Consider the following 65968-nt stretch of genomic DNA (forward strand, 5'->3'; position numbering starts at 1 on the left):
CAGCTTCTGCTTCGACCTTTCTTCTAGCCTCTTCGGCAGCTTTGGCCTCAGCTTGGAGTCTTGCTTTCTCTGATCAAAATATGAGTCCATACCACAACCATGGGAGACTTTTTAGACAAATCTAAGAAACATCTTGACAGTATAATAATTTGGAACAATTTCATTCAACTAAAACCTTCTCTTCTTCGTCTTTCAAGCTCCTCCTTCTCCAGCTTCAGTCTCTCGGAATCTGTTCCCTGCATTTTCAGACATCACGAATGATTCCGGGATATGAATTTCAAATTGTGTTTTCCTAATGACAAAATGCAAACTGAAACAGAACTAATCAGTATTGATTTTTCAACTAAAGATTTAAGTCGTGTTTTCCTAATGACAAACACAAATCAAAGATTTTTCATTTAAAGATTTCCTAAGATCCACATCAACAAGCCGAAGGTACAATATACAATAATACAATAGTTCTTCAAATATTATTTTCATTTCTAACACAGATGAAAGTATCAATTTTATACAAAACATATGAGTATGGGACGACGTTTATACAGATAGCTATTATTTAGATATATACTAAAATTATCCTTCATTCCATGCATTAATGGAAATTGATTAATATTGGAGGATGCATTGCAAGGACAAATAACAATCAAGAAAGATAGAATTTGACTAGCCATGTCAAAGGTGCATACTTTCTCGGTTGTATTCTCTTGAGCTTTAATTATAATATCAGCAAACCGGCTCCTCAATATAGCTGCACGGTATAGCTTGTCAGGGGAGACTTGCCTATCTGGTGGAGCACTCTCCCCTAAAATGTTACAGCTTGTTGGTGAGATTACGCTGCACATTTAATAGCTCGCACTCTTCATTAGTTATCACTGCTTACCCTCTTGAGGACAATTAGGCTCAATGGATGACATTGGATATTGCTCAGCATTCCCATCCAAGATATCTGCATATATTTAAGAATATATTCTAACATCAGAATTCAAAGTGCATTTACAGAAAATTCATCTTGCACTTCTAAGAATCTGACCTCCATCATTTTGATCGCGTAAGTTTTTTTCCCTGGGATCGTCTTGATCATTTGTAGCTTTCTGAAAGTTAACGAAGAAGGTAAGATACACACATAGAATCGCATACTACTTAGAATCACATACAGTGGATCAAAATCCAAATAGTGCTGAATCAAAACCAAAGAGAAACTTAATTAAAAATAAAAAAAAATTAATATATATATATATATAGAGAGAGAGAGAGAGTATAGAGAAGAACTACAAAATGGGCATATACTCACTCCTGCAGTAACTGAGATATTGGTACCATCAGCTTCACAGGCTGAAGAATTTTCCGAATCTGCAAAATGGAAAGGATAAAATTTATAACTTATAAACATACACTTTGTGGTAGCGTTAGTTCAACCTACTGATTATGATAAAAAAAATTATAAATACATATACAGATACTAGAAGCTAAAAAACTATAGGCTGTGGATTAAATCAAATAAGACTAGCAAAAGCATGAGTACAGATGATGTGGATGTAGATGTAGATGCAGAGGCAGGAAAGTAATGAGTCATATTGTTCTTATGATACGATCCCACATCGGTTTCACACGAAAGTGTGGAATAGCATATAAGAGGGAGTCAACCCTTTACCTTTGACCATGGTTTTGGGTTAAGTTATAGGCCTTCCTATCTTATATGATTAGAAATTTGGTGCGGTGAACGTGAATCCGGATGTCCTACGGAAGGGGCTACCCGTAGGTGTGACCAAAGGGGTGCCCCCGAAAAATGTTGGCCCGAAGGAAAAGGGTAGCAAAGGGGGTGGTGGGCCCATCGCTTTGGGTTTGCCACTTGGCGTGTGAAGTCCGTGGTCGTCCGGTTTAAAAGAGGGATGGATTGATACGATCCCACATCGGTTCCACAGGAAAGTGTGGAATAGCATATAAGAGGGAGTCAACCCTTAACCTTTAACCATGGTTTTGGGTTAAGTTAGGGCTTCCTATCTTATATGCTTATCATCTTATGACCAGAAATTATCCAGCATATAATAGCATAATGCAAGAATCTAGAGCTAGATAGAAATAATATCAAATAAGAGTACTATCTGCTGGCGTAAAGCAGTAAAGGACATACAAAATAACCTTCTCTATGTTTATATTTCAGCATTAGCTCAGTACTAAAAACACATGACATATTGCAGAAAGATCCAGATTGTTGAAGAGTTTATTTGTACTTATAGTTAATTGTATATATCTCTAATTGTTTAAATGGACTTTGTAAGTAGATAGATCTTATTATTCTTAGGTTTAGGTTGTAACCTCATCGTAGTCCCTCTACACACGTGAGTCATTGTACTTGTATCATACATAGGCATCTTTTCTCCAATATATGTCTTTATTTTATTCTGTTTTGTGATTAATTCAGGTGTTATAGCAAATAGTACAAAGCCCTCTAGTAGTCTAGTTGCATGATTGCTAAGCATGTGCCTTAGATAGCAGTTTAGAGCACCTATAAGTCATGTTTTCCACCCAAAAGACTACAAAAAAAACCAATACAGAAGACAGGTCAGACAGAAGCAAACAGGGAAAGGTAACTGTAAAACAATCTGCTCAAAGTAACATGGTGGTAGCAATTGTTAAACAACAAAAGACATGTAATAGAATGACAATTAAGCTTAATGGACAGCTAAAGGGGCCATTCTGCTGCACATGTATGCTTGAGTAAAATATTATTTCCTTTGGAGAGTTAGGTGTCTGTGGCGGAAAATCCAGCACACCATCTATTCGTCAACAAGACAGATAAGAAAAACCACCACGGCCAACTAAAGAGTCTTGTCGGAACTTCCCCGGAATGAGGGGAAAAGGTTATGGTCAACATAAATACAAAATTTCAATACAGATTGCATGTGCTCCTGTGAAGCAGAAAAAAAAGTACACTTGTTGAACGCAAAAATGAAATGACAAAAATGCAGAAGCATTGTCAAGGATGAATATGATTAACAAGATGCAAAAGAGAATCCAACTGAATAAGTTGACAACTCTCAGTGAAGACTGAAGAATGAAGAAAAAACTTAAAACTTCTGATTAGTACTAGAAAATCCTTGACACGTACCTACATTAAACAGTACCCTCTCCATTAGAATAAACAAATGTAATCCATAATTTAGCATGGTTCTTCCTAGTGTTCACTGTTCACTGACAAAATGTGCTAGCAATCTTGGCTGTTAATGGAATTTACAAACTACAGCACTTTTCCGATTCTATCCTGATGAGAAAGCACCACACTGGACCACATAATCAGTGATCAACCTATCTACAGTTAAAACACTTCATCTCAGAACAGCTCTTACTATCCAGCCATTAAATTCTAAAAAAAGTGAAATTCCTGACATTAAACACTTCCTGACATTAAATCAGGTTTTGCAAACGGAAGTTCATATGATAACAGAATTTGGTGTCTCGCATAAAGACGAGTATCCAACTACACAAGACATACAATGAAACATATCAAAGCACAACAAAGAATTGTACAACAGCCACCAAATTGAAACTAAAACTGCATAACATACAATGCTGATGTTCACAGGTCCAAACTGATACCAAGCATGAAACAATTTTGGAATATAACATATTGTGCCCTTAATGCACAGTACTATTTAACTATGATTGTTATAGAAACTATTAATCATTTTCCTAAGATCCACATCAACAAGCTCAAGGTACAATATACAATAGTTCTTTCAATATTATTTTCATTTCTAAAACAGATAAAAACACAGTTATGCAAATGTATACACCATGAAGCCAATGTAGAATGGGAGCTCAGCCCTATCAATGATTCCAAAGAACAACTATTTCACCTTTTCACACAAACAACAGTGCATTTTATATTGCTGGTACTCGTACAACCTAGCAATAAACCTTTACTGCATTCACTTCCAAAGAACTCCATCTTTCTTTAAAGAATATATACCATTTCACACAAAGTCAAACAACAATACATCTGTGATCTTGCACATTGGGTAATCAACCTTTTACTGCAATCACTTCCAAATAAATCCACCAAATTCCTTTCCTTTCTGCACCTTGAAGATGCAATGTCTTACTATTATGTATCCAGTTTCAAACTTAAGGCATCAGATCATAATAACAAATACTAAGAACTAGTTGTGATAACTTCAAGTTGTTCACATCAAGGAATAATTTTAGTGAACCTTATAGGTAATTAAAATCAATCCACAATTCTGCACAATTCCAATTTCAATCCAATTAAAATCTTGAAATTAGACACAACTTAACAAGGAGGTTCATGTGTCCACATCAATAATAGATCCAAGAGAGAACAAGTTTACCCACATGGGGCCATCAGATAAGTTCTGAAATCTAAGAATATGGTGTAGATCTGAAACCAAAAGCCTAGGTTATGGAAAGATATTAGCATCAAGCGTGGTTTTAGGGTTCACAAAAGAGCCATGCATTGAACTTCTACATGATGATGATCGGGATAAGAAGGCAAGAAACACAAAAACAGTGCATTAAATATAGTAGATGAAGAGCAGGATAAGAAGGCAAGAAACACAAAAACAGTGCATAAAAAAACAGTACATAATAACACAGACCAGTAGATGAGGAGCCTGATTCGCTACTGGAACTTCTTGAGCCACTGCAGTTACTATTCCTTTCAGCAACATCCTTATCAATCCGAATTGGAGGTGAACTGGACACAGGAGGTGGATCATTTCCACCAATATCCACATCCTCATCAGCTCGCTCGTGGTCTGATTGATTTTTCAGGGGTAAGACAAAGTCAAACATGACAATTCTGCGATTAATGTCTAGGTGCAACTTCATCTGGAAAATAAAATACCTTCGCAAGGCAGGTAAGATGAATCTCTAAACCCAGATTCCCTTTGCATCTGTTAAAATTATTCATAAATAAGTACCCATTGAGAATAATTATCACAATCTGAGAATAACGCAGATACACAAGCACTTGCAGTTTACCTCAGTATCATGGTTCTCTGATGTTGATTGACGTTTCTTCTTCTCCAATAGATAATCATCTAAAAGTTTACGTAAAGTAAACAGTGTATCATCACTAAGCGCGTCAATGTCGATTTCAATCTCATCCTCAGTTACTTCACCACCGTGCAAAGTGCTCTCTTTCAAAAAATTGATTATGTTGTCTGGCAGCTCAGCCATTAGTTCCTCCAACTCGGTCCCCAGTTTTTGTTTTTCAACATCACTCATTGCAGGCTTATCTCTTTCATGCCTGGCTCTCGGTTCCTTAGAAGCAATTTTCTGCTTCTTAGCACGAGGCATATAAGCACTTTCAGGTTCTATAATGACACTCGACTTGGAAGCCGTGGAATCATCAGCTGTAGGTGGAAGTTTCTTCTCAATTGATTTCCATCTCACTTCAAAGTATTTATTCATAATCTCAGCCATGATATGAACATCATGTTTGGGTGGGTTAAATGTCATTGCATTTTTGAAGGTGAGTCTCACATCTGCAGCAAACTCCATGGGAGTGGAATACTGATTCGACAGTAATTTACTTTTTACTGTCCCTAAATCCATTGGATGCTTGATGATATCAAAATATTCCGGGACTTTATGAGCTACAACGTCAACTGGCTTGTTGAAAATCCAGGCATGAGGTTGCACCATCAAACGATTTAACAGAGTCTCACATTGTTTCATCAATATAACAAAACTAGTATTTTGTGGAAGACCATGCTTCACCGACTCCGTTTTCCTAGCGGCCAAAGGGCCACCTTTAGTGCGAGGTCCATTTCTTCCAGAATGACCTTTTTTCTTTCCTGGTGTCATGGCCTCATCATTCATGGTGGACATGGGCAAGCTTTCTGCCGTAGCAAGTCTCTTTGCTCCAGTTTGATGGTTATGGACACCAGTAGTTTGTGGATGCACCACTCTATCCAAGCTAAAAGAAGCTATCTTCCTGTTAAACTTACGTACTTGTTCAAGCTCACTCTTCAGCTTAATTTCTAAATCCCTTCTCTCTGAAGAGGACATCTTCAAAAGTGACAGTGTTCGAATTGGCACAACAGACCTACCAAAATCATCAACATTGAAGCCAATGCACTTCCCACTCGGAACACAAGCATCCTGCAGAGAATTTAACCCCGCATCAGGGCGGCCCGCATTCCCAAAACCTTCTGATTCAGCAACTGTCTCAACCGCATGTCGATAGTCGGGCACAAAACCACTGGAGTAACCCGTAGAGACTTTTCGAGTTTTCCCCATCATATCCCCTAACCCGGCCTTCTTCGAAAACTTCTTCGACTCCTTGTGCCCTGTGTAATCTATCAGGATGGCTGGTGCCATAAATTTAAAGCTGAACGAGTACACATATCAAATCCTCCTCATCTGAGATTTCAACTGTATGAAACGCCTGAATCCCTACCACGTATAACAATTTGTTGTTTAAAAAGCATTCTTTACGAATATTTCCACCTCTACACAACTTCAATTTACAATCTCATTACCTCTCAAAACAGCTTAAATTCGATCGAAATAAAAAAGATGCCATAAACAAAAGCTGAAATCTCAGGAAACCCCAATCTAGAACGGTTATGCAACACCAAACCCAAATCCCACTGACAGAAATTTCACATCTTTGAAATAATTGGACAATTTGAGGGCAAAGCAAAAAAAGAAACGAAACCTAATCTACGTAGAAAGAAAACATACGATTGCAATCATTTGGATCCAGAAAAGAAATTAGAAAAGCATAGTGAGAGGGTAAGAACCGGGTTACCCAAGCCCTTCAGCAAGAACCCTAAATGCAAAAAAAAAAAAAAAAGGCTGAGATTTTTTGTTTGAAAATTTTCATAATCCTAGAAAAAGATATAAATGCACATACGTGAAAGAGAGAGAGGACTTACTAGTTTGAGAATCGCAGAGGCGCTCGGGCTGCGACGAATCACGGCATTTTAAAGACGAGAGCTGCAACAAATTTTGACCGCCGATTTCGTGCCGTTTAATCTAATGGCCTAAAATATGAATCGAGTTCAGTAATTAGGGGCACGACTCGGCAGCAATTGAGTCACTATGCGACGTCGTGTCAATTACTTACACGTGTCGATATCAGAGTGCTAAAAACGTTCGTTTACGCGCATCCACGACCGTGCTCTTGCCAGCGGCACGGTTGTGGGCCCAGGCGGTACTATTCATGCCTGCTCTCTGGCAAGATCACAACACCCACAACTGTGCTCTTCCGCAAGGACGAGCACAATTAATTTAAAATTCAATTAAACAATAATATTTCCATAATATTAAAATTCATTTAAAAACCACAATAAATATTACAAATGACAAATAAAATTAAACATTACATAATTAAAATCCTAAAAATGAAAAATTACATAATTAAAATCCTAAAAATTAAAAATTACATAATTAAAATCCTAAAAATTAAAAAACCACTACTCGTTGCCGAATTTCGCCCACATGTGGTTGATTAGGTCTTCTTGTAGTTGATTGTGGATTCGAGTATCGCGCATTGTGTGTCTTGTCTCGATCCTCTGGCCAACCGTCGTATGCTCGCCTCGGCGTGGGCGAGACCTCGCTGTTGAGCTTCCGTCCTCGTCCTCGTCGTAGAAGCTAGCCGCCCTCGGCCCTTCGTCGGCTATAATCATGTTGTGTAATATAATACACGTGAACATGATGTTGGCGATATTATTCACGTACCACAGCCGAGCCGGGGCCTTCACAATGTTGAATCGAGCTTGAAGGACCCTGAAGGCTCTTTCGACGTCCTTCCGCGCTGACTCTTGACGCTGCGCAAAAAGAACCCGTCTCGGGTCGTACGGGTTGTGGAGCGTCTTCACGAAAGTCGACCACCTTGGGTAGATACCATCGGCGAGATAGTAACCCATGCGGTATGTATTTCCGTTGATGGTGAAGTCGATCGCCTGTGCTACACCATTCATCACATCATTGAAGAGTTGTGAAGAATAGAGCACGTTCAAGTCGTTGTTGGATCCGGCAACGCCGAAATATGCATGCCAAATCCATAGGCGATAGTCGGCGACCGCCTCAAGGATAAGTGTTGGGCCGCCGCCTTTGTGATCGCTTAAGTGTTGCCCCCTCCAAGCAGTCGGGCAATTCTTCCACCTCCAATGCATGCAGTCAATGCTGCCAAGCATTCCGGGAAAGCCATGGACTGATTCGTGAAGACGAAGCAACCGTTGGCAATCATCGGTGGTGGGTGCCCGAAGAAATTCATCCCCAAAAGCAGAACGAATGCCCTCGCAAAAATTCTTTAAACAAAGGATTCCAGTGGACTCACCGATATGCAAATACTCGTCGAAGATGTCGGCCGTTTGCCCAGTAGCGAGTTGTCGGATGGCACACGTACACTTCTGCAACGCCGTGATACTTTGTCGGCCGGTTGCATCTACACCTGTTTGAAAGTATTCAACACGTGCGGACAATGAGTTGACAATTCGCATGAACAAGCGCTTTGACATGTGAAAACGGCGCCTGAAGTAATCTGCCGGAAACCGCGGATGGTCGGCAAAGTAGTCGGCAACGAGCCTTTCGTGGGCTCCCTCCCGGTCACGATGGATGTAGCGGCGATTTGATCTAGTGCGTTGAGGAGGATGAGAGGGGGTATTCGCCGCGACATATGCTTCGTAAGCGGCACGATGTTGTTCGTAGTATTCTTGTTCTTCGCGCTCCGCTTCCGCCATGAGATGAGTGAAATCCATTTGATGTTTTGAGTGAAGGTTGAATGTGTTGATAGTTTGTATAAGAATTATGAATGAGAGATGAATTGATGTGATAAATGAGTGATGAATGTGTGTATTTATAAATGATTTTGGGAAAAAAATAAAAAAAAATAAAAAAAATCAGAAAAAACGGCCATATTTTTGGGATTTGGAAAATATTTTTTTTTTATTTTTGAGCATTATTTATAATTAAATACCGATTTTTTTTAAAAAAATAAAAAATGTTTAAACACAACGGCTATGCCGTTGACGGGAGCACGGACGTGTATCGAGCACGTCCGTGCCAGCAGCGCGAGCGCAGCGGCGGCGGATGGCGTCCGTGCCAGCGGCGCGGACGGCGGTGGCGACGGACGCCACCGCTGCGCATGCTCTTATGTTAGATTTATTGCATGTATGCATTGACATGGTGTTTCTAAACCCCAAATTTGATAATTGTTATTATCTATTTAATATTAAAAAAATGAAAAACAAAATTAATTATTGCATGTATGCATTGACATGGCAAATTATAGATCACAAGATTTCTAAAATCATATGATCTTAATTAGTTGTAGTTAGCAATTAAATGATGAGTCAGGAATTGATCACTTCCCTAACATAGTATTCATAAGTATTTTTTTGCAAATATATTATATTAGGAAATTATATTATGTTCACAAAAAATAATTTTATTTTTTTATTATGACTGCCTACTAAAATTAATTATATGTGTTTATAATAAATTTTCTTTTTTCAGTGAGGTGCATTTCAATTTCATTAATAATACTTAAATCTGTTTTCCCTCTAAATCTTTCTTATTTTACCGATTTTATTAAAACTCGTATTATCAACTAACAAAACTATTTTTGTGGACAAAGGTAAGTAGTAGAACTATTATCGTATATACTAGTACTATTCTACTCTGACAATCATAAGCGAAACATGGTAGAGTTCTTAAATGCATAGTAAAAACCTTTTAAGGGTTGTTTGTCTTGCTTGTCATCATATCTTGGGTTATAACAATTTTTTTATTTAGATTTGTGTGTATGTCTAGATCGTATTACTTGTTGGGCTGTGTGTTTATATACACTAGTTGTACATCCGCATGTTGCATAGGCCTTTAATATGCTTCATATTTTTTTTCTTCTAATTTTGAGTTAATTACTCTTTTCGTCTGCGATTACTATCTATCAATTTGCAAATGCATGTCTCATTTCATCAAGTAGATTAATATATAAATATTAAATACATAGTCCACTAACTTTTTCACCTATTTTTTCTATCTAAATCGTTCCAATCTATATAATTTTGTGGATTAAACAAGCAATTTTAGAAAGTTCTTCTATGATGCCCTTTTTTAACCTTCTTTAATTTTGATTATTACTTGTCCAATCACATTTACAGCTAATGTTCATTCACGGTGGATTCCAATTTGAATACACCCTGATATTTATGTGCTACACACGCCTACACTTGGCAATATTAAGCATAAAAATTATAAACCCTGTTATGAGATAATCTCTATTGAGTAAATAACATATAATTAAATTCTTAAAAATACATAATTAACAATCGAAGTAAAATACACGAAACAGAAAGTGAAAAAAAGAAGTTAAACTTAAAAAACGGAGTATTGTAGAACACCAAAACATGAGAGAGAAGAACCCAAAGCGATGGAAAACCATAATCTCGTATACAAAGCAATTTACAATTGGTTTAAACAAGGCAGAGTATCCTTAGGAACACATAAACCACTACATTCTGCTCTACTATAAATCGCATGTAACACAATTAAGGATAGGCTTGCCTATACATCTTTGAATAACGTATATGCATGTCTCTTGATGATGAATAATTATGAAGATACTAGAGAGAACTCAAGTAATCTTTTATCACGGTGAAAATGGTGTTGGCATAAGAACCTCCAAGCTGTTCCATCATGATCCCGTCCATGCGGGCTTGAATTCCACTGGATGACGCCATGACCTCAAGCAACTCTCGGATTGCTTTGTCAGCTTCGGCAATAGAGCCTCCTAATCCACCCAAGAGTTCAGGCAGAGACGTTGAAGGTCTTGACAGCTCCACAAGCGTGACCTAAGGTTTATCATGTGTCAGAATTGCCACAACTCAAGGGGAAAAGGGAATAACTATTGTAATTAAGCATGTCCATTGACATAGGAAAAAGATACATAGTAAATAAAGTAATAAACTCAACACCACCCAAAGTTTAGGAATTTAAAGAATAAGTTTGGAACATGTGAAGGATGTAGATCTGCGATGCACAAATTTGAAGTGAAAAATTAAGCATTTAAGTTATGGGGTCAATTTCAAATGTAGGTTTCTTATCAGAGTCTTCAACCACAAATATCAATTAATGTACGTTACCGACCCACCCCTGAAAGCATCTCTACTCTTAACGAAATCATGATTGGAGAACGAATGGACACCAATCTACTCGCTGAGATTTAAATTATAAAAAAAAAGGACCATGACTGCAGGTTTTCTCGTAGCCATGCACTCTTTTGTCCATGGGGCCAAGTTTTGGTATTTGTGCAGATGTTTCAGTCATGGACTCATGGTGCAATGGCTACACTTGGAAATCCATGTGCAGATATGCTCTAGGACATAAATAGTTAGAAAATCAAATCTTGAAGAAAATTAGTATGGACTAGAGGTCTCGGTAAATACAAACAAACTCAAACCAGGAAGTGCTTCCATAGAGACACAATTAAGATGAATTATCAATTTTACATATGAGAGCAACTAAATTGGGATGATGTAGAAGCAATGTTGAAAACTTTGGGAAGCCTGATAATATTTATTAAAGCACCCGGGAAGGTTCACAAAGCCATTCGTAGAGGTGCCAGGGAAAAACTGAATTAGTTAACTTATTTCTTGGGCTAAAGCAATTAGTTTTCTTCTAAATAGGCCGAAATATATCTATTTGTTAATCTGGATGTAATTGTCCACACTCCACACTTAATGAGGTCATACCATATTTTTATACCAACGTTTACTTTATTCTATCATAGGCATCCTAGAAACCATTGTTCGATTATATTTCTAAACAAAATTCTCACAGTATCTTCTGGAATCATGTAAAGAAGATTACTATACAGTAGATACTTGGGACATGCTTAAATCAAAACTCTACTGGTTTGATATTGAGTTCTAATAGTCTGCATCATGAGAATCAATATGCAAATGACAATCAAAGTAACCTCTTCGTCCATTGGTAAATTAGCCTTTTGTTTTGCTATTGCCACAGCTCGAGATAGTCCACCAACTGCGTCAACAAGACCTCGTGAAGCCGCGTCATTTCCTGTCCAAACTCTTCCTTGAGCAACCTCCTCCATCTTGTCTATCTAAAACAAGATAATTTGAATATCAAGGAACTAGGTACTAGAATATTCTTTATCCTATGATTATGTTTCTGTTCAGAAAATATTGGCATCAGATAGTTATGTGTATGTGGTAATGAATACCATACAGTCATTGATCTTGAAGAGGCTGCCTTGTCCCGGAAACCTCTATATGCATTCTGTGCTGACTTTGCAAAGAGTTCAGCTTCATCATCCCTGAAAATAACAGATGACAATGTTCATGAGTATCCTGTCTAAATAAAAACTCATCACTAGCATGAACTATTTGAAACATAAACAGATCACGTTCATAAACTACAGTAACACAAGGACCATCTTAGGTCATGTTCTCCTTGTTTATGACTACATGTTTTATGTTTGAACTCAGCAGACTTTCAGTCCATGCAGTAGAGGCAGTGATATTAAGTAAAGCCGTGTATGAGGAAGAATTGCAATAAATTAAAGAGATCTGGCAAATAAACTTTGGAAAAAGGTTCTCCGTGTCTAATTTGAACAAATGGTCAGCTACAAGACTACTTTTGAGGTTATATATATTCAAACAAGCACAAAGTACAATAAGAAACAAAAAATAAGTCAGTAAGTAGCAAAAAAATCTCTAAATGTTTCTTTCTATATCACAAATTGCTGTATTTATGTTTCTTTAAGTTACAAAGTGAAGAGTTTATTTGCATAGATGTTTCCTTGTATATATAGTCTACTTATTGCAAATTAAAGTCAGTTAAAGGTTGATATTGGTATTGGGAAGAAAGAGAAAGAGAAATGGAAATGGAAATTTAAGAGATTGAAAAAGAGGATAAGTTGTCTCAGTATAAAATTTCTTCTTGTTAGAGACTTTCAGTTAATAGGAGACACAAAATGGGCATACTCCCTCCATCCCCTAAAAATAGGAACTTTAGAAACGGCACGGGTTTTAATGCAAAACTGGTAAAGTAAGAGAGAGAGAGATAGAAAGAAAAGTGTGTTATTGGAAAATGGGTCCCACCTCATTAGAGAGAGAAAATTCCTTAAATAAAAAGTTTCAATTTTTAGGGGACAGACCAAAAAGGAAAGAGTTTCTATTTTCGGGGGACGGAGGGAGTACAAAATCCAATATACCTGAATGGTCTCTGTTCAGCTGCAGTAAGCTCTGCATATCTTCCCCTAGATATGATCTCCTTATTGAAACCAATTTTTTCATAGAGACTCCCCAAATTAAACTTTCCTAGGAGAAAAGTAATGAAGTTAGAATTTTTTTAAATCACCTACTACGGAAGCAAATGGAACCCCTACACAAAGGATTAAATATACAGATGTGCGCATGTGCAGACATACTAAAAAGGCCAATAAAGAAAAAAAGAGGAAAATAACTGAGAATGATACTGGTGGAATACAAATGCACTGTAAATGAGAACTATGCAGTTGTGTGCGACTGTTGAGCTGGAGGTCTTTCTCCGACAGTCCGACGAATGAAAAAATCATGAGAATATGCAAATATGCAATTGACAGTATGGATATACATGCTGCTGGATAGCATTGTTGAGAAAAGAAAAAGTTTATTTTCCTGGCACAAACAGGGAAATCACGTGAAACTTGTACCAGTTTTTGGATCTGAGATTATCATAATTCCCTATTTTTTTTCTTCTTCCTAATTCTCGAATTTCTCTTCGAATCATACATTTGATCTCTGCTAGTAACATGTCTCTTTAGCTTGAAAGGAATGGAAGGATATATGAGGATAGAGTCAGGCATATTTGTTGTGACAGAATAGAGCAACGGCAAACAATACAGATTCAAGGCATACTAACAATATTTGTGATGCGGTGCGAACAAACCATTTGCAGATGATGATATCAAAAGGTACTAGTTAAACTGCATTGAGGACCTTGTCTATTAGCAACAATTCTTATTTCTGGCAAGAAGTTAATCAAAAGTAATACTCCCTCCGTCCCATGTTACTCACACTTTTCATTTTAAGCCGTAAATTTGGGATTGATTTTTTAGTGTAATTAAATTAGAATTTTAAGTGTAATGAGACATCACTTAATAAATGAGCTCTTAACTTAAACTAACATATTAATTAAATGCATTAATTCTAACTTAAACTATAAATAGTGTAAGGAGTTTGTGACGAGCCGAAAAGCAACAGTGCAAGTAACTATGGGACGGAGGGAGTACAAGGCTAACCTGTCACAACTCCAATTGAGCCAGTTAAAGTAAGATTTTCTGCAACTATAGTCTGCGCAGCCATGGCCATATAATATCCTCCACTAGCAGCAACATCAGCCATTGATGCAATTACAGGCTTTGAGGCAGCCAAAAGTTTGATTTCTCTCCACAGTCTGTTGATACACAAGAAACCTAATCAATGAAATGACTAAATTCATGCTTCTCTCGCCCTTCCTTTGTTTTGTAAAATGCGTTCAGAGATTCTGTTTAGGTACTTCAAACATGGAAAGGTCTTTGTCAGACATAGTACGAGAAACCAATAAAAGATCCAACATATGGGTATTATGTGTGACAGTGTGACTTTGTACATTTGGCCTTGGTAAATAGGAGTAGTACAATAAATGAAGTGAAGTTGAACAAGCCAAAGAGAATAATGGGCAAAGTGCAAGATTAATGTAGTGTTACTTTCATCACAATTCGTCTTCTCATGAACAAGAAGGCCACCTCGAATTTTTAAATGTTACGATCCCACACATTATTGTTCTGTGGCTTCTGCCTAAGGTTCACTAATGTAGTGCTTGTATCAATGTTTTAATACTGAATTCATTTCTTCTTGCTACATTAATAACTTATCTACAAGGAAAGGATGATCAACCTATGGCTATTGCACAAGAAACGTGAGATTTCTAATTAGATGTTACCTCTTTAAGGAAGTCTAGTCAATATAGAAAATGTAAAATTTATAGCGTTTCATCGGCTTTTTATACATAGTTTTTTAAATGTGCATATAGGAAATTAGTCCTGAATATGTCAAGCATGATAAAGAATTGGTTACAGAGAAAGTCTTCGACATTTTCCCATAATAATTTATCAGCTGATATGGCTCACGCCTTGCACCCAAATTATATGGTTCGACATTTCCTCTTTGCACTATACGTTGAAGATGCAAATTATTTCTATTAAATAATAACACGTGTATATATCCTTTATCAGGATAAACATGAAGAAAACCATCAGCCAAAGCTGCACGGTGGACTTGTCATTAAGCACAACGCAAACCAAAGATATGCAACAAATGCTGTAACAGCCTTCTTATTCAGGGAAATAGCAGCCAAGCACAACCTCCCCGTGCAGGTTCGATACTCCCACTATCTTATGATGTTTCTACAGTCTACACCCTAATATCATAAAGACCGTGGTGGTTCAGCATGTCCTCAGGCCTTAATCCTTATATGAACTTTCCTCTTCATCCATCTAATGACTTGTTTTGCCAAATATTCTTGTCCAGGATTTTGTGATACGCAGTGACATGCTGTGCGGCTCAACAATTGGTCCAATTTTGGCGAGTGGAGTGGGCATTCGTACAGTTGATGTTGGAACCCCACAACTTTCCATGCATAGCATCAGAGAAATGTGTGCGGTGGACGACGTCAAGCACTCTTACGAGCACTTTGTGGCCTTCTTTCAGGAGTTCTCACATCTTGATGCTAAACTGGCCGTCGATGTCTAGGTTTTTTTAAGGTTTGCTGCTAGTTTGGTTTCCCAAAACGTTCTACATTTTTTATTTTTCAGTAATAACAGACGGAAGGTGTTTCACACTTTCACTCCATAGATATCAGAACTACTAATTTGTTCTACAAACTTATACTCGTGCATGGTTTTGAAGGAAGTCAACAAGTGAGCAACTCTCCCACTCCACTCTTACCACTACTAGGTTTTTTTCCCTGAATTGAAATCGAAATGACTAAATTCTGAAGTTCAATAAGATTTAGCTTAGCTATCAAGCATATTAAATATCATGAAACTGCTAGCTTCCAACATGTTATAAAAATGTGTGAACTGTGAAAGTGTATACGAAATTTGAGTTCTGAAATAATTTAAATATGATTAGTATTAATTTTAAAATTAGCAAAATGCAACAAATGATGAATTCACACACATTGAACAAAACGAAGTAAAACTCTATATTAAACGTTAGGAAAGAACTGAAAATTGCATCAAGGATTATCGCAAGCCAATCTTTCAAAGTAAAAGTTGTTATCAGAACCTCATTTTATTAAATAAAAAGGAGTAAAACTACGAAAATGTATAAAAAAGAAAAAGAAAGACATAACGCTTACTTGGACTTTGTAATTATAGACAAGTGCGTCCCACATCGATGAGAGAAGGATGATGGTGTAGAGTGGGATGTGGTATAAAAGGACAGCCGAAATCTAAGTCTGAAACATGCAGCCGCGCGTTGAGCACATAGTGAATTATTCTTTCGCCTTTTACTAAAGAATACCGTGTGCTCGTCGCTATTAAGCGGCATACACCATTTTTTGGAGGGGTGCCAATGCGGCAACCCAACTAATTCTAGTTCAATTTTCATTTTAATCCTCGAAGTATTATCCATTGTAGTCTAAAGGATAATACTTCCAATTAGTTAAACTTTTATACTTATCAAATTTAAATGTTGGGTAGTAATTTTACAAGTAATATAATGGAAACTGCTAGTTTTCAATATGTTAGTGTGTGTATACGGTATTTGATTTTTTGAAATGATTTTTAATAGAGGTTTGTAAACGCTAGGGTAAAATTAAAATTGCATCCGAAGGATTAACAGAAAGATATAACAAATTTTTTTTATCAAAACACATTTTACGAAATAAAAGCTAGGAGTATAGGATTAGGAAAATACTATACTAAAAGAAAGACATAAAAGCGGACATGGATTAACAGAGAAGTCAGTCCCACATCGGCGAGAGAAGGCTTATATAGCATGTGATGTGTTATAAAAATCACAGCCGAAATCGTTGTTAAAATCAAGCAGCCGAGTGTTAAGTACATAGCAAACTATTCTTTCGCCTTTTATTAAAGAATACTGTGTGCTTGGTGATGGTTTGGCGAATTTTTGATGGTGATGAATGCAGGAAAATACAGATCACGACACAGAGATTTACGTGGTTCGATTTACTGAGGTAAATCTACGTCCACGGGAAGAAAAGAGGGCAGAGTTGTATTGCTTGATCTGTTTTCTACAGCTTACAATACAGACTTGCTATTTGATATTTTATCTCTAGAGAGCTTAAACTTTGTCTATCTGATCTAAGTTCTATTTATACATTGAACTAAGATCGTAGCTTGCATCACTACTAGCTAGGTAGTGGATGTCGTGGAGGTCATGCGATCCTGCATGGGTCCACTATCTCCTTGTTGGCTTGCAGGTTGACAACTGTACCACTTCTGCATGAGTCCACTATCTCCCAGTTCGGTCGAATACTGAGACCGAACTGCTGAACTATTGCCGAGCAGCTTTTGCCGATACTGAGACCGAACTGCTGAACTATTGCCGAGCAGCTTTTGCCGATACTGAGACCGAACTGCTGAACTATTGCCGAGCAGCTTTTGCCGATACTGAGAGTAGAGCTTGATTGGTCGGCTTTTACCGAGCTGTAGGCTTCTACCGAGCTGCCGAGCTGTAGGCTGGGGCCGAACTCTTTGGTAATGCCGAACTGATACTCTTCCTTGGACTTTGGGCACTGCTATTGGGCTTGTTTAGTACGTACTCCATCACTACCCCCCCGAAAAGCGAAGTGAATCATTTCGGCGAAGCGAGTCACTTCGGCATTCTGGATAAGTAAACTTCTTTGGTCGGGCTTAGTCTTCGGTCTTTATGAAGTAAACTTCTTTGACCGGACTCGGTTTGTGTCCTAATTTGGCGAGTTTTATCGCTGGGATCGAACTTTCCCTTTGTCCTAATTTGGGGATTGGACTTTCCCTTGTCCTAATTCGGCGAGTTTTATCGCTGGGATCGAACTTTCCCTTTGTCCTAATTTGGGGATTGGACTTTCCCTTGTCCTAATTCGGCGAGTTTTATCGCGTGGATCGGACTTTCCCTTTTTGCAGTTCGTTTCAGACGAACTGCTTGTTTCTTAAGCTGAATTGTGGTCTTGTATCCTCCTTAGAAGCTTGGACTCACAATCGTTAGCTTGCAGCTCGTTTCAGACGAACTGCTTGTTTCTTAAGCTGAATTGTGGTCTTGTATCCTCCTTAGAAGCTTGGACTCACAATCGTTAGCTTGCAGTTCGTTTCAGACGAACTGCTTGTTTCTTAAGCTGAATTGTGGTCTTGTATCCTCCTTAGAAGCTTGGACTCACAATCGTTAGCTTGCAGCTCGTTTCAGACGAACTGCTTGTTTCTTAAGCTGAATTGTGGTCTTGTATCCTCCTTAGAAGCTTGGACTCACAATCGTTAGCTTGCAGCTCGTTTCAGACGAACTGCTTGTTTCTTAAGCTGAATTGTGGTCTTGTATCCTCCTTAGAAGCTTGGACTCACAATCGTTAGCTTGCAGCTCGTTTCAGACGAACTGCTTGTTTCTTAAGCTGAATTGTGGTCTTGTATCCTCCTTAGAAGCTTGGACTCACAATCGTTAGCTTGCAGCTCGTTTCAGACGAACTGCTTGTTTCTTAAGCTGAATTGTGGTCTTGTATCCTCCTTAGAAGCTTGGACTCACAATCGTTAGCTTGCAGCTCGTTTCAGACGAACTGCTTGTTTCTTAAGCTGAATTGTGGTCTTGTATCCTCCTTAGAAGCTTGGACTCACAATCGTTAGCTTGCAGCTCGTTTCAGACGAACTGCTTGTTTCTTAAGCTGAATTGTGGTCTTGTATCCTCCTTAGAAGCTTGGACTCACAATCGTTAGCTTGCAGCTCGTTTCAGACGAACTGCTTGTTTCTTAAGCTGAATTGTGGTCTTGTATCCTCCTTAGAAGCTTGGACTCACAATCGTTAGCTTGCAGCTCGTTTCAGACGAACTGCTTGTTTCTTAAGCTGAATTGTGGTCTTGTATCCTCCTTAGAAGCTTGGACTCACAATCGTTAGCTTGCAGCTCGTTTCAGACGAACTGCTTGTTTCTTAAGCTGAATTGTGGTCTTGTATCCTCCTTAGAAGCTTGGACTCACAATCGTTAGCTTATATATGTTCTAAAAAGGGGATCAGCCTTCGAAGAACAAGATACCTCAGTAACATTTGTAAGAGACGACACGCACATAGACAGACAAAACGCATATAGACAAAGAAAGCACATACCCCTAGGACCGAACTAGACACAAGACTGACTGACCGGACTGTCTCTTACAAATGGAACTTCATGAGGTTGGAAATGTACCATGTTCGGGGTGCTTGTTCTCCTGACATGTGAGTCAATTTGTAAGACCCTTTGCCGAGGACTTCTGACACCCGATATGGACCTTCCCATGTGGGTTCGAGTTTGCCCAGCTTTTCTGCTCGGCTTACTTCGTTGTTTCTCAAGACGAGATCTCCCACTTGAAATTGCAGCTTTTTCACCCTTTGGTTATAATACCGGGCTACTTGCTCCTTGTACTTGGCTGCTTTTATGCAGGCCAATTCTCTTCTTTCTTCGGCCAGATCTAGTTCGGCTCTCAGTCCGTCATCATTCGTTTCTGAGGAGAAATTTAGAGTTCGGGGACTGGGTACGCCGATCTCAACCGGAATCACGGCTTCAGTGCCGTACACCATCGAGTTCGGCTCCGGTGTGACTTCGGTCATTTCACCTGCCTCTGACTCCGGCTGCTGTGATTGCTATGCTTGATGGTGCCGATCTGATTGCTCGGCACTTTTAAGCGCAATCTGCAAACACTCTTGCTCTTTTTTTATCACCTCGGATGACCGCTATCCCTCCTTTAGTGGGGAAGGAGTTCGGCGAGGAAGCCTCTGATCGCTATGATCGGGCTTCTTTTTGTCTTCTCTAGATGAGCTGTCTAAAGACCGTTTTCGACGGTCTGCCTCATCGGCACGAGAAAACTGGTCCGCAATGTCCCACATCTATTGAGCTGTTTGCGGACTGCATTCCACGAGCTTTCTGTAGAGAGCTCCGGGCAGGATTCCATTTTGGAATGCCGAAATGACAAGTAGATCATTGAGATCATCTACTTGTAGGCATTCCTTGTGGAATCTTGCCATAAAGTCGATGATCTTTTCGTCACGACCTTGACGTATAGAAAGCAGCTGAGCCGAAGTGCTTCGGGCTTCCGCTTTCTGAAAGAACCTCCTGTGGAAGGCATCCATTAGATCTCGGTAAGATCTAATGCTTCTTTGGGGGAGGCTATCGAACCACCTTCTTGCGTTCCCGATAAGCAGCTCGGGAAACAGCTTGCACATATGGACCTCATTGAGACCCTGGTTCGCCATGTTATACTGATAGCGTCCCAGGAAGTCATGAGGATTCACTAACCCGTCATAAGTCAACGACGGAGTTCGGTAGTTCTGTGGCAAGGGAGTTCGGGTGATATCGTCCGAGAACGGAGTCTTCAATGCTCCGTACATGGCGAACCCGACATCTCTTCGGTATGGAGGAGATGGAGTTCTCCTGTGATTCCGGTACCGAGGAGGAACAGGAACATGTCGGGGTTGAGGATTCTTCTTCCTGGAAGACACGGCACTACTGCGGTAGTGACTTTCATGTCTGGATGAGGAAGGAGAATCCACCGCTTTCGTCTCCGGTTTTTGGCCTGTTTGCAGGAATGCTAAGAATTCATCCTGCTTCTCGGCCAAAAACAACTTGACAGCCTCGTTCAAATCGGGCTGCTGAGAAGACTCGGTGCGACGACTTCTGGAGTGGCTTGTTCCTTCACCGTGAGGACTGGAGACAGATTTCTCACGAGGCTGCTTTCCAGGCCTATGGGCTGCTGGACTAGCTTCCTCATGGTTATCACGGACGGAGGCACGGGTGTTATGTGATCTAGTATGCATTTTTTTTGTGGTGGAAAAAGGGTCAAAAATTCACTTTATCACAGATTTGGTTCTCTGTTTCCCACAGTCGGCGCCAGTGATGGTTTGGCGAATTTTTGATGGTGATGAATGCAGGAAAATACAGATCACGACACAGAGATTTACGTGGTTCGATTTACTGAGGTAAATCTACGTCCACGGGAAGAAAAGAGGGCAGAGTTGTATTGCTTGATCTGTTTTCTACAGCTTACAATACAGACTTGCTATTTGATATTTTATCTCTAGAGAGCTTAAACTTTGTCTATCTGATCTAAGTTCTATTTATACATTGAACTAAGATCGTAGCTTGCATCACTACTAGCTAGGTAGTGGATGTCGTGGAGGTCATGCGATCCTGCATGGGTCCACTATCTCCTTGTTGGCTTGCAGGTTGACAACTGTACCACTTCTGCATGAGTCCACTATCTCCCAGTTCGGTCGAATACTGAGACCGAACTGCTGAACTATTGCCGAGCAGCTTTTGCCGATACTGAGACCGAACTGCTGAACTATTGCCGAGCAGCTTTTGCCGATACTGAGACCGAACTGCTGAACTATTGCCGAGCAGCTTTTGCCGATACTGAGAGTAGAGCTTGATTGGTCGGCTTTTACCGAGCTGTAGGCTTCTACCGAGCTGCCGAGCTGTAGGCTGGGGCCGAACTCTTTGGTAATGCCGAACTGATACTCTTCCTTGGACTTTGGGCACTGCTATTGGGCTTGTTTAGTACGTACTCCATCACTTGGGCATACACCTTTTTTTTTTTGGAGACAACCCTACCAATTGTAGTTCAAATTTCTTTTCCGGATTTTGTTATCAATTATAATATTGTTGTTCCAAGGAGCTTACACTTTTCATATTGAGTATTCAATTTGGAACCAAGTCATTCATGAATAGTAGTAGTGCGTAAGGTAAGATGGGATAACATAGTTCACATGCTTATAGACTCATGATATAAATTTCTGTAGTTCTAGAATAGCAAATACATTTCAGTTACAAATAAATGGTCTACCTTCAAAAACCTGATATGTTATTGCAAAAGATCGAGACACAGTTAAATTGTGTCAACTCAGTAAAAAGGAAATAATCCTAGAGCCTCCCAATAGGATGCCAAAAAATGTTTCAGACTTTCAGGATAACAATGTGTTTACAGTTTATTAGTTGACAAACAAGATCCCTCCCTTTTACTCAGGAGAGTGCCTTCTTGACCTCTACCGTCACCTCTTGAGGAGTTTTCTCCGAATGGAGGTTTGCAACCACGCCCAATTTGCTATAGTAATCAATGACCTGAAAATTTACGACGTAGCAAACACGCTGCTCAGTTAACAATGTAAAATAGAACAGGTTAGAAGAAAATGCATCATAGGAATAGGTCTAACAAATATCATATCAAGGGTATTTGGCACAGAACTACTTCGAGTTCAAATTAGGATGAAATGGTGTAGCTTAAATTCTGTACAAGGAAAGGTATCAACAATCAAGATATACCTTACATTAACTAATCAAGTAAATCAGGGCTATAGTGGAATTGCCAGCATAACTCAGGCCCACTAGGGACTTCAGAGAAATATTGTGTGGAGAAAGGTTGTTACCATGCCAATTGAAACTTTTCCAGCAACTACTGAATTATAGTTCAGCTTGATGAACTTAGCAGCCCAAGCAGGAAGTCTCCAGAGGGTTCTAAAGATACTAGCAAAATGTACACATCCCCTCACATTCAAATAAAGTTCACCATTCTTTATTTCTCGTGCCTAAATCTAAGGGTAATGTTTAGTTCATTCACGACGATGGCAAAAGTTGTTTATTGATTATGGAGAACAGATGTGGGGTGGATGAAATTTTGTAGAAATTTGTGTAGAATGAGAATCCATTAGGTGTTCTGTTGGAAAAAATGAAAAGCAATGTAACATGAGGCATGTCCCTGAAGATATCTTTGTGGCTGTTTGTTGTCCAACCATCTGTATTACATCAAGAAAGTTTTAACAATATATTCTAAATAACATAATGGGTATCCTAGATCTCAACAAACAATATCCTTTTCCTAAAATAAGTTTGCCAAAATCTTAGTATCACAATAATCCGCACATTCTTTGCAATTAAAAGTGAGATGCTTCTGATATAACTGGGATTACTATAAAATGAGTGTACTGAAGGATCATAAAGAATGTTAGTAGGCATCTTGGTAGAGATGATATGACCAATTATAAGAGGTTCATCTACCCGACTTTCCCATCTCAGAAGCAACGAGAATGAATTGAGGAGATAAAATCGAACCAACATTACAACAGTATCAGTGCATATAGAAGTTGGAGATCAAACAGAATCATGGAAGAGTACCAAAATCTGCTGATGCTGGACTTCTGATGCAGTGCCTCTCTACTCAAAACTACAACGCTTTATGCATATGATGAAGCCAGATAAAACTATAGAGCAAAAGAACAAGAGAAAGTTCAAACTTAACCAATAACCAGTGAGCCCAGTTTTAAGATTTTAATCTTCTTATAAGGCCATCTCCAACAAACTAGTCTAAATTTTTAATCATAAGTATATACTCCATAAAGCTTATTTTAACTAGTGAACAGAAAAAATTAAAACTACTTATTTTAATACATAATAATTTAAGTTAAACAGCCATATGGCATTCCAATATTTTATTTTGTTAGTCAACAATTCTGTATGTGCAATGAAGGCACCATTGGTGTTTGATTCTGTGGTGCTTTTTAATTCCTAGTATCACTCATTAGGGAAACTAACCAGGTATTAAAGTGATTTCAGGTTTAATAAAATGTTTGGAAACTTATCTTTTATTTTATTTCTAGCCTGTAGATAAAAACACATGGTGTTTGTAGGAAAGATATTTGAGACAAAAGCACCAAAATGTGATCCCAGTAGCAACGAAAAGTTTAGCATACAAGAGAAGAAATAACAGCTAAAATAGCATGCCCAGAAATACGAGTCTAAAAAAATCTTTGTGGGGAGGGGTTGGGGAGGGAGAAGAAAAGCGGAAGAGCAAAAAATAAAAAACCATACTGGTTTAGTTTGCTTGTGGAAAGCTTCAAGCCTTGACTTTAGAACAGCTGCAGTATCATCCTTACGTTGAATCAATGACTCTCCAGTTACCTTCAAAACAATTTCATTAAATCAGAGTCCAAGCCTCAAAGATGATTAATGATGCAGCAGCCAAACATGTTTATCCCAAAGAGAAAGAAAAAAGTCATTAGCATTAAAATTAAATGACTACTCAAATAGCAATTTAAACTCAAAGATCAAACCTGACAACATGAATTTAGCAAAACAGAATTAAAAGGATGAAAATGACTTTCTCATTTGCAATGATGACCAAGGAAAAGTGGAAAACATTATATTACATCATCTACACCAGGAACTTTGGGAGGTGCAAATTTGGTGTGGTAGGAACGGCCACTGGAAGGGTGGATCCAGCGACCAGTAATTCTCTCCTCCAAGATAGCATCATCGATTGCAAAGTTCAAAACCTTGTCAACCTTAACTCCACGTTTGGCAAGCATCTCATCAAGCTGAATATAAGAAAGACACAGTTCAGATCATAAATGTTATAGCTTACCAATTCAATAATATTTTAATCAGACAGTGTCAACCTTTTTTGCTTGGACAACTGTCCTTGGGAATCCATCAAGAATAAAACCTTTCTGACAGGAAGGCTTCTTTAGTGCATCATCTATTATCCCAATAACCAAATCATCAGAAACAAGTTCTCCCTGAAAAATAATGAGTAAATAAAATCATGGTGAGTTTTTCTGTCATCTGAAGTTAAATCAGATAGAAAGTTGCATGTACCTTTTCCATGGCCTCTTTCGCCTTGATTCCAAGGGGAGTCTTTGCAGCGACAGCAGCTCTCAACATATCCCCAGTAGCCAGATGGCATAAACAATACTCATCCTTCACAATTGGTGATTGAGTACCTTTTCCAGAACCTGGTGGACCTGCAGTTTGAAGTTACCAAGGAACTACGTTATTGCTTAAAGACTTGAAGTATCTTTGGAGAAAGCATGTTTCAGAAAAACAGTTCCCCGGGAGACTGTTTCCTGAAGATTGCATACCAGAGACAATACGACTAATTTAATTTAAGAACATCAGGATTTTACTGTATGCCATCTCACAAGCTGATGAATTCTAGTGGAGATACACTAGTATACCAAGATGCTCTTGTTGGTATTAGTTATCAAACTGTGATTAAAGAATATGATAATCCTCTTTTTGAAAATATGACATATCCTATTGCAAACTTGAATACGATAATCCTCTTTTTGAAAATATGACATATCTTATTGCAAACTTGAATATGATAATCCTCCTTTTGAAAATATGACATATCTTATTACAAACTTGAATTTTATGAACATAAGGATTCCTAAATGTTGAGACAATTTTACACAATGATTTTGTCAATCATCATTTGTGTTTCATTCGTTTAGTGCCACCAGGTAATCTTGCAAGGCCATTACAGCTTCCTGTCCCATAAGTCCAAGTAGTTCAGGACTGTGCATTTGATATAAACTTCCAACTATTTTGGGTAATAGTGTGCACTTCAATTGTTCAGTACACGCTTTTAGCTGAAAAAAAAGTCAAGGTTAACATTTGGTTTTAGGAAACCAAGCCTCAAATATAATTCACATAAAACCAAACAACTCTCCGACTCTATAGGAAACCGCTCGAAGCTGCATTTTGGCTGTTCATGAAATAAGGCAATGCCACGTTTTACTTGAAACAAGTAGAGTTTGAATTTTGAAAATTAGCACCAAGCCTCAAACACAATGCCAACTGAAACTTGAGAAACAATGACGTTACAAAAACAGGATCGGCAAGATAAAAACACTAAGCTGTAGAGATGCAGTTTATAGAAACAAATCTGAAGGAATTGAGCCTCAATTTGTCAATAGAACACAAATTAAAAGCATCGTCATTCATCACTCCGGTCATCGTTCAATACACAAGTTCCAAGCCCCATATCCAATTTCCTTTTCCGAAATTGGCAAATTGTGACCCGAGGCACTCGTCTATATCAAATCTAAGCCACATAGACTCTTAACAACATTTCAGAAACAAAAAAATTCCATTAAATACAGATAAAAAAGAAGAAAAATAAAGCAATAAAAAAGGGTATGGTAATGAAAAAGCACGTATGTTCGGGAGAGAGAGAGAGATTACCAACGAAAATGAGACGTTTGTCAGGCTTGGTTTGGCATTTGAGACGGCGGAGGAGCTCCGTCATGAGATCCACCGATAGCATGTCCTCGAGATTAGCCGGAGCAGACATTGTTGCTTACTTTCTCTCTCTTGTGTGAGAAAGCTGATGAGGATTGAGGACTGAGTGCCAAATGCCAATGCCTTCACAAATTCTTTGCTTGTGTTTTGGGGAGTCGGGAATTTGGGATTTTCAACACCGCATTCAAGCTGAGGCAGTCGCATGCTGAGACCATCCACAACGCGTCTCGCGCCGGGCTCGCGTCTCGTCTCGGAGAGACGAGACCCCCGCGAGACGCATTGCAGCGCCCATCTCGTCTCCAGCTCGCGACCGTCTCGTCGCGTAGCTCGTCTCGCAGAGACACGAGACGAGCTGTCTCGCCACGCGCCAGGGACACGTGGCACGTCCCCATGCGTGCGTGACGCTCACTCGCTGCCCGCGAGTGGGCGTCGTCACTGATGACGCAATAATTCATTTTTTAAAAAAAAAAATCGATTTTTAATAAAAAAAATTTTTTTTTTTCAAACGGTAATATTACCGTTAAATATTTATTTTCATTTTTTAAATTTTTAATTTTTTTACTCTATAAATAATTCTATTCCATACTCATTTCAAACACAAACACACATCTATTCCTCTCAAATCCTCTCTATCACTCCAATTTCCATCTTCAATCAACTCAAACAAATGGATCCTTTTGAGCAAATGCGCCAATTAATGGAACAATCACTCGAAGAAGATCGACGACGAGAGGCGGAGGAAGCCGCACCACCCCCACGACGCTCCCGGAAGTACATCAATCGGAACCGGGAGGAAGCCGCCGCGAAGTGGAGCGCATCCATCTATACAAGAACGGTTGGCTATTCGGGCAAGGACACGCGACTCTAGCGCCCACACCCAACTCCAAGAGGATCTAATTGAGCACATTTGGGAAAACTTTGGCGGAGAAGATTAAATTATGTCATTTTTATTTTTTTAGAATTTTAATTATGTCTTCGTTTTTTTTAATGTTAAGTTGTAATATTGTTTTAATTTTAATAAAGTGTGTTTGTTTAAATTGAATTGGGTTTTAAAAAAAATTATAAATTAAATTGAATGAATAGTAATTAAGAGACGGTATAGAGACGGTTAAGAGACGGAGCGTTGCAGGTTCCGTCTCTTAGTTAAGAGATGGAGGAAAAAAGGACAGTGGAGCCCTCAAATAGTGCTCAAATAGTAGTTAAGAGACGGTTTAAGAGACGGTATAGAGACAGCGTTGTGGATGGCCTGAGTTTTTTTTTTCAAAATGACAATTTTGACCCTCCCAACTCCCAATCGACGTAGAATTTGTAATGTTTAATTTTGAATATAATAATGATATTACTGGTAATACATGGTTTTGATTTTCAAAATTTTAGATTTGATTTTAAATCCGTTTATTTCCAATATTAATCTTTTATTTAAAAAATAAGTATTGGGAGTAGTATATTGTTCCACCACTGTAATGAAAACACTTTGTTAAAAACAAATATTAAGAGTAGTATATTATTCCACCACTATAATAAAAAAAAAGCTTTGTTAATTACTTAGTAATTATTGCTCCCTCCATTAACCGAGAAGTATCAATTGATTATAATTTTTTTATAATAAAATGAATTTTTGGTAGATAATTAGGGTTTATAAAGTTGGATTTTAAGATAGAAACTAGAGTTAGGCCATCCGTAACGTCGTCTCTTATACGTCTCATCCCTTAACTATTTATGGCACCCAATGTACTTTTCACTCCATCTCTTAGAGCATCTCCAATAGCGGCGAGCGCACCGGCTCGCCGATTTTTGGCGCTCGCCGGTCCGCTCGCCGAACTATTGCAGCCAGCGAGCGCCAAATTGGAGAGAAAAACGGCGAGCGCACATCGATTCCCGAGCGCTCGCCGATCGGCTGGCCGCTATTGCAGGCTCCCGATCGGCAAACGATCGGCGAGCGGAAATTTTAATTTTTTTATTTAATATTTTTTTATGAAACTCATTTTTTGTTGTTTCTCTTCTATAGAGACATCATTGAATGTTTTATGTTCCACTTTCGATGTGGGACAAAATCATTCTTTGTTGTTTCTCTTTTATAGAGTCATCCTTGAATGTTTTATGTTCCACTTTCGATGTGGGACAAACTCATTCTTGGTTGTTTCTCTTTTATAGAGTCATCCTTGAATGTTTTATGTTCCACTTTCGATGTGGGACAAAATCATTCTTGATTGTTTCTCTTTTATAGAGACATCCTTGGATGTTTTATGTTCCACTTTCGATGTGGGACAAACTCATTAATAAGGATGTTGTAATGTTATTTTAATTTTAATGAAGTGTGTTTTTTTAATTAATGTACTTTTTAAATTTTTTAATATTATTATTGAATTTTCCCGTATCCGTGCCGTAAATTTAATTTCGTATTTTGTGTGATTGTTAATTATTTATTTTTTATAATTTTGTTTATTGTGGCTAGGCTATGACTGGGCTATTGCTTGTCCTGATGATGTGGCAGGAGGAGTTTTTAGTGCTGATGATGTAGCAGGATGAGTTTGTGGCTGGGCTATGGCTGTGTGATTCTTATTGTGGATGCTCTTAACTAAGAGACAGAACCTGCAACCCTCCATCTCTTATCCGTCTCTTAACTTACTATTCATTCAATTTCATTTTTTATTTTTTTCCCAACAAATTCAATTAATAAAAACACACTTTATTAAATAAAATAAAATTACAACTTCAAATCCTAAAAAAATACATAATTAAATTCGTGGCAAAATAAATAAAAAAAACATAATTTAAAATAAAATTTTATAGAAATTAAAAAAACTACTCCGCCGGCGAATCATCTCCCGAAGGCGGTGGCAGTGCACTCAAGCTACCTAGAGGCGGAATACCAATTTGTCTTGCCATATACTCAATTCCGGCAAGATGGGCTTGGTATTGTGGAGGCGTCATGCGGGAAGTGTCCGCCATTGTGGCGGTCAAGTACATGGACAATAAGGTGTTCAAGCCCGAGCCCGCCTGGCTTGATTCGCCTCGGCCCCTCCTCCCTCTTGCCGCCTTCGCCGCCTTGGTCCCTTGCGGCCGACGACACACACGGGAGGACCCTCGGGCATCGTCTGTCGTGCCCTCAACCTCCTGCGAGGCAGCCTCTTGTGCGGCGCTGCCCGAACCGCCCCCACTAGATGACCACCCGCCGTGTGCTTCGTGCGCTTCGAGATCGAGTCCGAGCTGGACCGCACACCGCCGGCACACCTTTCCTCATCTTTGACGGTCTCCCAGACATCGATATGTCTGAATTCTTTGTCGGTGTCGTCGAAGTAGACTCGCAAAGTCGATCTCAGAATGTCGGCTCCCGTGGCTCCGCTTTGGTAATGAGCCGCTTCGTTCTTGTAGATGGCGCGGAATTTTTTGACCTCTCTGTCGACTCGGTCAAAGTGAGCGCGGAGCATCTTCAATGTGCGGCGGTAGGACCCTCTTGGCTTGATCTCGTTGTACCTTTTCCCAAAAGCACTTCCGGGATTGTTGATTCTCGACGATGAGATCGTACGAGACGCTGATCCAGGCGTTGTACCGCTCCATCGTGTCCTTGCGGCTGTACGGATGCCGGCCTACATCCTCGTCCTCCTCGGCCGCCTCCGCCTCTTCCTCCACGGCGTCGAATGCCCTGGAGCTTCCACCGCCCCGTCCTCCTTCCGGATGGGGTTCATCCGGATAATCCTCCCGAATTTGGGATAATCCATGCGAATACCTCAGCGCGGAGGGACGAGCGTATGCATCCACATCAAAATTGGGTGGTTGGTACCCTCCAGCGTCGACGAGCCCTGGGTGCCAGCCGTAGACGAACCGGAACCACCCAACAGGTTGTACATGCCCCCCAGTCGCCAAACACGTTGATGTCAAACCAGCCGGAGCCGCCACCGCCATAGTTTCCGTCGCCGGACATTTTGTGATGAGAGGTTAGATGAAAATTGGAGAGGCAATGGAGATGATTTGGAGGATTTGATGTGTATTTGTTTGTGAAATGAGGATGAAATAGGAGTAGTTATAGAGTACAATAATATAAAAAAGGAAAACGGTCGAAAAAACGGTAATATTACCGTTTTTGATTTATTATTATTATTTTTTAATTAAATTCGATTTTTTTTTAAAATGGTTTATTGCGTCAGCGTGACGAAGCCCACTCGCGGCGCCGGCGAGTGGGCGTCACGCATGGCGCCGGAGCGCGCCACGTCGCGCAAGCGCGTGGCGAGACAGCCCGCGAGGTGTCTCGGTGGGACGGGCGTCTCAGCGAGACCGGGACGAGACGGGGCGCTGCAACGCGTCTCGCCGCTGTCTCGTCTCGGCGGGACAAGATACGAGCTACCCGCGAGACGCGTTGCGGGTGGCCTTATGTTCTAAAAATGAAATGTGAGTAGCACGGAGTATGTTTATACATACACTGATTTCAAATTATTATAACGCGAGCTAATTTCAAATTATTATATTGGTCATAGAGTTATTAGTACATTCTAGATTATGAGATTTTAAAAATATCATATTCACACACATAAGTTTTTCATGAATATACTCAATTTTGTCCATAAAAAATATTTGTAGTTTGAGAATACACCAGAGGATTTACGATTGAGTAAGAAGAATCGTCGCATGAAAAGTCGCAAGGTCGTCTTCGATTCTTTCGAGAATTAATTAATAGTAATTAATTCTAAAACATAAAATTAATAATTTAGAATTTTAAACTTTACTTGCATAAGTTACTTTCGTTCTTTGCATACAATCTATGAATTCAATTACGCAAATTTATTATTTTTGCAAATGTTCTGTTGCAAACCTCATTAGTTGGTACCCGGTTTAGTTTAACAATGAGGACACAAAAGAGTCACTGGATCCTTATGTCTAACAATTTCACAATATGTAGAATATTGCTAAGAGCATCAGCAATGGCCCCCGTCCCGGCAGAATTCCGACCGGTGTGCCAGAATTCCGCGGCGGACGTCCACCATTGTGCATGGTATGCACGGATACATAATTCCGCCGAGGACACCGCAGTTCCGCGGCATTAAGCGTAATTCCGTCGCGACGGGGCGTGCAGACGTCCGCCATTGCGTTGACTCCCACGGACATCCGCGCGGAATTCCCGTTTATTGCATTAAATTTTTTTAATTGTGGGAAGTCCTTCGGGAAGTCCTTGGGGATGTCCGCCACTATGCAGTGGAAAGTCCTTATGACGTGGTAGTGCAGTGGGAAGTCCATACGACGTGACATGAGGTGTTTTTGGGAATTCCGCCGGAAATTCCGTGCCACTGCGGATGCTCTAATAATGAGTTGTGGCTTGGTTTATAATAGGCATTCGCAATTGTCATTTGTAGTTCGGCTAACGAGTGCCAAGGCAAAGTATCACAGGCAAGAGTGATGATATGATCGGCTCATTGAATTGATAAAATAGTAGTTTTCTGATGGGGACTTATTGCCAAATAACTATTATATCGCCATATAATTTTGCGTGGCATGAGATTACTCTATGAAAAAATTGATTGTTCCCTAAATAATTGTTTGTTTTTTGGCATTATGATAGTGAATTATAAAATTGTAAATATTGTGGGAGTTCGCACGAGAACAAACAAATGTTAGTGACAAAGATGTACACAACTTTGCTTTGATCCCCCGAATGAATATATTGTATGCAGTGACGGACACAAAAATTTTACATTGGGGGTTCAAACCACACCACAAGAAAAACGAGTAATAAAAAAAATTAAATAAGGAAAAATGGAAATAACAAAATATGAACTTGCAAGATTCATACTTAGGTCAACATGAGCTCAAGATTTTTAACCCAACTACACAACCACTTGAACTACTACTACAACTCATAATTTCCCATGTAATATACGTACATAATATGAAAATTGATGGGGTTCCAGTGCCCCATCATAACATGTAGGTCCGCCTCTGATTGTATGCATAAAAAAAATTATAACAAACCAAATGCTTTATCACCATATGATAAAGTGATGCAACATGATGCAAATGTACTCTCCAACGTGGAAGCATGTGAATAATGTCTTCCTAATTTGCATAAGAATGTTGTAATGTACGACTTGGTCTCACAACATATCCATTTAGGTAGTTTGAACAACAATTGTACAATACTCACTTTAGCTGGATATTTTAACATCCCATAATCTATCATTGGTTGTGTATGAAGGAAATGTTCCTCGAATGTGAATTCTTGGTCCACTTAATTCTAAATACAAATTGGATTTCTCTATTCAACCAGTGATAGATGAAATAAATTAATTAATTGTGAAAAGTGAGTGTGTTTACCTATGATTCACTGAAGCGTTAGTTTCAAATGCGAGCAATGCCATGCAGACCACACAATTTTCATTATATTCTATGCTGTATTTTCATTATATCCTATGCTGTTTGGGTGGAATGCTGCGGTAAAATTCATCTGTTCTCATTGATGAGAAATAATGATACATTTTAAATTAGAGAACAACGACAAACAAACATGGTTTGACAATTATCGAAAATTTTTACATGTAAATCATCCATACCTAAAGACCAAATGGACATTTCAAAAATAAAAAGATTGTTTTAGTTAACCTACCAGATTCAAAGTATCAAAAATAAATATAGAATGTAATTAAACGTTGGGCCTAATAGGAGTAACGACAAATTTTAGTACCATGCAAATTATACATATAAAATTAAATTTATATTGTAAACAAATGATGCAATCACTCCATTTATTTATACGCAGAATCACTTAACACTGAAATATTAATTTTTAATTATTATATCCACTTGTAATGTACCTTGTGAAAGAAAGTAAGTGTAATTATTTTTAACCTCTTATATTAATGGATAATTTTTATTTTAAGTGTAATTATTTTTAACCTCTTATATTAATGGCTAATTTTATTTGAATTATCTAAATAATGACTATTTTATCGGTTATGTATTGCAACAATAGAATTAGCAATTAACATGGCATTCTTCTTAAAAACAATTAACATGACACTCTTACTATATGTCTACACTATTTTATTGCTAAGACCATTTGGTCACTATTTATATTACATTCTAAAAAAAGTTCATTTTTTTATATTTCACATAGCGATTAAAGTAATAATTATATACATATCGTACATATGGACTAACTAAAATTGAGATGTGGTTATTTAGAATTGTTTTTTTCTTCTGTTTTATGAATATTAAAATAATAAATATGTTCTCTTAGACGGTAGACCTTCTGAGTTGACAAAAAAACCCGACCCGATCTCATTCGCCCGTGAGAGGAGTTATTTTAATACCCCCGAGAAAGCCTTTTATTATAAATGAAACCCCTAAACTCTTTTATTTTTCAGTTTTCCCCATCTAGTTTTCCTTTAAATGACAGATCAGAGAGTGATGTACTGATGTCCATATAAATAAATATTCCCTCTCTCTAAAAAGATAAACGATTTCCAGAAAGAGAAGCGGAAGCTGAAATGGTGTCGACGAGGCGAAGTGGATCTCTGCCGTCGAATAATAGTAAGAGATCATCTTCGCCGTCCGATGATAATCACAATAAACCTTCTTCCCCCAAGCGTCCAAAGGCACTCTTTCCCTCTCTCTCTAAACGCACCGAGATGCACCGCTCTTGCTTTGTTCCTTTCTAGATTGCACCAATCGATTCTCAGTGCTTTTGTTTTATCTCCTTTTGAGTGTAGGGCGCGAGTAATAGCAATAATCCGAAGGCGTCGGAGTCCTCGCCGGCGGAGAACCCAAAGGAAATAAGCTCGGCTGATCCGCCGGAGCTCCCCGCCACCACCGCCGCCGACACAGCTCCTGATGCCGCCGCCTCAGTTTCTGTTGCCACACCTGTGGTTCCCGAAGGTTGCTTCTCAGTTATTTCTGTTTGGAATTTGTTGAAATGTTGTCAAATTAGCTTCTCTCTGAAATGTGCATGCCTGAAAAATGGTTGGAATTCGGTGAAAATTTTGAAATCTAGGTGCTGCAGCTACTGCATTGGAGAAGCCGAGGAGTTCGTTGCCATCGCGGAAGCAACATCAAAGTTATGAAACAACCTCACCTTGGTGTAAACTTCTTACGGAATCTCCGCAGGTGATTCTAGTCTGCTGTTTGTGGTGCAAAGCTGTGTTCTTGTTCTGTATTTATTGAACTTCTTATCTTATTTGTATTTTTAGTTGATTTGACCGCTCAACTTCTTGAAGTTTCGAATTTAGTGCCGTGATAAGTGAATGCTAATGTTATATATTTGCAGAATCCTACTGTTTCTGTGTATACAACCAATTTCTTGGTAGGCTCAAGCAAACAAGCTAATCTTTTGATTCGAGATCAGACTATCAGTGCGATTTTATGCTCCATACGTCTTGACCAGGTATTGTTATATTTGACCTTACATTCATTTTCTACTACTATTTCGTTTTTTATACAGTAGGAGTTGGGACAAGTCATGCATACTCGCGTGTAGAGGTTTCAGTTTTTTTTATGCTTTTCAGTTGTGAATGGTGGATAATAGTAATTTGGAGTAGTAATGGTGAATAGGAGAGTATATAATATGCTGGTTAAGTTAAGTACATGCAGCCACTCTTACCAAGTCTGCAACCTTTTAACAATACATGATGAATAAGTTGTAAACATATGCCACTTAATGTTTTGCTTGACGTACTCTACATCTTGTAAACTCTTGTGATCTGAAATGCTAATTTTGTGTTACTGGACATTTTTCGCTTACTGGGAATGATCAGCGTGATGATAAACCTGTTGCGGTGCTTGAAAGTCGTGGAAGCAAAGGATGTGTGCTAGTGAATGGAAAAACAATCAAGAAAAACACAAGTTGTGATCTCAGTTCAGGGGATGAAGTGGTGTTTGGCTTTCTGGGAAGTCATGCTTATGTATCCTTTTATTTATTTATCATTGCTATGCTCCTTCTTTCATATGTCCAGTCTTCCTTGTGGGATTCCTTAGTTTCATCCATGTAGATTTTCCAACAGCTACCGTATGATAGTGTAATCAAGACCCTTCCTCCAGATGTTCAGACTAATATAGGGAAGTTCATTCCTGTTGAAAAACGAGGAGATGCATCAGCTGTAGCAGGTGCTTCAATTTTGGCATCACTCTCTATGTGCCCTGATTTATCATGTGTAAAGCCCACTTCGCAGGCCAGTGGTAAAAATTTACGAGGAAGTGATCTACCACCTTCCTCGCCCATTCTTAATGAGGATGATCTTGATGGCCACGAAGTTAATTCAGCTACCGATTTAGGAAATAAGGTAGCTGGTGATGATGGGGCTGTAAGCAAGAATCTCCCTCTTGATGGCAATGTGGAATCTGGATTGGAGGCAAGTCACATAGTTTTGGTGGAATAACAGAATTTAAATTTGATCTTATGGTATTTATTTTCAAATAACTCAGGAGTGGACATTGTTTAAACAGGAAGACAGAGACTGGGTTAGGGATCCAGCACCAGCATCTCAATCAGTAATGTGTTCACGGAGTTCAGCATTTAGAGATGACTTAATTGCTGCAATTTTGGATGGGCGAAACCTAGATGTTTCATTTGATAACTTTCCATACTATTTGAGGTAGATCAGTCCATTGCATAGACTACATACATTAGCAAATATCTTATTTATAAAACTAAAACAAATTAAGCAAGCATTCTTCTTTTACATGCTTTTTGCAGTTGATGTGGCTAATTGATTATCACATATATAAAGCACCCACCTTTGTCAAGGATTCTTAATACTTTTTCACTTTTCATGTAACTTGCAGTGAGAGCACAAAAAGTGTGCTTATTGCAGCTTCTTATATACAACTAAAACACAAGGATCAAGTTAAATTAACATCTGAGCTTCCTACTCTGAATCCTAGAATCTTGCTTTCTGGTCCAGCAGGTATCTGGTTTGGCCATATTTTTCCAAATTCATGTTATCAGGTTTGGCTCTGATCTTTGTAGCATCTGAACGCTTACAATGTGGTTGTAATTATTTTCCAGGGTCTGATATTTATCAGGAGATGTTGGCAAAGGCACTGGCTCATTACTTTGGGGCTAAATTGCTCATATTTGACAGCCATTCATTCTTGAAAGTAAGATTAGAGACATTATTGCATCCTTACTTATTTGTGCATTTGATGATGTCGTTGTATAGTTATATTTTGAATCAGGACAAAAGCAGTTATCTTCTTTTACTCAATTATGTTATTGTAGGCTATTAGGTTTACTTGATTAAGTACTGATAAAACTCTTTTATTAATCTTATTCCATGCTTTTATTTTAAAATTTAAAGAAAAAAAATGAAGCAACACCTGTGTCAATCGAGGATAGTGATAGTCTGTTCAAATGTTTGATACTTTAAACTGTCTGTCTTTGTTGTACAATAAATCAACATTGATTACTTCATTGCAATTTATTGGTTATCCTTGTGCCTTAGGGTTCTTCAAAGGACGTTGAGCTTCCCAAAGTGGGAAATAATGCAGAGAAAGTGAGTAATACCAGCAAACAAGTTCCTGTATCCTCAGAGCTTGTTAAGGACAATGAACTTTCACCTGTTGAAGCAGATACCAAAAATTTGCTGAGTACTCCTCAGCCTTGCTTGGAGTTGCCTACAGAAATGGAAACTGATAATGTTCCATCTTCAGCAAACACGACAAAGAATGTTTCTATCAAATTTGGTAAGTACGACCTTTTGGCGAATGTTTAGTCTGCTTAGCCAGAATGTGTGTTAACAGCCACACAAAGGGCCACATATATAACACAATGTATGTAAATTTAAGTTCTAACATGTACCTGATTTTTGAAAATCATAGGTGATCGGGTTAAGTTTATTGGCCCAGCTTCTGCTGGTTTATATTCTAGTTCTGCCAGGTATTTTTTGTCATTCATTTGCAATTATTCTTGCAGAATATAGCTCGAATTTTACTAAAAAACTATTTTATAAAGGATAACCTAGCTGAAATTTTCAAGTGCACTCAAAGCATATTGGCTTGGACCTTGTTGTGATTTTGCATTTATATATAATCGTAGATTAATGAGATCTCAACATTGATTACCTTCAATTTGGCATAAAACCTATCAATAGAGTTTGCTCTTCTTAAGACCCTTTTGCGTTACTCGTAGTTAATGCTCGACTAAGTCACTAACTTATGGTCTTCTTTTTTGTACAAAAGTTACCAATTTTGCTACTGATCGCGCTTCACAGTTTTTCTATTTTCCAATAGATGAGTTTCAATGTTGCATCTCATTTGACTATTTCCTGAAGTTTATCTTATTCAGTTTATTCATGAAATCTTTGCTTTGATTTTCACCCCAACACTTGGAATATTTGTATTCTATTTTCATTTCACGACTTCCTACAAGTGCAGTTATGTTCTAGTTCTGACTCTTTGTGTGTGGTAATAATTACTACTGATTAAAGAAATGGGTGAAGCATTAGAAACCAAATTTTCTTTTCTGGAGGCCATTGGTCTAGGGTGTCGGATACGAACTTATTGATTACAGAGTTTCAATGCTATTAAATCACAACATCATAGCTGGCTTCAGCTTAGGTACTTGAATATTTTGTTGCATTGCAGTCCCTGTTAAAGGCCTTTTTAAGTATGGTAGTATATTTTTACCAAGATGAAAGGGTTCATTGTTTCCCGACATCACCATGTTATTAAGCAAATACTATATATTTTGCAATCATATACTGTTTCTGTATCTCTGAAGAGACACCTTATTTGGCCTCTTTTGTATTTTTGGATTTGACCCATATTGCATATGCATACTCTATTATATTGATATACAAAGGCGCATATGTGCTTTTATTGGTGGTTCCTGTTCTGTTACAAGACATTGTGAGCTAACATTCTTTTAGCTTGGTTTTTAGAGGTCCTACTCCTGGAATGCGAGGCAAGGTTCTCTTGCCATTTGAAGATAATCCCCTGTCAAAAATTGGTGTGAGATTCGACAAGCTTATGCAAGATGGAGTTGATTTTGGAGGTCTCTGTGACAAGGGTCAGGGATTCTTCTGCAATGGTGAATTCACCTTCACTGCTTTCCTCTTATCTGCGTTGTGTGAGTTAGTATCTCAGACATTTGTCTCTTTTATTACAGCCAATGAGCTTCGGTTGGATACCTCTGGTGTGGAGGATTTGGACAAATTGCTCATAGACACTATGTTTGAGGTGGGGTTGCATGGTTTGAAATAATTGGGTTAAGAATGATGCTTTTGTATGCCTCATGTTTTTTCTAATACTAATCTTTGTTTTCTCTCTTTGTTTGTAGACGGTGTTTGTAGTAAGCAGATATTCGCCCTTTATTTTATTTATGAAAGATGCTGAGAAGTCAATGGCAGGAAATTCAGAATCATATAGTACATATAAGAATAAGCTGGAAAAGCTTCCTAATAATATTGTAATAATTGGCTCACAGACTCAGACAGATAATCGTAAAGAAAAGGTACTCAGTATTGACCATATCCATTATACTAGCAAACCATCTCCGAAGGCATTCACACCTTATAATTTCTTGTTGTGTATCCGGATTATTTCAGTAATTGGTTGCTCCCTTTGCAGTCTCATCCTGGTGGTTTGCTTTTCACAAAATTTGGCAGCAACCAGACTGCTTTGCTTGACTTGGCTTTTCCTGTAAGAATCTGTCGATACAGTTCCGTTAGTTATATTAGTTGGTTGTTTGTGTGTTGAACAATTTAATGATTTGCAGTGAACAGCCTTGAACATGTATTATCTGCAAAATGTGCTAACCCCTTGTATTTGGATATTTTAAGAGTGTTACCAAGTTGCAATTCGTCTATAGTAGCATGTGGATTATCCATTTCATATTGAAGTATGGAAGATAATGGTTGAATGATTAGCATGGAGAACCCCAAAAGATGCTATCCAATCACTTTATTAATAATTAATCCTAGAGAAACTATTGCATATGGATCTTTTTTTGTTTATCCTTTTGTTTTACAATAAGTAGTTGGATGATGCCAATGATTTCGTTTTTTTATTTGGCCTCATTATGAAGGCGCAACAAAATATCTGTAAGTGTTATGGTCGATAGATTTATTATGTTATACATAATAATATTGTATGGTGCTGCGTAAATTAATGAATTTGGAATAAATTGCTTTTCACCAAAGTCATTACAATATACTACTATGATCTGTTTGTCATAAAATAATCTGCAACTATTTTTTAAAAAGAGTAAATTGCAGCTTCAGCCTTTTCTTCATACTGAGATTACGTAATCAGAATTCTATTAACATCCAGTGAAACATACCCTCTATGCATATGGTTTAATAAAAAATTCCTAAATTAATGTATACACCTTCATGAGCTTATCTGTTAGAGTATCTTTAGCTATGTAATTGCAATATCAATGAGCCAATGTATTCAACTTTTTAGTTAATCTAATGTTTGTTTGAAAAATTAAATCAATTACTTTGACTATAAGTACAATGAAGTTGAAGTTAATAGAAGTGTATTTGCTGAAATGTAGCTAATTTTGGAACTTTTTTGTACTAATTGGATTATAAATGTGTTTATAGTATTCTAGATTATAGATACACTATAAATTGGTTAATTATTTAACTTATCAGTTTATTGGTTACCTCTTTTGGTATATTAATTTAATAAGGTCTAAGGAGGATGTTGTTGCCTTTGGGAGGAGATACTCTAGCATTATAATATCCCACCAAGTAACTTTCAACTGTTTCTGTTTAAATGTTCACTTTTGAGAAAGGTCTACAAAGAGTCGAGCAGTCTTTGTTCAGACTTCTCCTTTCCTTTTTTGAGGTGTGTTCTGGATGTTCCAAGAGAATATTACTTGATGCCTTGTTCACTTGTGTTGTGTTTGTGATGGACTTTTGTGTTTGAAAGGCCGATGTTTTCTGGATGATTAAGTAATCTCGTTATAAGAATTTGGTTTCATAGAGCACTCGCTCTTAAACCATGGTTCGTAAGTGTTTTATTTGCTAATATAATGATATATGGTAACTTCAGGATAGTTTTGGGAGGTTGCATGATAGAACAAAGGATGTTACAAAGGCCACTAAGCTTCTATCCAAACTTTTTCCTAATAAAGTTACAATTCACCTGCCCCAGGTCTGTTCTTGGTTTCCTTAACAGCCACAGACGTGTTTTGTGCCATTCGTACTGTGTGATAATGCTTATGAATGCTGCAGGATGAAGCACTCCTGGTTAGCTGGAAGCAGCAATTGGAACGGGACGCTGAAACCCTAAAATTGATCGCAAATCTGAATAACTTACGAACTGTGAGGAATTCTTTTGATCACAATAGAACTATATTCCTGTTTTCTTTTTTTTTTTGTTTCTTACCTGTACATGCTTATTTTGCCTAATAAAGAGCATCAACCGACATGCAACGACATTTGACCAAAAAACTGCAACAAAGTTATAGCGCTCGGCATGGTGGTCGATGAATAAATAAATAAAATATTATGAAAATATGTATACTCCCTCTGTCCCATAAAAATATGGACATTTGGGACGACACATGTTTTAATGCACAATTGGTAAAATAAGACATATAGAAAGAAAAAGTAATTGGAGAATTGTTAGTGGATAATGGGCCCACCTCATTAGAAAATGATAAAAGCATAATATTTTAATCATAGAATAACAATTAAAACATAATGTCATGAACCATGACATAATATGTCTAATATTTGAAGTCTTAGCTAAATAATTAAAATGTAAAATCATCATACATCAATACATATTAAGTCTAAACTCACATCCTAATAAATCTTCATCAACCTCACCATAGTTATCCTCGTCCTCACCATTATCATCAACATCCTATGAAAAAAAATCCTTTTCCCTCTTCACCTTTGGATACATTAATATTCCCAACATGTTCTCGCTCAAATTCTTCATCTTTAGATTCTTTATCTACAAGCCTTCTCTCTTCAACCACCACTTCCAATTTGCCTTTCCCTTTTTGTAGATGTGGTTGTAGTACTTGTCTCTCTTAGAACATCTATCACAACTTGATGTAGGAGACTCTTTTCTTTTCTTGGATCTAGTATATTCTAAAGGCTCTCCAACTCCTGAAGTCTTGTAGACAATATTCCAATCAAGCGAATCTTCATTAATAAACTAATAATTGCCAACAACATTAGCATCATCCAACTCTCCAACTAACCACTCGTTACACTCATCAATGTCTTTGAGCGAAATTTGATCAATTGTATCTCTATGGTTGTACTTCTCATGCAATTTTTGGTAATATCTCATAAATCAAATCATGCATCTTCTTGCTTGAGCCCATTTCTCTTTTTTTGAATGAATCTACCGCATTAATATAATTATAGGTTTGTTAATTATAATTAGGGGTATTTGCTAGAAAATTCCTAAACTTTCATCAAGTTTTGGTTTTGCATACCATCTTTATAATCTCTCTATAATTATTGAACTATTGATTTATTTAGATTTTGCAACCAATAAATTTTTTTGGCTCTAATATGGGTTAATATAAATCAGAATTAAACAAATGAAATGATTTAATCTAGCATAATATGATATTGTTTCGTTGCTGGAAACGTGACATTGTTTTGGTTGACATCCGATAGTGCCAAGTAGGTAAGTCATCTAGCTATGCTAGTGTCGAAATTTTGATTGGTGGCAAAATTAGAATAAATCAATAGTTTGGTTGCAAAATCATAACAAATCAATACTAGTTTGGTATTTATAGGTGGATTTTGACGTTGGTATGCCAAACCGAATTTGGTAAAAGTGTAGGAATGTACATGCAAATTACCCATTATAATAGTAGTATTATTTTATAATTGAAAATCTAAATATATTTTGAAAAGAAACTGAACCAATAGACAGACATAAAACATGAGGCTAAACAGACGGCGCGAACTAGGGCGGACGGGGTGGATAGATAGGGAAGTAGTAGTGTTTGCGTTTAAATGTGGAGGAAACCTGAAAACATATTAAAACCCTATTTCAAGTGTGAAATCAGGTCGGATTATAGTAAATGAGTCTGATTTTTGGGCGAATGACCCGTGTTTAGGGCTAATGGGCAAATAGAAGGCTAAGCCAGTAAAAAATGCCGACAAAAATGTCATGGCGCCGCCATCAAATCTGTGCCACAAATCGTCATGGCGATGGCGTTTTTTTTCAAAATCCCACCACAGAAAACTGCCACCACAGCTTTTTATTATCATTGAAGAAATGGACCTTCCTTGCGTGGACAAATTTATGTCAACTATTAATATTAATGGACATTTAGATATAGTGCTATTATCTCGGAAACTTGCCTCTTTGAACTCAATATCTAATCTGAGCATACAGTGACATACCTTACGTTCAAACTCGATTTCTTCTTTCTAAACTTTAGTATATCATATTACAAGATGTGTTGCTGCATAACCCCCCTCCTAGCCAAAAATATAAAAAAAAGTAGCACCTATGATGGTAACCAAATTATCAAGCAAGGAAATTCTCAAACAAAAGACAAACTGTTTGTTTTACCCCAAACAGTCCTCTTAATTTAATTGTAAAATAACACAGACAAAGATATCATTCTTAAAAAAGACATAATTGTGCCGTTATCGATATTGAGAAAACTCATTATTGGGTAGTAAAGAGCGCAAATGCAAGGATAAAGCGCTCTATTGATGAAAAGAGAAAATACGTTATGATTTTCCTACTAGTAAAGTATTCCCTAGTAATAGGAAAACAAGATTTTTGCCTATTCTTCCTTGTACTACTAAGAAAGCACTTTACTCATTAGCCAGTTACTTTCCTCCATCCTCAAAATCAAAGTACTATATAGACATAGTAACTCATAAAATGGAATATTGCAGTAAAAGAATGAAAATAAAAAAATGACTGGAACCCCATACATTGAGAAGAGATGAAGTTCGGCCTTGAACTGTCTAGTATTAATATCCTATGAATTCAGGCTGCTAGTGCCTTATTAAAAATATGGCTAATGTTCTTAACATGCAGGTCCTCAATCGTAGTGGCCTGGAGTGTAATGAGCTTGAATCCTTGAACATTAAAGACCAAACACTCACAATTGAGAGTAAGATTATCTTTTACTTCCCCTTATCAACATGTTAAATTTTTACTAATTTTTCAGTTGACATGCTATGGTTCTATATCAAATGAACAAAAACTTGTTGACAATAATTAAAGAGTTTCTGAAATATATTGAAGGTGCCGAAAAGGTGATTGGTTGGGCTTTAAGTCACCATATGATGACGAATCCTGAAGCTGAAACAGATTTCAAAGATGCCAGGGTTACTTTGGCTATAGAGAGGTAATAGCAAGTTGTCACTTAAAAGTGTGATGGGTGCCTCAATGCGCATAAACATGGAACTAAACTGTTTATTAAACCTTTTGTATCAGCATCCAGTATGGGATCGGAATTCTACATGCAATCCAGAATGATTCCAAGAGTTCAAAGAAATCCCTGAAGGTCCTACTAAGCTGATGGATATTAGATTATAGATTTAGTAAAGCTATCTTTTTGGGTTGATTTTTATGATTGCTCGATTACATCTTTGTTGATTACAATGTCATGTTTTTCCAATTCCCAGGATGTTGTGACTGAGAATGAATTTGAGAAGAGACTTCTAGCTGATGTAATCCCTCCCAGCGATATTGGTGTGACGTTTGATGATATAGGAGCACTAGAAAATGTCAAAGATACATTGAAAGAGTTGGTGATGCTTCCTTTACAGCGGCCTGAACTTTTTTGCAAGGGCCAACTGACAAAGGTAACATCTCTATTAGTTTTGGGTTACAAAATGAGTTATCAGTTTCTAGTTTGATTTTGCCACTTCTGACTATAATTTTGTGTCGTTTTTTTTCTCTCAAAAACTTTTTGTTATTGAACTTGGTTCACTTCAACTTGTAGATTCATGTTATATTTATACTGATTTTCACATATGACTCATCATTGATTCTTTCCCCCAACTAGTGCTCTTTGTAAAATCATGAGGCCATAGTTTTAATATTTCTGAATTATCTGTGAATGGCAATATGATCTATTTCTACTGTATTCTTGATATGAACAACAGACTTATGTACAAGACAGTCAACATTTTCTCATTAACTTATGTTTGTTACAAGCATGTAATCTGCATTCTGTTTGGAATTCTCTCCATGTTTTAAAACTGCTGATCTTCTCAAATACAGTCTCTCTCCCCTGTCAGACTACTTCATGGATTACCTGATAGATACATTACCTGGCTTTTATTTGCATAATTATTTGATATCACAGTAACTTCAAAATTTTCTCTTGCAGCCCTGCAAGGGTATACTTTTATTCGGTCCCCCTGGAACAGGAAAGACAATGCTTGCAAAGGCTGTTGCAACTGAAGCTGGCGCAAACTTCATTAACATATCAATGTCAAGCATAACATCTAAGGTGTTTAAAATGACTACATGTGTATAACTTTTATAGGATGGTACTAGATACACACATAGCATTCATATAACTTGTTTAACGTCTACTGCTTATTTTCTGCTCTTTCAGTGGTTCGGTGAGGGCGAGAAGTATGTCAAGGCTGTCTTTTCGCTGGCTAGTAAAATTGCTCCTAGTGTTATATTTGTTGATGAAGTATGGCACTCCACCTTATGTTTCATCATTCTCATCACATTCAGTACCAGTTCTCTGATTTAGTTTTCTTGTGGCCTTCTCTATCCCCCTTCTCCTTGTCAAGGTTGACAGCATGCTGGGAAGAAGAGAAAATCCTGGAGAGCATGAGGCTATGCGCAAAATGAAAAATGAATTCATGGTGAACTGGGATGGGTTGCGAACAAAAGACACAGAACGTGTTTTGGTACTTGCTGCCACAAACAGGCCCTTTGACCTTGATGAGGCTGTGATTAGGCGACTGCTGCGCAGGTAAAGCAAGTTCAGTTATCTTCTGAACACCTAGTATTGGACACAAATAGTCTAATGACATTGTGACTCTAATCTATGATTGATGTTTTAATCTCCTACCACTTCTTTGTAGATTGATGGTGAACTTGCCAGATGCTGCCAACAGAGCAAAGATACTAAGAGTGATACTAGCTAAAGAAGACTTGTCTCCAGATGTGGATCTCGCTTCTGTTGCAAGTATGACCGATGGTTATTCAGGAAGTGATCTTAAGGTCAGACTGAGTCTTTTTTTTGTTAAGAATTATTCATAGGACTGGGCCACCATAATATCTGTTTTTCCTTTCAGAATTTGTGTGTAACGGCTGCACATCGCCCAATTAGAGAGATTTTGGAAAAGGAGAAAAAGGTACTATGTTTCTACAATTAATGCTAACAGTTTTGATATACTACTAATCCTGAGGGAATGTGCAATGTTATTGGCACATAAGGGTTTAGCATAACCAAGGGTTACTTTCATGATACTACGAGTTATTTGCGGGAATAAGTATGCCTTTTTTTAATCATATTTTGGATACATTCTGTTTTCAAAGTTGTCCGTGCTAGCCATTCCTGATTTTGGTGTAACTTGACATGATTGAAAATTTCTTAATATATGTCGTCATGATTGTTTGACAATATGTTGGATATTTAACCATTCCCATTTCTGGAAATTCTACTGTTGACTTATAATGGGCGTCAATAACAGGATCAAGAAGCTGCTCTTGCTGAAGGTAGGCCTCCACCAGCATTGAGTGGGAGCACTGATATTCGTTCGCTAAATTCAGAAGACTTCAAATTCGCTCATGAGCGGGTGAGTGAAGAATTATCAAAACCTTACTACTCTGTGTCTTGCTGGCTTTGTGAACTAAACTTTTAACATTTAATAATTTTGGCAAAAATAGGTTTGTGCAAGTGTCTCATCAGAGTCAATAAACATGACCGAGCTTCTTCAGTGGAACGAGCTTTATGGTGAAGGGGGGTCCAGAAGGAAAAAACCCCTGAGCTACTTCATGTGATGGCAGACATTTGTAGAAACCCTTCTCTCTTCTCCGACAGTTCGTTCTCTCAACCGAGCTCTTTTTTATGTTGAATGTGGTGTGGAATCAAGCCACACCAATTGTATAATGGGAGTATAGATTTTGAAGTTTTACAATAGTTTTTGTTGAGATGGTGAAAGGTTAGAATAGCCTCGTAATAAGTTAAAATGAATGGCTTGTTTTGTCTCCCCCATCTCGGCTGGAAACGACGACGATGTTGTTATCCCTCATTACTTTTATAGGGTTTGAGAAGAATTAGTCGATCCTGTGCGTATAGTTGTTTCCATTCTTCATTGTGTTGTTGCTATAACTAACAATAAGAAATTATAGTTGGTTTTGTTTTCCTTGTTAGTACTATCGACTATTTATATAATGTTTCTCAAAATGGAGTCGGAATCTTCATGTTTGGTTGTGATACAAGAGTGCTTTGGCTCCACATGTGTTGATTATGTAAAAACGTAATTGCAGGGATTTTTTTGAAATAGGAGCATTCTTCTTTTCATAATCACTATTTTTGGAAAGGGGAGAAAAAGGATGTATCCACCCAAAGTGCTAAACACAAATTTCTAAATGGAATGTGGGTCCATTTTGTGTCGAGCCACCTCTAATGGAAAAGTTCGTCTACTAAATTGCTTCGTCTGCTATAAAATATCCCATTTTACTAAAAAATGAATTAATTTTATTTTTATTGTTTTTGTTAGGTTGTCATGTTTACTTGTGACTAAATGTCATGCGTTATCTCTTGTTCGGTTGTTTTTTTTTCAAAATCTCAACGTGTGACAACGACGGAGCCAAGAAATTAGTCAAATTGGGCAAAAATTATTACCCTGTCCATGGAATGTTGTCTAGTTTTGTCATTTTGGTCTGTCCGGGAAAAGTTGTACACTTTACTTTTTTTCTCTCTCTATTTTTAGTAAATGAACCCTATTTTCCACTAATTCTTCACACTCACATTCTATTATAAAATTAATACTATAAATGTGTGATCCTCATCCCACTAACTTTTTCAGCTCACTTTTCTTCACATTTTTAAAACCCGTGCTGAGTCAAACTTGGACAATATTTCATGGACGGAGGGAGTAACTACAAGTTTTTGTCTCAAAAAGCTCTAATTTTTGTTCTCGGCAGCTCTAAACCCTTAGGGCTTTTTCTGCGTGTTAGATTCTCTAAAGGGATGCATAACAATTATTTCTATCTTTTCTACTCCTCTTGTTCCATTAAAAATGAAAACAACACTCTTTTTACTTTTTTCTCTTGCTTCATTAACTTACAAAATATCACTATATAAAATCTCGTGCCGAAAACTAAATGTTTCATAGTATTTAATAGGACGGAGGAAGCATTTTTGAAGGTTCTAACAGCCATTTATCTTCTAAGGTGGGGCATTTTTTTTTAAATATAGAGGGGCAATTTAGTGTAAAATAAATACTATTAAAATAATATATTATATATATCTAACATGTATGTGAGAAATTGAGTAGGGGCATTTTCCTTTTCTCGTTGCACGTTGGCTCCATCTTTGTGTGTTGCACGTTGGCTCCATCTTTGTGTGACAATATATCTTGACCTGTTTCTACAATGCCAAGATTACTCTGTATTATTTCATAATTATTTATCTCACTCTCACTCATTTGACTAATTTATTCCTAAATACTCCCTCCGTATGCGAATAGGAGTTCCGATTCACTTTTACCATAAATGGTAATAGAGTCTCATATTCCACTAACTCATTCCACTCACATTTCATTTAAAACTAATATATACAAGTGAGACCCGTATTCCACTAACTTTTTTTCACCCACTTTTCTTAACATTTTTTAAAATCCGTGCCGCCAAGAAGTGAGACTCTTAATAGCGGACGGAGGGAGTAAATTTTATTTGACTAAATTAATTCTAAATAAATTTTATTTGACCCATCTCATATTGTATATAATAAAAAGTATTCCCTTTGTCTCATAAAAATATTTCATGCGTCCCACAAGAATATGCACTCTTTCCTTTTTAGTCCGTCCCACAAGAATATGCACTTTCTAATTTTGAAAAGTCTTTTCTCTATAATGAGGTGAGACCCATTATCCACTAACAATACTTTAATTACTTTTTCTCTCTATCTCTCTCTTACATTACCAATTTTACATTAAAACTCGCGTCGAACCCAAAGTGCATATTATTGGGGGACGGAGGGAGTACTATTTACCAAAATCACTTTTTTCTTTTTATTTGTTTTATATTTTATCAATTTGATATTAAAAACTATATCGTCTCCAAAATTTCTATTTTTATGAGACGTAGGGAATAAAACCTTGAGCCGGAGTTCTAAACAGAAATAAACAGTTATTCTTATGGCGACTTTGCAAGTGTGGACAAAAACATCATCACTATCTATCTCAATCAATTAATCCTTTTTTTCTCTTTAACCAAAAATGCGCAAGTCATCCCTAGAGGGAAAATGGGCAAAGGTAGAGCTCTTTTTTCTCCTTTTGGACTTCTTTTTCATAAATAAACCAGTTTAAAAAGTGGAAATTAACTGGCTGGCACGTGCTGCCAAGATTTTGTGGGCAGACAATCTTGAATTGTATATGAGAAAAAGAAAATAGAGGAAAAAATTGCATAATGATGGGCCTAAAGGAAGCTCTCACGTGCCAAGATGGGCTTTATGTGAAAGGTTAAGACAAGAGGGCCGACACGCTTAGGCCCACCACTACTCATTAAAGCTAAGGCCCCAATTCCAAAACACGCACAGCACGTGGATTTCTAATTATTACATGCAAATCTTCATTTCAATTATTAAATCTTAGTAACCATGTGATTTCCAAATAATTACCTACTTTCCCAAAGTTAGATTCAAATTTTCTTTTAGTATGTATGTATGTATGGATAAATATAATTTAAAAGTCATTTATTTTCTCTTAACTCTCTTTTTTTGATTAATATTTGTTGTTTGACAATTATAAAATTCCTTAAAATAAAAGGGGACTCGAACATAAATGGCCTCTACAATTTTGATTGAACAGTACGTGTTGAGTTTTCGTTATCATAAATTAACATGTTTAATAGCTGCTTCAAAGTCTGAAATAGTTATAAGAAAATGTGAAAAATTTGAATTCTAGATTTTATAAAATAAGAGAGATGACTCTAAACAGGTATATATATAGAAAATGACAAATTATAATAGCGTTATTTTGTAAAAATATTGTTGCTTATAAGATTTTGTGAAAAATAAGTTGGTCAGGAGAAATTAATTTTTGTGGAAACTTATAATCATATAGTGACCTTTAATTTCCAATAGGTGCTTATTAATATCTTCTTGGTAAACTTGATACCAAGTCAATAAGAATGGTTAATTAGCTGATAGCTTGCATATATATATATATATATATATATATATATATATATATATATATATATTGGTTATCAGTTTTGAGACAATGTTTATAATCTATGCCTCATTAATTTTGAGTTTTCTGGAAAGAGACCTTCATAAATTTATTGTATTTTATAATTGTTTTTGATTGATTGATTTATTTTATTTGTGTTTTAGTTTGTACTCTGTAAGTATAAAACCAATGATATAGTTTTATTAAAATAAGAAATAAAGTTTTACTTAGATTAGGGGCGGACGCTATATAAAATAGTGGGTTTGACGCATTATCTTCTTCCATTTTAATTTTCCGATGCCATTTTAATTCTATTGTTCTTTTCTTATTCTTCTTTTTTCATTTGAAATTATTTGAATTTCATTGCAATTCACTCATTTGATTTGAAACGCAATAGTAGAAGTCAATCTAACTTCGTTCACAAAAAATAACTTAAATGACACGAATTTCAATGTAAAATTAATAAAGTTTTTTTAATGAAAAATAAAACATCATTGGAGAGAAAAAACTTACTGCAAATAGATAGCGTCTAGTTGTGGACAATCTAAAATAAAAAATAAAATTATATTTCATGGACAGAGGTGGTATTTTATAAGGTTGAAAGAAAGAAGATGATTCATTTAAGACTATTATAAAACTATGAAAGTTAGAACACATAACTATATCAATTTATAAATGTATTAATATCAGTTGACATTATATAACATATCAGTTCGTTGGTTCATGAATATCAAGAACTGATATGTTTTGTAATGCCATCTGATATTAATGTGTTAGACAATTGACGTAGTATGATTATAAAAAAAATTATGATGAAAGAATTGATAATTCTCATCTTTCTAGACACAAGCTAGCTAGAGTGATATATCACGATGCTTAAAAACAACCAACAAAGGGGTTATGAGATTACTGTAGCAACCGTGATCCCATCAACTCTTCGTACTTATCACTGAAACGACTAACCATTATACATCCATTATAATATTACCATTAGGATCTTAATGAATACAAAATTTCGTAGATGTCAACACATAATCAAAGATGCCCTCACTTTAGCAGTGCAAATCATGAGCCCAAACCAATATTAAAAATACCAGCACTTTTCCTACACCCCAAAAGTGAATATACACGTGATCAATACTTATCAAACCTCCAAAAGAAAAAAAGATCCACTATAATGAAACAAAACCACCACAGTCCAATATAATCAAAATCCTAAATTATACATCTCATAATTAAAAACTTAAAATCCGAACTCATCCAAAGCACTAATTAACACACACACACTCATTCTAATTGACTATTCCAAATACTCATACAAATTCATGGGATCATGCAAAAAAAGTTAAAAAAAAAACAGAAAAAGAAAAATCATGGCACTACTCATGATGATACATTGTTGGTCCCCAGTCCTTTTTGCATGGGGAAAGAAAGTGGGGCATCTTGTATTGGCAAGTCCCTTTTTGTACATAAATTTCTTATATATTACAACCCTCATTTCCCCATTTTCTTTCTAACCCTAATTACTAGTAATATCTCCTCACTCACTCACTTCTTCTTCTTCTTCAAATGGATCAAGAAATGCAACTACTCTCCTACTCCACCACCCCACACCAATACGGGGCGGGGCGGGAGCAGTTCGAGAGCCCATCGCTGGACCTCCAGCTGTCCATAAGCGTGGGGCCCTCGGCGGGGGAGTACCGGAGCAGAGTGGAGGCGCTCAAGTGGGAGGCGGCGGAGCAGATTCGGCTGGCCGCGATGGAGAAGGCCTATGCCGAGCACATGATGGAGCTGACGAGGAGGGAGATGGAGGCGGCGCAGTCGGAGTTTTTGAGGGCAAGGAGCCTCTGGGAGAGGGCGACGGAGGAGGTCCACCGGGCCGAGAACATGAGAGAGAAAGCTGCATCTTGCATGGAAATCACTTGTCTCTCCTGCACCCACAAGTTTAGGCCTTGCCTTGATTAATCTAATCTTTTTTCAATTTTAATAAAAAAAATTTGGTGTTTTGCTTATGGACATGATATCTATCTTCATTTCTGCGTGCTATTTTATATGTAGTGTATGATCAAGATACTTATTATATAGGGAATTGGTGTAATCATATATTGGGGGTGATAATGATGAATTGATGAAGTTGGAATTGGAGATTTGAATTGAGATGCTTTTTTTTTTCTTCTTCTCTGCAATGATTAAGATTTAAGATGGTTTGTTTTTACAATTAGTAGTGTGATGATTTGATTCAAGGTGGGTGTTACATATTTCAGCAGGTACTGCTACTTACAGAAGCATCATCTGTCTTTCTTGAAATTCTTAAAAGGTAAGGGCTTTTCTTTTCTTCTTTTAGCCTTTTTGCTTGATTTTATGTAGGATTACTCTAATTTCACATTTAAAAAAAATTATGTGTAATAATATTTCATAGTAGTATGGTTTAGGCAGTGATTAATCTTGTTGATAAAAAAACCTAGCTTACTATGGATTCTGCTGCGGTTAAGCTGCTTCAAATTCCAGATATTTGCATAATCAATTTCCACATTTTCCATATACAATTTCATTAATTAATACTGTAGTATAATTAACATAATTACATAAGATTTGGCAGAGTGTTAAATTAAGTATATCAGCAAAGAACTTTGCCAATATCACTAAGATTTAATGGTTGAAAATTCAAAGTAATTGTGTGGTTCTAGAATTTTAGGGCCTCATCCGAGAAGGAGAAGGAGAAGAAGAAGAAAGAAGGATAAGTTGACTGCACTGAGTTTGAATGTAATTACTATAATTATCACTTACTTAGTAAATTCATGAAGAATCTTACCTGTTTTATGTCACACCGAGTGGAATTATCATCTTAAGGCCAAATAGCATTACTATGATAAACGGTTAAAGTTACTCACTGAAGAGACGATGAAGTCAGCAATTTAATTAGGAAATATTTTTTCTTTAATTAATAAATTTAGAAATTCAACTCATTATTATTGATTCTTTAAAATTAAAAAGTACAAAAGTTAATCCTTGAAAACTTTGCGAATGATGGGATCATGCGCTAAAGGATAATATACTCAAATTTATTCATGCTAGTACTTACTTTTATCGCTTCGAAAATTATAAAGAATCTGATTATACTTATTACTCCATATAACTTGAGCATGTGGAGCTTGCAGATATAGCTTATTTTTTAATCTTGTATTTATGTACAATTGGTTTGTTTAACAGTATATTTAGTTCAAATTAACTTTTATCTTATTGTCCGCCTCATTATAGTTAAGTAAAGTATAAAGCCATTTGATTTAGGGGTGAAAATAAGGTTATCAGGTATTGGGGTATTAGATAGGAGTACTTGATATATATTCAATTTAATGGGATTGGGTATGACTTATGAGATTGGGTTCTGAAATTTAAGATAAGTCAATTATCGGATAATCCGATCATATATCGATATTAACCTAACACGCGATTTATTGTTTAGAGTATTTTTTAATTAGGTTTAGCCGTTTAGGGATCCTAGGATTGAGCTAAGTTATTTACTTAATTAAAATTAATTAGGTTTACTTTCTTGATCAAACTTGTATAAATAAACCAATTCTCAGTCTCCACTCTCATTCCTTCCCTTTCTTTCTTCAAGTCTCTGTGTTGATTTTGTTGCTGCCTACACATACTTTCTCTTGTGGCCCCTCTCGATTAGTCACTGACCTCCCTTAATTAGCAATATAATTAACATTTTCAAGTTCATAAAAAGACATAATTAACGTACAAAATAAAAAGAATTTAATATATTCTCAATGATTTATTAGTTATGAATACATGTAAAGAGTCAGGTATTTGGGTACTCGATTTGTCGGGTTCGGAAACCTGTGCCGGGTATTTGAGTACTCGAAAAACATATCGTGTCAGATATTAAGTGTTTACTTTAGACGATTTTTGGGTTTGGGGTATCCATGAGTACCGAAAGTCCTATCCCTATATAATTTTGGTTAAATTCATTTTGGCCGGGAATTGAATGCTCATTTTTCATAATTAACCGTATACATAATTAACTTTTTTTTTAATCATCATTATCAGAATTTCTTTGATCTTACTTTTCCTTCTAAAGAGATATACTATGAATTAAGCAAATGTGTGTTCAGATTATAAAAAAACGTAAAGTTCCAATCTATCTTACTCAACAATGAATTAATTTATCTACTATTTTGATCTATTAAGGGGCATTTACTCCCGTAATATAACGACAGTATTTGTACTCTTAGTACTAAATTTCTCCAATTCCTCCTTTTAAATGGAACATGAATTAAACAAAATTAGTTCAAATGGTCGTAGTTATTATCAAGTAAATTAAGATATCCAAAGTTTCATTTATCATGGTAAAAAATGAATTAACCTCTATCTAGGTGAATCATCAAAAATTAAACGTTCACTTAAACTAATCCTAAAATTTACCTTAATTAAGATATAATGACCTTATGTACGTTCTTGTAAACTGAATGAGCTAGTCTTGGTTCCAAATCAATTAGTATTAAAAAGTTAACCTCTTTTTACCAAAAAAAAAGGTTAAGTTCAAATGAAGTTTTAATTTCCACACTAGTCTAACACGGGATAATCGCAACATACAGAAGCGGTAACTATTCTCATCATAATTATTCTTATCTACTAGTACTATTCTATATACGTTTTTATTATAATATTTCACCATTATTATTATCATCGTTAATTTTATAAATTAAACTCATACTTACAAATCAAATGTGGTTTGAAAGTATGGAAATAATTAAACAAATTAGAGAATATAATAACGCCGTATCAAAATTAATGTGGTCTTAAAATTAATGATAACAACATGGGTTATAGTTATGGTCATGGTCATAGTTTGTTAGATAGCATTAGAAAAAGGCAAATGAATCAAAACAAAAAGTAAATACCAATTCAATTAACAAAAAGACAATGTAGAGCTGTACACAATTGCTATGCATTCAGCTTTTTGTAACTTTTATATCACCCAAAAACCAAACACCCACTATTCATGTCTGTGATCCTTCCTGCACTGAATGAGAAGACGACATCTTTGGATATGATGATAAATTTTACTAAAACCATCAACTATATATCTGTCTCATTTTCTTATACTAACATATCCTATATTCCTACCTAGCCTACTAGTTACAAAAAAATTAATGAGTACTTTCAATACTGCCTAAATTTACATCGGCCTCTAGCTGTTGATTGTGTAAATAATTACCAATAATTATAATTTTTTTTAATGGTGGTTATTGCTTCAAGAATTTTGAAACATGTGATCTTAAAACTACTCCTATGATCGATCAATTCTATTGGAATTTTATTCGAACAATTGCGAATGGTATAAATGGCGATTCTATTTGAAACCAACACAAAAATCTAAATTATATTGGAAATTTTGGCCTATGATATTTCAAAACCAACAGTATTTTATATTCTATTTTTGGGTAATTGACTTACAGCTACAGTACTTCTGCGGATTGCAGCTGGGGAGTATGTATGGCATTGGCAACAGAATAAAGCTAACATAAAAATTATCAAATTTTATTCACCATATCTATTGGGGAAGGTACTTCACTGGGTAATAACTCAAACCAGAATAAGATACACTTATAATTTGACCTTTTTCACGTTTTTGTTTTATTTTTGTTTTTGTCACAGTATACGTACTAAAACTTTTGCCAATAATAAAATTAGTACAAATTCGAACACAACTTGCCTAGAATGATGAAGTTGGTGAATTAATTAATATGAGCAACGTATATTACAAAATTTGAAAAAGATAAATCCTTTAATACAAGGGTTCTGATATACTTGTAGCTAGGATAATCTAATATAATATCACATTTATATAATTCGAGTTAAAGGGCACTGAGAATCAAGAATCGTCTAATTAAGAACATTCAATCTTCAAAATCAGACGTATAGAGTATATAGTTACCGCATTAACCATTAATTTAACTACATTCAAAAGAGCATATGTTGTTGCCTCTGGGATTTAAACCCAATATCTACATTTAAATTCGATAAGAAGATGCGTTGATTTTGTGATCAAATGGCTGAAAATGGTTCCTAACTATATAATATGAGAATGTTTTAGTGATAATTGTAAGTATTGGTGAGAAATGAAACTCATTTTCAACCATTTAATCACAAAGATCTATGATGGATGATGCATTTTTTACTTGATTAATGTAATTCTCATACTTTTATATTTATTCGTCCATATTTTTCATTGATTTTATCTATTATAATTTGTTCATTCATACAACTTCCTCCGTTCCACAGTAGAGAATTTTATTTTCGGTACACAATTTAAGAAAAATTGTGTTAAGTGAGTTAAATAAATGAAGAATAAAGTATGAAATACAAAAGGTAGAGAGATGGAGACTGAATAAAATAAGAAAGAACAAAGTAAGAGAAAAAAAATATGTTAGACTTTTACTAATGACTTTGCTATAATTGAATATACTAAAATGACAATACAACTATAACTCTGGAAAAGAGGGAGTACAAAATAGATTCCTGCATCTCTATCATTCTCACATATCTTGCTCCTATTTCTCGCATTTTCACATCATGTGTCGTCACTTCTTCTAACTCATATCCAGTCAAATCAATCTCATTTGTTCATCAATTATTTACTCCCTCGATCTATTTTGCTCAATCTACTAAAAAAATATGGTAATATTAAACTAATTTTACAATGAAATCCTTTCAAAGTAATGGTAAAACATAGGACAAAGTATTATTCTTACCAAAAACATCATGACTTAGCTTGTGATGAATAATGAGATCTAATTAATGGAGCAAGACATATAAGAACAATAATGCATCTGGAAATTGTGTGTCAAATGTGACAGCTTTTATAATTCCAGTCAATTTATTTTTGACAAAGCAAACACGGCAAAAAAAGATGGGCGTAGGACCCTTTACTTTGAGTAATCATCAACACAGTTATTATGACAAATCCTTAACATTTTTTGTCTTTTCAAATTGTCACCATTCAATTGAAACTTGACCAAATTATCAAATCTTAATTTATATTTATAGCTGATTAGTCATTTGGGATCATCCATCCCATATTTTTGGTGAATGAACAAATAATTCTAAATCATCTATCTTATTTTTCATAAATGAACAAATAAATATTTTAAAAATATTTTTGATGGTGAGCTCTGATATGAGAACCATTTGGTCTTAGGTGTGAATCAAAGAATCACTATACCAACAAACTCACATTTCACTTTTTAGTACTAACATTAAATTCAAAGATCAGTTCACGGTGAGCTCGATGACATTTGTCAACCAACAAATTCACAAAATGCCCAATTAACTTAGACCTTCACTCATTCTCCTTTGCACGATCGACCAAATATCCAACTTGAATCAAAATAATTACAAATATATTTTTTTGATGCTAATTTGTTTCTGCATTACTAAGCAATACTACTATGCAAACACACTCAAGACAAATGGTCACACCCTTCCAATGAAAACAGGTGCCTAGGGAATTTAACTTGTGACAAAGATTTCAGATGATTACATAATTGGATGTATTCCTAATAGTATTATTTTTACTGCCTCTGAATCTCTGATCATGGAATAGTGTACATGACCTTATACACAGTAAATTTCCGCAAACAATTTCAAATAAAAAAGAAAAAGAAAAGTGGCAGTAATAAGAGTATAGAGAGAGGGTGATTCATAAATTTGAGCCATTTTAGAAAATGTGCAGAAAGCATGGTGGCAGAGATGACTTTTGAAGGTGTGTATGAAAGTTTCATCTTTTTGTGGGACTCAAACACTGACAATTTGGAAATGGCTTTGCACTGGAAAATAATATGTATTGCAACAGTTTATCATGGCTTTGCACTGGAAACGGTTGCTTTTATCATTGCCCATAAATAAAAGTCCAAACAATAAAGTGCTTCATTATTCACTCCAAATCTTCAATTATTACTTGGTCTTGTCTGGTTCTTGCCGGCCGGCTTCATGTGGGATGTTGCTACGACCTCCCTCAAGTCCCCATCGGGCCAACGTTTGTTCAAACGTGTATAACTCTCATCTCTTGTCTTGTCTCGAATTTAATCGAGCGAAGGCGATAGGGTTGATTTTAGGCAATTGAATCAACCTAACAAATCTACCCCTTGAGAGTTGAGACGGGCATAATCAAGACTCCTCTCGCAAAAACCCAATGAATAAAGGTTTTTAAGAAATATGAAAGATTATGATTTCTAGGATTTTATATGATTCATAAGAAAATGATTGTTAGAAATATAAATATAATTATTATGTTTGGAAATACGTAGGATTCTAAAACTATAATTTTTATTTACATTAAATAATTTAATGAATTAAAAAATTCAAATAATATAATATACTCATGGAAAGTTTTAAAACATACACATATTTTAATGCACAATTAGTAAAGTAAGAGAGATGGAAAGAAAAAGTGATTAAAGTACTTTTAATGAAAATTGAATCTCACATTAGAGAAAAATATTTTCTATAATAATTTTTTTATTTTAAAAGAAAAACTAAAATAAAATAATTTTTACTTTGAAAGGGCGACACTATTATTGAATAAACTACTGGTTTAAATAGAATATTATAAAAATTAACAAGAAATAATCCGTACAGTCAACAACAGTAAACATTAAAAAAGCATACTTTAACAAAAAAAATCTTAAACTAATTTATTTTCACTGATTCTATTAGTAATTCGTTTCAAATAGAGCCGAATTATATAATATTTATATTGGGGATTGATCAATTGCTAACTCATCATTTAATTGCTAACTACAACTAATTTGAGACCATAAGATTTTAGAAACTTGTAGTCTACAATTTGCCAGGTGTAATTTCGTTTTTCATTTTTTAATATTAAAAAGATAATAGCAACTATCAAATTTAGGGTTTAGAAACACAATGTCAATACAATGTATGAAATACATCAACACAAAGACATGACAATGTCAATACAATTACATATTGACATTGTACAAGCATTGTATTGACATATTATGTGTCGTGTATTGATATAAAGCTGTTAACGAAATTTATGAAAATTTTCAAATTTATTTTCAAATTTTGACATTGGAACATATGCAAAGTGAGATCTCGTTAGAATCCTTATGAAATTATCTTTAATTTGATATATGTTGTGCGAAAAAATAATTTAAATTGAGAAAGTTATATGCGTTTTAAAGTTATGAGATATTTTTCAAAAGTTAGTTACAACTAATTTGTTGTAAATTGACCTTAATACCCTTATTGACGTTTTTTGTTGATCGTATTGACATTACGGGGCTGATGATCTAGGCCCTTGATTTGAATATCTAATGACTATTATTTAATTATAGTTAGCAATTAAGTATTTAGTTAACAATATAACACCCCCTATTTATATTTAAGTAGCATCAATTAAAATTTTAATGTTTGAGCAACTTTCCAACCTTGGCATAATTGATTTTCTCGTGTAAATATTTAGTTTTATATAATAATAATAAAAAATAACATTTAGAGTACTTCAAAGAAGAGAGGGTAAATTGAGAAGGTATATTTTGTATTTAACTTAAAAAAATAAATACATCTTCTTGAAAAAGTAACGAATTCCTATAGAAAAAGGTAAATTGGAAAATGTATACGAAAATAACTACTTCCATATTTACCTCCTCTCTTGGAGATGATGCTTTTATAGCATTTTCAAGGGAAAGAGGTAAATTGATAAGTTATACTGTAGTATTTCTCATTTACCTATTCAAAAAGACAAATATATCTTCTTAAAAATCAGTGAATTTCAAGAAAAGAAGGTAAATTTAAACAAATGTACAAAGTAGCTACCAAATGAAGAAGATGTAAAAGATACTTTTATAAAATTACAAAAAGTAGAATAATACATTCTCAAATATTCTTCCCATTAAAAAATGGGTTTTTTTATTTATAAAGAAAGGTTAAATAGGGTAGTTATTTCTCTTTACGTCTCTATTTACCTCATTCCTTAGAGAATATAGAGAAAAAAAGATTGGGAAGTAATACAATAGAGCGGTTGCATAGAAAAAGAGGAGAAACTAGAGATGCTGAGAAGCAAAACGAACCCGATTTTAAAATTAATGGAAAAAAGAGTGCCGAGGTTTATAAGGGGAAAAAGAATCGTTAAAATCTACATAGCTTTCCTTTTTTATGAATCAAATTACTTTTCTTATTTCTAATATTAAATCAAACTCATGAATTTAATTTCAGAATCAAATTACATTTCATATTTCCTCCAAACGCAGAAATTTAACGACGATTAATCAGAAATCAAGATTACTTTCTCGTAGCACAATCCACATCTAACAAAAAGGACACCCAATACAAAGAAACATGAAAACTTGAATTGTCTTCTCTTGATTAAACAAAGGAAACGAGTACCTGGATCTAATTGCCATAACATGTTATGAACCTTGAATTTCCTTAAGAGCATCCCCATCCATGCTCGTTGGCAGGAGCACGGATTTGGGCCCGGACCCACTTTTATTACTTTTTTACTCACTGTTCTTTCCCAAGAGCACAACACCCACATTCATGCTCTTCCGCAAGGACATACTCAAGGGTCTCACCATTCATTATTCAATTTAAATAAAAATATTTTCATAATATTAAAATGCATTAAAAATACCCGGAATACTATTACAAATTACAAAAAAATTAAAAATTACATAATTATAATCCTAAAAATTAAAAATTATATAATTAAAATCCTAAAAAATAAAAATACATAATTAAAATCCTAAAAAAATTATAAATACATAATTAAAGGCTAAAAAATACCCCCGTGGAAGACTATTCCTCTGGCCCTATCCCCAATGTTCTTCGGAGACCCCGTATCATTGCCAAATGTGAATCAAGTTGCTCGGGGGTCATATTTGACTTATCGGCCAAATTGAGTTGGGCCAAAAGGGTCCACAACGAGTTTGTGGGGGGTTGAGGTGGCACAAAGGGAGCGGGAGCGGGGGCGGATGGAGTCGCGGCGCGACGGTGGTTGGCCGTCGCCTTCTTCCTTCCTTGCGGCCGGCGTTGGGAACTGCTCGGGCAAGCTGGCTAGCCACCTCATCCTCGCCGCCGTCGGATAGGGATACGCATCCCCTATACTTTGGATGCACACGCACCTCCTGCCAAGCGCTGAGGTACTTGAACGGTTTGTAATTTAGGGATTGGTAGGTCGCCAAGGCGGCACTGATGATGTCGAGCTCGCTTCTGCCGCTCCCCGCCGACCGCTGTTCCTAGAGGTAATACCCCTGGAACTTTTGGATTTCTTCGTTGGCTCTGAATATGACATTGCGCACCATACTCTCATTGTGCTCGATGGTTCCAGCTGGGCGATTTTCATTGTACCGGCGAGAGACGCGCCACCAAAACCTATCACTGCTTTGGTTCGTGCTTATCTCCGGATCTTTGGAGATAATCAAATAGGCTTTGAATAATTGATCAATCTCTGCCGGAGTGTATGGGGCGTAGACACCACGAGGAGTAGGAGTAGGAGTATGAAGAAGAGGAGTTTGAGAGCCGCCGCTCCCTCCCGATCTGGGTTCGGGTGCCCACCCGTATCGCCCATCGGCGGCATCTTGGTCTTCCACCGGGTAAGGCCGGTAGCCACCCGAAACTTGAGAACCTTGGGTTTGAGGAGGTGCCGAAAATTGTGTTTTCAGACTAGGGAATGGTTGTGAGCCGAACCATTCGTGGTTCCAACCGCGGGAGTCGGAGGGGTGATCGCCGGAGCCGGACATTTTTTTTTGTAAGAGTGAAAGATTGAGAATTAATAAGAGAAGATGATAGAATTTAGATGAGAATAGTGTAGTGTGGTGAGAATTTTTTGGTGTGGAAGTGGGGGTACTTATATATGAAAATGTGAATTTTGGGGAAAAAAATTAAAAAATAAATTAAAAGTGAGGAGAAAACGGATATAATTTATTGGGAAGTGGAAAAATATTTTTTTTTATTTAAAATTGATTTTTTAAATTAAATTCGATTTTTTTAAAAAAAGAAAATTTGAAAATGCCAACGGCTTTGCCGTTGACCAATCAGAACGCGCCACGTCAGCCTGCTCAGCGGTACGGATGTGCACGATGCATCAAGTAGCGTCGTGCCAGTGGCAAGAGCACAGCGGCGAGCAGCACACCGCCGCGCCAGCAGCACGGACGCCGTCCGTCCGGATGAGCAGCGCTACGGATGCTCTACGTAGCGAGCCTGTGTTCATCAGTCATCATTGGCTATCACAGAGATTGCATATGTATATTTAGGGACCTTAACTTTGGCTTGTAGCTTTGATAGAAAAATATAGACTAATCTACCACATATTTTGATGGAACTAGTGAATATTTTAAAAATTGGTGGATCTCAGACTTCGGTTCATGTAAAAGGCTACCCCATCCTTCCCTTGCATTAATGGCTACAATGCAAGTTCTTTTACCTCTGCCTATGTATGTTTATCCAAGCCAAGAAAAAGTTCGTGTGATGCAAATATCAACCACTGGTTCATGAGCATACGTACGTGACAAACTCGTGCATTATACAACCGGTCGACAATGCACTATATATCGTGTTACATCTTACATTCCACACGATAAGTGAAGTGTAAAAGAAAGAAAAACCAACTGAAGATAGAAAGTTTAGATCTATGCCTAATTCCACATGCCAATGCTTTGGTCACCATATTATTGCTTTCACCCAAATTCGCAATCACTTTTCTCAGGTCAGCTCACTTCAATTTTATTGATGCAACATAAAGGAAGGTCTCCACTTCATATTGAAGAAAGCCTGTGTTAAGGTATTTCACCTCAACGTTGGCCGACGGCAGTGCTCGGCGGCCAAGAACAGGACCGGCGCCCAGCTTAGGGTCGGCGGTCGATAGGTTTCGAGATGTGCGCGGGACTCTTCCCGTCGGGCAGCGAGAAAACTAGGGTTTTGTAGCGTGAGTTGCAAGTTTGGGCAAAATAATATCTTCTATTCATTGAATGGTTATGAACAAAAGTGCCCTATTTATAGACTAAGGACCCTAGGGTTGGTTCGACCTCCTAGTCATCTCGAGAAAGAACCAACAAAGTAAACCCGAAACAGAGCTTATAATTACGCTCGACTCAACTTGGAAATAAATAAATAACTAACTAATATTCAAAAAGGAAATACTTAAAGCAAAAATAAAAATAACAGAACTAATCTATCTAATGGCTAACATAATCGCCCAGTCGGTCACGCGAGCGAGTAGTCCTCTTCGGCTTAGAATTCGCGATCGTTGGTGGCAGCAAGGGTCGCGGTTCTTCCTCCTCATCTTCCGTCGGCGAGCTCTCTTCCACCGGATCTTGCGACGTAGCTAGTACCGTATTAACTCCCTCTCCGATAGCGAACTCCTTGTTGATGCACTTTTTATTAGCACTAAATAAACATGCAAGTATACAGAGTTTATATAGTATAGCTAAAGATCAGTACCGATATCGAACACAAGGAAAACAATCACAGATTGACCATCTTCTACTAAGCTTCGTTCACTATTTGGAAAACCGAAAGTTTTGGAGAGTTTGAAAACTAAAAACAACTTGAAAGCAATAAAACAACTAGTTGCAAATAATTAAAGAGGTAAAAATATGAGAGATAAGAGAATTCCAGGGATGTGTGATGTAAATCACATAATGTTAATTTTACTTCCAAGATTTCTCCTAATTTTTATATTAAATCATATATCAATTAATCATTAAAGTTTTATTATTTTTTAAAAGTTGATATATGTAAATTGACGTGTTGTACAAAGTATGATTTGAGTTTTATTTGTTTTGCATGTACAAGCTATACACGTGGGCCCATCAATGAATTAAAAAATAATAAAAATAAAGTAGTTGAGGATTTGGAGGAAAAGTGGCGAGACCTACTTGTAAAAGGAAAAAAAGATATAAAGAGGGATGGAGAAAGAGAGACGAAATTTTGGACCATACAACACAGAGAGAAATACATAGAGCAATTGAGGAAAAGGGGAGGGTTCTGGAAGAATTCGTGTGAGGAAATTAAGAGAGAAGAGAAAGGAGAAAATTCCAGCCATCATCTACTCCAAATTTACTCCATGATTTCTAGGGTTTTATCTCCATTTATCATTGTTCTTGGTTTAATTATATTAGGCTAAGAATCTTGTGTTGCTCCAAACACGTAGTATGACATTTTGATTTCGTGATTTATTCTATGCTCGTTTTTATCTCATGTTCGTTATTACTACTTATTTAATTGAATGAATTTATTACTTTAGGTGCATCTTTAGTGATAATTCTATAGTCTTGATTTAATGCCTCTTTAGCTTGAATTGTGATGGATTGTGGTGGTAATGAATTATCAATTGGAATTGTTTAGATGACAACTTGATAATGGATTTTGATCTTAATTGCAATTGACTTTGAATCTCGCGCTTCCGTAGGGTTCTTAGGATTATTGAATTTGGTTTAAAGAGTAAGTGTTTAGCTATTCTTTGACTAGTTGATGCTAGCATATTCAGTGCTTGCAGGTTGAATAATTTTAAATTGTCCCGAACGTTTGAGATAGAATTGAATGCATATGATTAATCCGTGTCTTGTTTACAAGTGTTTGGAGTAACAATTGTCTCACTTGTGTTAATTTGAATTCAACTTTATTTTTCATTATTTTCAGAAAACAAATTTCTAACAAAAACATTCATCTTTTCTGTTATTTTTATTTATTTGGAGTTAAACAAACTTACCTTCCATGTGGATCGACACCTTAAATTACTACACACGAAGCTGTACTCTTGCAGTGAAGTGGTAATATTAGGGATAATTTTGTGAACTTGAGTGCATATCTATTCTGATTTAAAAAGACCTAAAATTACACATCAAGTTTTGGCGCCGTTGCCAGGGAAGGCAATAGGTTGTTTAACTTTCTATTTTATTTTTATTTAATTTTTTTTAATTTTATTTTATAGGTACTTAATTCGTGTTCTTACGCGTGATAGCCATCTACCACGTCTGGACTCGAAGACGAATGAGTGTTTTATTTGTGGTAGTATCTTTCTAATTCCTTGTGTTTTATTTTAAGTTTGCTAGTACACATTCCAGCACACACTTTTTCTAAGACTAACCCCGAAGTTGTCGAGAGTCCCGCTTTCGGTAGAATTAGTATATTTGAGTTGTGCTTGATTTCTTTTCTGTTGTGTAGGTGTTATAGAAAATTGAAAACAGAAAAAAAAATAGTGGATGCGAACCAGATCAGGGTACACCGCAATTTGGGTTATTGATACATCATAGAAGAGGACAGAATTCAACTGTGATTGATACACATCAGGACTATCAGAGTCCAGTGGGAGAAAATCCAATTTTTGAAACAAATTTTGAGAGTAGTAGCAGTGATTCAGAAGCTGAGTCGACGGTCGAAAATAATAACAATGCTCCTCCTGTGGAAAAGTTCGGCGATACTGTCAGATCGGGAGTTGATCACCCGGGAAATTTCACCTATGCTACGGATAACATAAGCATCCCACCTCACTACATCAGCTTGGTGAATGGTGGCACCTTGTTCCATGGCCGTGAAGACGAAGAGCCCATAAGCCACCTCAATGCATTCTATGAGTTGACCATGAACCACAGACCTGCGAATGTGCCACATGATAATATCAAGAGAGCTCTCTTTCCTTTTTCATTGAGAGACAAAGCACGAGAGTGGTACGACTCACTTCCAAGGTACAATGTGGCGACCTTTGAAGATCTTAAATCCAAGTTTCTCCTGGAATATAATTCACCAATGAAGATCGAGAGATTGAGGGATGCCATGACATCTTTTCGGCAGCAAGATGATGAATCTTTTGCTGAAGCATGGAAAAGGTTTACTGAGATGTTGAGAAAGTGTCCCATCCATGGTCTTGCTCCTGGCCGCGATCTTGTTAAATTTTACCAAGGCTTAAACAATGAAAGCATGGGACTTATAAATGCGAGTACTGGTGGAGATCTTGATAATAAAACACATGAGAAAGTGAGGACCTTGTTTCAAAAACTAGCAGATAATCAAAGAAACTGGTACAATCCAAGGAGAGGGGTTGAGAAGAAAGGAAATACCTTTGGAGCTTCAGTGGAATCTGAAAGAATGACAGCGGTTGAAGCACAACTAGCTAATATTAACACTCAAATATCATCGGTGGTTAAAGTAGTATCTTCCATGCAGCTGAACCCACAACCTCAAGTTGTTGCAATGGTTAAAGGTGGACTGTGCCAAGGTGGGCATCACACAGATCAATGTCAAATGATCCAATCCCAAGAAACAGTCGAAGATGTGAATTACATAGGCAATAACCGCCAAGGTTTTAGCCAAGGGGATCAATTCAATAACAATCATCAGAACTGGAAGCCTCAACAA

General features: G+C 36.6%; 6 protein-coding genes, 1 non-coding gene and 1 pseudogene across 9 annotated transcripts in view; 5 read left to right on the forward strand and 3 right to left on the reverse strand.

Moving 5' to 3' along the window:
- LOC121747767 (transcription factor GTE10-like) overlaps positions 1–6999 on the reverse strand; it is a 7767-nt gene extending 768 nt beyond the window's left edge. The window contains exons 1-10 of one of the 3 annotated variants that reach the window (XM_042141868.1): positions 6906–6999; positions 5002–6420; positions 4865–4913; positions 4617–4775; positions 1292–1350; positions 1031–1091; positions 881–946; positions 687–802; positions 176–236; positions 1–69 (exon numbers count right to left, since the gene is read on the reverse strand). The exon at positions 1–69 is cut by the window's left edge and continues 62 nt beyond it. In XM_042141868.1, coding sequence (XP_041997802.1) covers positions 1–69; positions 176–236; positions 687–802; positions 881–946; positions 1031–1091; positions 1292–1350; positions 4617–4775; positions 4865–4913; positions 5002–6345 — 1984 coding nt within the window. In that variant the 5' untranslated portion in view covers positions 6346–6420; positions 6906–6999. Of the gene's footprint in view, positions 70–175; positions 237–686; positions 803–880; positions 947–1030; positions 1092–1291; positions 1351–4616; positions 4776–4864; positions 4914–5001; positions 6421–6506; positions 6814–6905 lie in introns of those variants that run through there. The other 2 variants (XM_042141866.1, XM_042141867.1) reach the window with 2 other exon arrangements.
- A 3427-nt stretch (positions 7000–10426) lies between these two features.
- LOC121749159 (serine protease SPPA, chloroplastic-like) lies at positions 10427–14381 on the reverse strand. The gene is made up of 5 exons (XM_042143753.1): positions 14279–14381; positions 13211–13316; positions 12223–12310; positions 11954–12097; positions 10427–10826 (listed from the first exon to the last, which is right to left on the reverse strand). Exons 1-5 carry the CDS (start codon positions 14379–14381, stop codon positions 10599–10601), a joined length of 669 nt encoding a protein of 222 aa, XP_041999687.1. The 3' UTR covers positions 10427–10598.
- Positions 14382–15139: 758 nt separating this feature from the next.
- On the forward strand, positions 15140–15800 carry LOC121749160 (probable aspartyl aminopeptidase). The gene is made up of 3 exons (XM_042143755.1): positions 15140–15169; positions 15254–15394; positions 15549–15800. Exons 1-3 carry the CDS (start codon positions 15140–15142, stop codon positions 15768–15770), a joined length of 393 nt encoding a protein of 130 aa, XP_041999689.1. The 3' UTR covers positions 15771–15800.
- A 690-nt stretch (positions 15801–16490) lies between these two features.
- On the forward strand, positions 16491–16607 carry LOC121749904. The gene has a single exon (XR_006039712.1). It is a non-coding gene; the product is annotated as a U5 spliceosomal RNA (small nuclear RNA).
- A 462-nt stretch (positions 16608–17069) lies between these two features.
- On the forward strand, positions 17070–17176 carry LOC121749906 (annotated as a pseudogene).
- A 4786-nt stretch (positions 17177–21962) lies between these two features.
- LOC121746659 (adenylate kinase 4-like) lies at positions 21963–26431 on the reverse strand. The gene is made up of 6 exons (XM_042140570.1): positions 26214–26431; positions 24843–24988; positions 24644–24763; positions 24395–24562; positions 24057–24146; positions 21963–22313 (listed from the first exon to the last, which is right to left on the reverse strand). Exons 1-6 carry the CDS (start codon positions 26320–26322, stop codon positions 22215–22217), a joined length of 732 nt encoding a protein of 243 aa, XP_041996504.1. The 5' UTR covers positions 26323–26431; the 3' UTR covers positions 21963–22214.
- Positions 26432–33697: 7266 nt separating this feature from the next.
- LOC121747999 lies at positions 33698–46550 on the forward strand. The gene is made up of 28 exons (XM_042142198.1): positions 33698–33856; positions 33971–34136; positions 34252–34364; positions 34525–34641; positions 35012–35158; positions 35246–35605; positions 35700–35848; positions 36039–36160; positions 36262–36353; positions 36698–36938; positions 37074–37131; positions 38123–38283; positions 38362–38432; positions 38533–38706; positions 38823–38894; positions 40257–40358; positions 40439–40528; positions 43239–43314; positions 43449–43551; positions 43641–43710; positions 43832–44011; positions 44542–44664; positions 44773–44856; positions 44960–45144; positions 45257–45395; positions 45470–45529; positions 45869–45973; positions 46065–46550. The coding sequence occupies exons 1-28, from the start codon at positions 33749–33751 to the stop codon at positions 46176–46178; spliced, it is 3582 nt and encodes a 1193-aa protein (XP_041998132.1). The 5' UTR covers positions 33698–33748; the 3' UTR covers positions 46179–46550.
- Positions 46551–51111: 4561 nt separating this feature from the next.
- LOC121747482 (protein indeterminate-domain 14-like) lies at positions 51112–51751 on the forward strand. Its single transcript, XM_042141521.1, has one exon. It carries the CDS (start codon positions 51146–51148, stop codon positions 51539–51541), a length of 396 nt encoding a protein of 131 aa, XP_041997455.1. The 5' UTR covers positions 51112–51145; the 3' UTR covers positions 51542–51751.
- The last annotated feature ends 14217 nt before the right edge of the window (positions 51752–65968 follow it).

Source organism: Salvia splendens, chromosome 9, assembly GCF_004379255.2.
Source record: "Salvia splendens isolate huo1 chromosome 9, SspV2, whole genome shotgun sequence".
Lineage (NCBI taxonomy): Eukaryota > Viridiplantae > Streptophyta > Magnoliopsida > Lamiales > Lamiaceae > Salvia > Salvia splendens.

Bases quoted from the DNA above. Each gene is read 5' to 3' on its own strand.
- LOC121746659 (XM_042140570.1), bottom strand. From the start codon at position 26,322: ATGTCTGCTCCGGCTAATCTCGAGGACATGCTATCGGTGGATCTCATG. The intron at 24,989-26,213 runs GTAATCTCTCTC...TTCAAACTGCAG, and splicing joins CAAACGTCTCATTTTCGTTG to GTCCACCAGGTTCTGGAAAA. The intron at 24,147-24,394 runs GTAATATAATGT...ATTGTTTTGAAG, and splicing joins AAGTTCCTGGTGTAGATGAT to GTAACTGGAGAGTCATTGAT.
- LOC121749160 (XM_042143755.1), top strand. From the start codon at position 15,140: ATGGCTCACGCCTTGCACCCAAATTATATG. The intron at 15,170-15,253 runs GTTCGACATTTC...ATCCTTTATCAG, and splicing joins CCTTGCACCCAAATTATATG to GATAAACATGAAGAAAACCA. The intron at 15,395-15,548 runs GTTCGATACTCC...ATTCTTGTCCAG, and splicing joins AGCACAACCTCCCCGTGCAG to GATTTTGTGATACGCAGTGA.
- LOC121749159 (XM_042143753.1), bottom strand. From the start codon at position 14,381: ATGGCTGATGTTGCTGCTAGTGGAGGATATTATATGGCCATGGCTGCG. The intron at 13,317-14,278 runs GTTAGCCTTGTA...CTTTTCTCCTAG, and splicing joins CTCAATTGGAGTTGTGACAG to GAAAGTTTAATTTGGGGAGT. The intron at 12,098-12,222 runs GTATGGTATTCA...ATCTTGTTTTAG, and splicing joins CCTCTTCAAGATCAATGACT to ATAGACAAGATGGAGGAGGT.
- LOC121747999 (XM_042142198.1), top strand. From the start codon at position 33,749: ATGGTGTCGACGAGGCGAAGTGGATCTCTGCCGTCGAATAATAGTAAG. The intron at 34,137-34,251 runs GTTGCTTCTCAG...TTTGAAATCTAG, and splicing joins CACACCTGTGGTTCCCGAAG to GTGCTGCAGCTACTGCATTG. The intron at 36,354-36,697 runs GTAAGATTAGAG...CTTGTGCCTTAG, and splicing joins ACAGCCATTCATTCTTGAAA to GGTTCTTCAAAGGACGTTGA.
- LOC121747482 (XM_042141521.1), top strand. From the start codon at position 51,146: ATGGATCAAGAAATGCAACTACTCTCCTACTCCACCACCCCACACCAA.